At 36.5% G+C, this 50559-nt stretch overlaps 4 protein-coding genes across 7 annotated transcripts in view; 2 read left to right on the plus strand and 2 right to left on the minus strand.

The window, feature by feature from the left end:
* The window catches only part of LOC114354905 (src substrate protein p85-like), a 14168-nt gene extending 11556 nt beyond the window's left edge, over positions 1-2612 (minus strand). The window contains exon 1 of the mRNA XM_028307498.1: positions 2591-2612. Within this exon, the coding sequence (XP_028163299.1) occupies positions 2591-2612 (22 nt within the window). The remainder of the gene's footprint in view (positions 1-2590) is intronic.
* Positions 2613-4550: 1938 nt separating this feature from the next.
* Positions 4551-21833, plus strand: LOC114354906 (chymotrypsin-1-like). The gene is made up of 5 exons (XM_028307499.1): positions 4551-4610; positions 18736-18809; positions 19690-19924; positions 20511-20684; positions 21657-21833. Exons 1-5 carry the CDS (start codon positions 4551-4553, stop codon positions 21804-21806), a joined length of 693 nt encoding a protein of 230 aa, XP_028163300.1. The 3' UTR covers positions 21807-21833.
* A 1356-nt stretch (positions 21834-23189) lies between these two features.
* Positions 23190-27328, plus strand: LOC114354913 (zinc finger protein 100). Its single transcript, XM_028307510.1, has 4 exons — positions 23190-23261; positions 23383-24271; positions 24994-25712; positions 26055-27328. The coding sequence occupies exons 2-4, from the start codon at positions 23398-23400 to the stop codon at positions 26733-26735; spliced, it is 2274 nt and encodes a 757-aa protein (XP_028163311.1). The 5' UTR covers positions 23190-23261; positions 23383-23397; the 3' UTR covers positions 26736-27328.
* Positions 27329-40877: 13549 nt separating this feature from the next.
* Positions 40878-45937, minus strand: LOC114354912 (uncharacterized). Of its 4 annotated transcripts, none has more exons than XR_003656067.1 (3): positions 45611-45937; positions 43047-45108; positions 40878-42821 (listed from the first exon to the last, which is right to left on the minus strand). XR_003656067.1 is itself a non-coding variant. In XM_028307507.1 (3 exons), exons 1-2 carry the CDS (start codon positions 45771-45773, stop codon positions 44108-44110), a joined length of 1164 nt encoding a protein of 387 aa, XP_028163308.1. In that variant the 5' UTR covers positions 45774-45937; the 3' UTR covers positions 40878-42069; positions 44103-44107. The 4 variants fall into 4 exon arrangements, 3 of the variants coding, with proteins under 3 accessions (XP_028163308.1, XP_028163309.1, XP_028163307.1); XM_028307507.1 differs by having other exon boundaries at positions 40878-42069; positions 44103-45108; XM_028307508.1 differs by having other exon boundaries at positions 40878-42069; positions 44090-45108.
* Between the last annotated feature and the right edge of the window lie 4622 nt (positions 45938-50559).

Here is a 50559-nt window from a genome sequence, read left to right on the forward strand (position 1 = left end):
CAACGCGTCCAAGAAGCAAAGCAGTGGTAGGGTTAATACTGGGACGTGTAAAAGTGCTTTTTAAAAGCCTATTTGTAAAAATAAGTTTTATGAGTTTTAAAGTAAGTTCACTTTTGCCTTTTTTCGCAATCAACAACAACACGGTAATTTATTTGAAGGTACTTTATATACTTGCCTACTTTAAAACCAATAAAAAGTATCTAAAGTACCTTAGTGAATAGTCGGTCGAAATAGTCATCCAAATATATGTACCTAGATCTTAGGAAAATGGAAAAGCTATGTTTATTTGTTATATTATATTTTATTTTTAAAGCATTAAGAAAATCTTTCATTTCACTTACATAGTATGTGCACAGCCTTAAAATAACCGCCCACTAAACGTTCCGCTTAGGTAAGTAGTATCCAACTTTTGTTCAAGAATCTTTCTTTCAGTAGCGAAGTAGAAAGAGAAACTTAATACGCTTAAAATCTACGATGTTGGTTATAATAGGTAACAAAGCGTAGGAGTTTTAAAAATGTAAAATGACCGAGCATTTATTCTAACGTTTTAAGTACAGGCGAGTTGTAAGTATTAGCTTGTGTGTTCGCAAATGATATTAACTACCTACTTAGAGTTGTGTTTTATTTGTAAATTAGAACGTAAGTTAACGTTTTCTAAACGTCATATAAGCTTAATTAATATAAATGATTACTTATTCTAGGTGTCATTAAATTATTCTTGAAAATAAGCTTCAGAACAACTTGTAGTAGTGTGGAATTGGAAAGCGCACCTGAGTAATTGGTATGATGTATTCAAAGGTTTAAAACTCATAACAGTGCGAGCGGCGTATATCGAGGCATCTACGAGCGCTGCACTGCACACATCAAACATTTAAGCCGGCAGAGTGACAGCGTGTGAAAAATATCGGAAAAATACTTTTTTTTCTAGAAAAAGTTACGAGTACTTTCTACACTTGTAATATTTTAAAACTCTGTCGCCCTTACGAGGTGCTACGGTTCAGAAAAATAGGTACTTTTGGTACTTGATTTAATTTGGTGACAGGGCGAACGCAAATTAGAAGAGCCAACCCCACTTCATGCTGGGCAGGGAGAAAACGAAGCTTGTTCTTTTTTTTTTCAAATTTTTATACTTGACAACGTAATGACACTTTGGACAATATTTTTTTCTCGGTTGTAAATATTTTTAAATTAAAATAAAAAACTAATTAGGCACACAATCAACTAACTTTCAATGACTTCTTAATGTACTTATTTACATTCATCTCAGGCTCAAAGAAGCGGCTCCACATTCAGTATACGTACAGGTGAGTTTTATAATTTACATTTAATTTACACGAAAGCAGATGAAAGCGTCCCCACGCTGCGAAATGGCAAAGAAAATATTTGAGTGTTTCGTTCGTACCCACGTCTCAGTCTGTAAACACTCGCGCACCTTTAACACTATTTAAGTGATGAAAATTCAAGGTATCGTATAGGTATACATTTTGAAAGCACAATTTGCCGGCAAGGCATTGTTAACGAGCGGGTAAAGCGCACACTATGGCCACGTTAATGAGAACGTAATAGGTGTTCCGCGGAACGTTGTGATCTGGAACCGTGTTCCCTTACCCTGCCTCTATTAGTACGCGTTAAATGTTACCCTGCGAATGAGCGTCAGATTACATTTGAATTGAGGTAATTTTAAACTTATGTTTTCATGTTTAGGGACCAGGGTACACGCACCGGCAAGGGACGGCTGCTGCTCTGTAATTTGACGTCACGCAATTCTGAGGGGTCAAAGTTGAGTAATGCCTTTTCAGTTGAAAAGTTGCCAACTTCAAAAATGTCGTCGACTATTGTAGACGAAATCGATTTTTCTTTGAGGTTCTGGAGAACATTTTCTGTGTTAACGCAATATGAATTTGGAATAGAAATGTGTAAAACTCGCAATGCGGCAGGGCATAATATAATATGTGTAAATGGTATAGGTATGCAATACCCTATTCCATTTAAGTTTAGTAATGAACGCAAACATGTGTATCATATTCATAAAATTGATGACAGTTTAATTCTATTTGGCATAATTAAGCTACCATTTGCGTGCCACGAATTTAACGATATAGGATACCTATTAATTACGTATCTTTTGTTTGGATAGTACTAATGAAGTTTTAAAACATTATGGTTAAATTAAATGAGCAGTCTACCGACCCGCCCTAGTTTCGCACGGTTGTGTAGCGACGCATTTCCAAGTAGGTACTTATACAGTCCTGAAAATACTGAATGATGCTTTAAACTACGCCATATAAGTACGACTTGTATATACTTTAGTGGAAGAAAGATAAGATACCCGTGGGGATGAATAAATCATCAAGATACTAGTTAACATGATATTTTATTAAAATGTTTTCGGCTAGTAAGTAATTTAACTCTATATTCAACTTTGATTGGCTTTGATGCTAATAAGGGTTCAGACTTAACGGCTACGTGAGATGATCGACGAATTTATCATCTTTATGACTATATAGTAAGCCTATTATGATTATTGTGTAATAAATGCCTATTTATCACACCCTTCAGTTGGGACTTGTGTTATGCAGTAACCAGTCACCTTCTCTTTCGTCCGATATCATTTTGCATCATTTATAGGGCGACTACACCACTATTGTCTGTGTAGATACTAACAGTAGCCATCAGAAGTAAGAGCTGCAGTCATTTACACAGTATAGTATCACCCGATCGGCTTAGTTCCATTGTAATGGAACCACCTGAATCGTTTGTGGCGCACAGACCTGGCTTGGTTGGACTCCGACAAATATTTACAGCGAACTTTGGAACAAATGCTTTAAACATTTCACCAAACAACAGTCAAACAAATATGCGTTCCATTTTGATGGAAACAACTAAATTACCCTTTTTCGCGATTTAAAAAGGTTTCAGGTTTTGTGTATGTACCTACCTACAATTGTACACGTTTGTGATTGCTCTTACAAGGCCATGATTCGTTTGTTTTTTGCTAGCAATTATTGTGCTGAAATACAATTTTCATCAATCTCATCCTCAGTTATACGTGATAGATATATCTATAGGTTGATGTCGAATAGGTTAAAAGTTTTCTAACTATTTGACTCTTGTGTTTGATAAGGGTCATGAAAGTGTCAATGCGGTACTGATTTAGTTAAGATGTTCCATATATAGTAGAATGTTTTGTAAGTTGAGGCAGACTTCTGCATAGGTGATATCGTTCTTTAATATATAAATAGTATCTATCAAAGCTGCTATAATAAGTACCTACCTATGTTATAAGTTCTTTAAGCAGGTATTCTTTGTCAGCGTTTTAATTCATAATTTTAGTATATTTTATGGAAACAGTTAGATTACAAGGATACATTTAATTAGCCTTCGCATTTCCATTGAACATAACAAGCTTAAACCGAAATGGGTATACAATTCAATTCATGTACGCTAGTATTGCCTTTCAAGAACATCGTATATAATTTCCCAATGGTTTAGTTCGCAAGCTCATTGACATGCGGCGCGATGATGTGTAAATGTTATGTAGCACACAAGCAGACAGAGTGCCTAATGACCCGAGCACTGTTTAGCGATAATTCCACGTTTCAATTGAATTTCAAACAGGATAATTGGGTTAAAGGGAAGGGAACAAAAACTTCCATGAATTATTGCTCAACTATTTGCCGTAGTATTGTGCATGTAATGTCCAAGTGTTATAATCGTAAAGGACACAATAATAGACATTAGAAGCAACAAAATGAACTTCTATCGAAATGATAGCCATGGTTGACCTGTTTTGGTTATAATGATGACAGGTTTTTGATAATGATGAACCATGAAATCCAACGCCCAGCCTATTAGCTTAATTATTACAATATTTAAATGAAAATTTTGTTTGAGATTAAATTTTGATTACTAGTCTAATTATGTATTTTGATTGGATGGGCTTTGTGTCGAATTACAATTACTACCAATAAAGTGGGCTTTCGAGTCTTATTAATTGTCTTACAACGCCAAATTAAAGTGATATGGGAAGCCTCATATTTAATTATTCCGTTCGCGTTAGTATGCTCCCGTACTTGCCAACCTAATCTCTTTATGATTAAACGTTGTAAAATGTTTTGGAAATTACCCCGAATTTGATAAAAAGGGAACATTATTAGCAATAGAGGCAATGATCGCGATAAAATCGTTTATAATTTGTACTGAGCATTCGATGTAAATACAACGGGAAATGTTAGTATAGCGCTGTAGAAACTAATTACGATAGCAATTTTGAAGCGTTTACTGCGGCAATAGAGAACACTAGTACAAACTAAACACTATCATATTAAACAGCGATCAATTGCAGTTTGCGCACGGATGTAATTAGAAATGCGAGCGTTTACGGTTGAACCGTCGAATGTGTTCGAATGGCAACTATAATATTGGAGCACTCATAGTGCGTGATCTCGGGAGGATACGAACCTTATCTTCCAAAAAGCGTGACTCCTTTATTGACGTAAGTATACAAATAGAGATACGTGTGTGCTGGCGCGGAAATATTTCAATCGCGAATGTGTAACGAGATCCCACGTGGAGCGCCCCCGGCGGTGCAGCCAAAAGAAAACAATCAAGTCAGTGGGTACTCTACTAATTACTGGCTTAGAAACTTGTACTTGCATTGTCCGAAAATATGAAGTGGAGTCTGAGCTATCACTAAATTTATAGGTAATTGAATACATTTTACGATTGAAAATTAAATCAAAATAGGCATTGCTCAAACGTTCACACCTTGAATTAGTTCAGCACAAAACATTGGGAGTATTTATTACCTATTAGTTATTTAAACCAATGTTAATTTATAAAGCGAAAATAAAAAAGATTTTTCTTTGATTTTTGTTTAGTAATATTGGTGAGTTTAAAATTCCTAATGGAAAGCCTAGTGTTTCGCATTTTATTTTTCGCTGAATTGGTTTAATGGAAATTCCAAGTCTTTATTTGTATTTAGGTCAGGCCGTACTCTTTGAACTGTGTCGGCTTGAGCAGGCTGCGGGCCGCATAACTACCATAAGGAAATAAAACGCTCCCCGCCGACCCTATGTTTGCCTTATCTCTTGCAAATTGTTACACCAGCAATTAGATTTCATTTGTGTTCGGCCTCCAGGATTGCTACGTGAACAGCGTGAAATTATGCTTACAGGGTAACATTGCTCTTTCTTATTAATAAATTAAGACTTGAATAAATATATTTGCGGGATTACTTTAATTTACTTAGCGAATGTGAGAGCAGAGCGCGGATTAGTATTGCGAAACCACGTACATTTCGTGATACGAGTATAGTACTTGTGAGAGAATATTTTACTTTCGTAACTGAGTATTTTACGTCTAAAAACTTTTTTAAAAGCATTGTAGCAGTACGTATTTCCTGAATGCAGTAAAATTGATTTTTTTTGTTGTGGAAAAATGTGAAGCTTTTTACCAAATGAATAACATTTTTATTTGTTAAAAAGGAAAAATATGTTTTTAAAAATCGGTCTCTTCCACCTCGTTATTGAAGCACCCGAATTATTTTCATAATTTTATAGTCAAATTTGTTCGTTTTGAACAGTTATAATATCTTGATTTACATATTTCACTCATTTAACTCGTATGTCATCACGACATACGATAGTCCACTATCTGTATGAGCCTTAAACCAATACTTTTTCTACTTACAAGACCATAAATTAATTAATTATAGTTACATTTAACTGAAATTCCGACCGAAGAAACAATTTTCGAAATATCACCGTGATAAAAAATAAAAAAGTGTCGCTATTGAAAGGAAATTGTAACTAGCGGCTCCATCGAAGCGACGCACTCGGAATATAATGCAATTACGTGAGATGGATTGCTCGCTCGAATCGGGGGCTCGTATAACTTCCTTATCTTTCAAGGTACCCAATTTTATGACGTCTTTATAAAAAAAGAATAAAAGATATGAGTCGCTGTTTCCCGACAGAGCCTATCGGAATGGCGCACACGTCGCGCCGCTAAAGGTAAATCGTCAACGTGTTCATTACAACGCGTTGTAGTGAATATTTTCCGTTGTGTATTTAGTTGTGGATTTTGTTTAGTTAGTTTAGTTGCACAGTCCCAAAACACGAATTGAAAGCAAATATTTTGAATTTCAGAAATAGACAAAGCCGAAAAATATCAAATCAAATAGTGATTGCGACTGGTTGACAATACACAGTTTTTTTTTCTATTTAAATTGTTCTAGTTAATATTAGTTTGTTATCAGAAAAGGGTTAGGTACCATTATTCGGATTCGGATATTGATTTTTGAATCAAAATCGCATTTATTATACAGCAATATAAGATGCAACAGTATTCAGTCTTGTACGTGTAAGTAGTTTTAGCTTCGCTGAGTTCGTGATTATCATTCTTATCTAAATCGAGGATGGTTGAAACAATTTATTTATTTATTTTTGTGGAAAATCAATGTCGTCTTACATATTTCTGTCCGATTCCTTTCCAATATTTTGAAACTCACTATCCCAAGGCCTGTAAAAGAAATATGTAATTCTACATCCGGTTGTCCCTCGAGGCCAAATGTGAGGTTGGTTGCTTCTGTGGAGAGGAGGTTGTACTACATGTTTTGAGATTAGATTCACTGACCCGATATCGGAGAATGTACTTCTGAATCATGTTTTATTTTAATTTACTTATTTGTTTTTCTCAAATATACCTAATTGACGTACTCGTACAACTCCATACCACCCATTTAAGTGCCCATGTAAAAAAATAAAAGTCAACGAAACTTAACAATGTATTAGATTGTGACACTGTGTCTTAACTAGGCTAGAGCCTGTATTACCAGATCACTGTGACTCGGTTACACAGGTTCTGATGAGACTCGGAAATTATTATGTATTATTGTAAATGTGGGTATAATATAAATGTCACGTCATCCCATGTAAATGTTACGGGCAAATGTTACTAAAATTGTCAGATGTTATAGGATGCCATGTAAAAGTTAAATAACGAAATATTTCAACAGTATTCAAATACTGCGGTGAGTTACGGTCTTCCTTAGTATTAAAATAAGTCGCTTCAAAAGAAAACTTAAGTTAATTACACTATCCAATTTCGTAAAATGTTTTTTCCAATACGAATTGCACATTTCTGTCGGTTCCGTGAAAGCTTCCTTCTGGTTAAGGTTACGACCTTATTATAGAGTTTTAGCATTTGTGGTTGTTTTACACTGTAGAAGATGAACGTAATAAAGCTGTAAATGCAGCCTTCTCGGAATTAGAATTTCGCGTGCTTCAATTTGGTCCATTCCTTTTTATTATTATGAAGAGCAATATCAATAGTTTGAGATATTAAGGTTAGGTGTGGTATTCACTTTCATGTTCCATACAGGAATGCAAAGTACATGAATAGCCACCGTTTCAAAAAAAGATCCTCTACGTTAATATTTGTACCAGAAATAAAACACAATACAAAGGATGACCTTTATTCACGCATCTAAATAAGGTTTATTCAGTAACACAATAATAGCTAAAAACACAATTTTATTTATGGTACAAATTATTGTAGAGCGGCCTGTTCATCCCGCGAGTTTGCATCGAAAACAAAACACGCGTGACGCACGCACGCGTTTTTTTCACCCATTTGCATTGTAAAGACATGAACTATGTATGATGGAAAGTAGAAAAAAAGGTGGTGTAATTAATACTGTGCAGTATTTTAACTGCCTGAATAATATTAGAAACACAAAATATAATTATTCATTCATAATGATGTATTTCCTCCGCCATTTTCCGCAGTTTGGCACTTCACGTTATACATTATTTTACCGAAGTTAGCCAATATGCCATACATCGGCGCATTACCGATCACTGACGTATGTCAACAAAACGGTGCTCTTCAGACAAGCTAAATTACACCATATTGTTGACGACATTGAGCATACATTTTTTTAATACCTTCGCGAAGAAAACCTTCTGTACGTAGTACTTATTATTATTCTGTGCCGTAGCATGGTAGCAGTGTGGCGGCCACAGCCGCGCGTAGCACGCTACAGCGCCCACGCTCGGTTTCAGCGATTCCGCTTTCGTAGTCATCCGTAGCGGCTACGGTTAAAATTTCCCGTCACTCGTAATTCATTGAACCATTGAGACTGTTCAGTAGCGCATTTTAGCTGATTGGATCAGAATGTACGTATAGCTTATATTCTGAAATGCATAAGACCTAGGTACTCGTAGGTCTTACATTTTCTAAGATACCTCAATACTTTCTAATAATGTACAATACTTATGTTTTTAAAGACTTGTCTTCAAATAGAGTTATCGTATATTTTTAAATTTTAGGTAACTTTAAAGTTTCGTTTAGATCCACAATATTGAAGTTGGACGAAAGAAGCTATTTTAAGAATTTCGTATGTAAAACAAAGCAATGCGCTCGTCAAGTGAAGCAAACACGATATTACCATATTTAGTCGAATATTCTCAATTGTGAGATCATACTTACTTTGTATTCCCCATCGCAACGTGTACCAGGAATGACTGAATAAAATAAATACACTTTTATCCCATTCAGCGGTAAGAGGTTTCTACGCCGGTATTTACGTTATTCACTTTGTCGTTGCTTATCTCATACGTGTCGACGAAGATACATGAAGATAACGTACTATTTTCCTTAAGAATTTATGTGACACGTTGCTTTCCAGAAATAATCAAGAGTGGAGAAGAAACACGCTTTAGAGGCAGCTAAGATGGGAATGTAATGAAAGGCTCCACAAATCTTTTAGGCAAGAACATCTATTACAATTTAAGCTAGGGTTTAGGCTGTTTTATTTGTTCCTACGTGCTTACTTTTGCTATATTGAGAGTCCATTTAATTCACTACACCTAATATATTTTACGTAACTTAATAGCTCTATGTTAAAAGAATTATTTAACAGAAAAAATATTTTAGGTGGCTCTATTGTAGTTCTCGTTTGAAGAAATAAAAGCTTCAACTTAGTTGTGGCAATTTTGTTACGGATTTCCCTCATGGGTAGAGTTTGAACCTACGGGAAATCGATTTTACAAGCCTATACAAAATCGTTTAAACCAATTTACGACCCTTTGCTATTGCATACAGAAGCCCACATCAAAGAGTAACTGAATGTGTCACTAAACTGTTACATGGCGCCTACATATCGATAAATGTTTATAGGAGGCCGGGCTTCGATACTGTTAAGACAAAAGGACAAATTTGGGTTAATTAAATTCCAGTGTTCGGGGCCCACCGTCGGGGCTAGTCACGGCTTCTTGAACAAAGTAAAGTCTTATCACCGCGCTAGTTGGTTTGTATCTCCCCCACCACTCAGAATGTTCGCACTTGGTGTTGCCAGGCTCCGTTACTAGCTAGTTACTAATCTTTCTTTCGAAACTTAAACTTCTGGATTTTGTGCGATAAAATTGCAATATTTGCTAGTTCAGCATGTTTAACACAATATCTTTATACATTTTTAGATACGTAAAATAAAGTGTAACTCTATGTATGTATTACATGTAAGTGATTTTATATGAATCCGCATTAGCTTGGGAACATATTTTCCTGTTTCAATGAATAGGAAGCCAAAAGGCATGCGGGGATTTTATTTCAAAATTCTTCCTAATGCTCCGAGTATTAAAGTTATTTACGTCGGAATTTCATTATGTCTGCTGTTACCTGCTTTCAATAACACGGGAATACCTATTAATATATTTTCTTTATGATATAGCTCTTTTGAATGTAACGGAAGAAGAAGCCAAAACGTATCCAGAAATTACACACGACCCTTATTTGCGTATTTATATTTTTGAGTTTTATTGATTTTAAGCTAAAAATAATTGTTTTCATTGGATACATACTGTAAAAGTTTGCATAACGTCCTCAAAATTGCTTGGTTTAGTTAATGTTTGAATATAAAATACAGTATTTTTGTACACAAGTTACTGTAACTGTAACACAAGTTATAGTAACTGTAACAAAAAGTTGCTGTAATTGTAACAAACGCAGTTTTTCGGCAACGCCGCTCACACCTCCGGCGAAGATTAATGCTCGTCTAATGAATCAGCCCGCGACAAATCAGCCCCGGTAATGGATAAGGCCTTCCTGATCTTGCGACCGCGATCAATTAGCAGGCCGTTACGTTTTTGATTTCGTCTTCCTATGGCTTAGAAGTGAACGTAGAAACGAACTAGCGCTAACGTTTAGTTTTCGTCACTGATATTGGCCGATTTGGTTATGTAATAATACTCTATCTTTCTGATAAATGGGAAAATAGGTACATACAGTAGGTAAGTACATACCTGAAAATTTTTGGACAGTTTGCTGTAACGACTAACAGTATCTACTTATGAAAGTGAGAAAATAAGGCGTAATCAGACTTACTTTAGTTTGACGTCTACGCGTCTGTGAATTGTACGAGTATAGCCTGTCCTCTTTAAAGAGAGTTTAGTGTAGTAAATGGTTCAACAGATTTACTTCCATTAAAAACACAAAAAGGGCGAGCTAAGTCAGCATTGCGAGCCCTTAGCTTTATGTTTTTAATTTCGCCTTTGGAGACCGAAAAATGACTTCGCTTCTGATTTTTTTTCATCTTTCCTCAAGTAAATTAGATCGAATTTCGACTTGTGTTACGATTGTCAGCGACATCGTTGCTAAGTTAATATTTTAGCGATTTGTGTGGTGTGAATCAAATCTCCAATTAATTTCTGAGAGGTATTCTTTGGTCCCAAAATTGTAACGAGTCAAACAATATTGAAAACCAGAAAATTAAACGGAAAACGCGGCTCGTATTTTTTTGTTGAGTTGAATCTGCCGTTTTATAAATTTTAATAACTTTACTATACTGCTTTTGTTAATTATTTGTATGACCTTGTTATATTGTATAGCTTGGCATATAGTAATGATGATCTAATCTACCTAAAACCTATGCTCCATTACTTAAGTTAGGCTAGTGTTGCTGGTATCAACTCATGCTGTTCTACATGATTGTATAGATAATAGTTCACTCACAGAACGTCAACTGAATTCCAGCTACGCTTTTTCGTAAAAAATACATGTTACACGTGATATTATATATGTGTAGGGTAAATTCCATCTTTATACGACGGTAATGATCTGAGGGAATGTTGCAGATAAATTTCCCAGGCGAGTCAGCGCTTGCCAACAGGTAATAGTGCGTCTGGCATAAGCAACCTCATCTTGGTGAAATAAGTCTCACTGGGTACATTTCTGAGTCACACAGCCTCCATACCGCTCCTAAGATCGCAACTACGATCATCATGAGTTTCATCTTTATGAAACGTTGCAAGTAAATGTGTCACAAACTCGTAATTAATGGTACGCGAATCAAAGTTATGCGTAAACTGAGACCCCGTTAGAGTTGTCATAACGGCCTCTGAGGCAGTTTCATAATATTGTTCCCTTTCAGTCAGCGTCGTTAGACGAATAAAGCCTGCCACGTCAGATTTTAGGTCAACAACAATAAAAATGAAGCAATCCTGTAACATAAATAGAATGGCAATGGTTTTATTATTTATTTGTGTCACAAAACTTTGGATCGTTGCGGAATTGTTTTCATGTAGCATTAATATAATAATTTTAGAAGTCTTATCGTCGTGATACTCATTTTCCTATATAGCTATCAGCAAAAATACTAGTAAAGTACTTTTTATATACCAATCAAATAGGTAAAAATGTAAATAGAAAGTCAAACGGTGTCAAGGAAACCGCTTTAGGTAATATAGGTAAATGGCCGTTTCATTTCAACATCGACTTCCCGCCACATATTTACTTCTAAACCTCATTGAGAGTCGTCACATGTATTCCTTACAATTATGCTATTGAAATTCCAATTCAGGAGTCGAAAACAGGTTATTTGCTTCCTTTCCAGCCCCGTTTAATTCGTTTAAGTAGTCGAATTACACCGTCGTCAATGCCTCGTCAGTTATTTAGGTTAAACGAGGTACCAGGTGAGGCTGACATTTTGGTGACATCTGAACTACATTTAGCTTAACTGCTTTCCCTTAAGGACGCGATTGACCGGAGACGAGTTTTGTAAGGGCGACTAGTGACGTGGTCAAGCGTGTATTTTTATATCGAATTGTCTCGAACTCGATACACGTGCCTTATATAGTCGATACTAATATTATAAACATGAATGCCTGTAAAGCTGGCTATTTTTTACTTTTTCATGCAAAATTGGCCTTGGTTTAGATTTGATGAAATTTTATTAAATTACTTAGGATATTATAGCATACATCAGAAAAGCACCATTATTCTACCGAAACCTCTTCTAGCGAACCATGTGCTATTACTATTTCGATATCATACAAAAAATAGCTTTTAATGTTCTTACCTTACCTAAATTACTTAAAACTTTTCCAAGGAAAACACTTTATAGTAACCAAGTACTTACAAAGGATAAGAATATCGAAATACCTATTCATTTTCCGCATTCACTGAGATTATTTCTGCATCATACGAAAGTTCTTATTGGAAAATCTATTTCTGTTATTTCCACTGAAATCGATTTAATAATCGAGTCGAGTCGCACAAGATATGCCATCTCTGCGACAAATCCTGGCGCTTGGCTGGTCGGTTAGATGAGGCCATTTGTTTTCAGCATGTCGACAATATATTCGCCAGAATCGTTTGTACCCTCAAACGCTTCAAAAAAGCTCAACCTACTTTTTACTCGTGTAACCGGAAAATTCCCCGTATTATCTTTGTTGTAACATTTATGTAGATAGGAGTATGACATTCAAAATAATAATTAGGTACTTATACTTAAGAATTACATAAGGTTTTTTTACAACGAGAATTCTGAACGCAACTTTTATGCTTTCACAGTGATTTAATATTGAGCAAGTAGGGTCCCACCCATATCAAACTTTGTTTCTGTACTGTACCTACTTCAAAATTGTGTAAACCTTGACCTTTTGCAATTGAAAGCTATATAACCTTTTGTATTCTATTTATAAGTCGGTTTAGTTATTTTCAAGGGTTAAAATACACGGGAGAATAATATCAATCAACCGAGCGTGTAAATGTAGGAAGATCATAATATCAATCCGCGGTCACTCCGTTTGCTCAGCCGAGGCCTTTGTAATGTCTTCGCCTGGGGCAAAGCTGCTTCTGGATGAGTACCGTAATAAGTTTCTTGAAATATTTTGCTCGGAAAACTGTTTACTGGTTCAACTCGAATATTAAATTCGAATTTACAAAACTACGAGTCTCAAGCAGTGCAGCATTATTCGGACACAGACCTCTTAGTGAAAATAAAAGAAAAGCGCCAAAAGTTACTACTACCAAGTCTAAGGCTGGGTGGCACCATCTTACTTCAACTTTGACAAACGTCAAAAATCTGTTAAACTCCATATAAAAATACCGGTTATCGTCATAGTTACGGTCAAAGTTAGGTGGTGCAACTCAGGCTAAGAATTTATTGGATTTATCAACTGTCAAAGGCGTGAAATGTAACAAACATAGATAATGCTAACATGGAGTCAGTACCTACATGTACCTAAATTGCGTATTCTCCCTCGCGTGACATCGCGTTTCGAAGCAAAAACTTATTCCCAAATCGATAGTAATTCAGTTACCCCGCGCTGTGTATAAAATTTAGAAATAACATTTGAAATGAAATTTGGGCGTGAAGTACGAAAGCCACAATCTAGTTCACGGTAAACTAACAACCCGGGGGAGTTGGGGACGAGTTGGCGCAACGACTGGCTAATACTGGTCCATCCACGACTATCTGACCCTACATAATTACGACAACATTTTGATTCAGGAATGCAAATTAAGCCTCCGGGCCCACGGCTGCGGTACGACGCCCTTTGTTATTAATTTTATTCAAAGGACTTTTTAGGAACGTCATACTTAGCCCGAAGAATATTGGGTTTCAATCGATATCCTCGGAGGCGAGCAACAAGGGGAAGTAAGGGAATGAAAACAATTCACTGTTCTTTGTTAACGGGCCTCTCCAAGGAGACGTATTTTTTAGAGTTCTCGTGTGTCCCCAAGTGAGCTTCGAAGGAAAAAATGGCGAACTTTTTTAACGATCGAAAATATTTACCTTGGTGTGTTATCTTGGTTGTATGCATATACAGGAGGCTTTTCGGATAAAATAATTTAAAGAAAACATTGTTTCAAAGATAGTAGACCTTTTATATTTTATTGATCACCGCCTTCCCCTTCATAGTTATTTTAAAACAACTGTCCTCTTCATAGGTTGTCTGGAAGAGATCGTTTTATAGCAATAAGACCGCCTAAACTGTTCTGTCCTCTCTTGTATCTCTTGCTTCCTTGTTTTGTGCGTGGAGTACAATAAAGTGTCTTTATTATTATTATAGTAAAATAATGGAATTAATATCATCAACCGTAATATCATCAACCGTAACATCGTGCACAAAACATCTGCATTTAAATGTATGTTATGAGAGTAAGCACGTTTAATGGCAACTTTTTCTGGATTCATTTAGTCACCGGCAGACGACTTAATGGGTTTTAATTTAATTTAAAAGCCATGCGAAGCAAACGTGACTAGTCACCGAATACTCATTTCGTGATAGCTCCGTGTCACCTTCAACGAGGTCTGCTTTAACGAGTCCCGCTAATGCTTATAAGCCTATGCTTTTTAAATAATATTTTTGCTCTCCGTTACCAAAATTATCATTTCAAGCTTTTGGCGTTGGCTTAACATGACGAAGGTCTGTATCATAGAATTACTGTGAATAAAACAGTTAATATTTAGAGATTAAACGAACTTACCTGTAAGTGAAGTTCTATCCTAATTATACGAAGGCTTCGTTCGAAGAGATTAGCATATTAAACACTTGTAGTAACGTGTAGCACTCACCATTCCACAACACTATTTGAGAATTTTTATTTCACACTTTTTTTTTTTTTTTTTTTTTTTTNATGGTATACCTACATAAATATTAATTCGTCCTAATAAATAAGTAGGTAATTAGTAATTATTTTTCTACTTTTTAGTGTACCTAGGTTTTTTGGAGTCGGTTTTATTTTTTTTTATTGAGCGGATATAATAAATGTTACATGAAATAGTTACAGAAATGCATTATCAGGGTATTGTGATAAAATCTTGATCATAAAGCAACCACTAATCGCTAGTTATCGCCGCTAAATTGGCAACAATGGGCTAATAAATCAGCTTATAGGCTAATCTCTTGCCAATTATGTGAAATGGCAAATCAGGATGTTCGAAACCAAAAACATAATTATGCAATAAGCTCCGAAATTGTCATATGATTTTATGGCACAATAGAATTTCATAATGTAGAGTCCCAATTCTATAAAAACATTCATTTAGATTAGACCTGAAAATATAAAGTCTTGGATTGGCTGTAAAACCAAAATGTCGATTTGAAATCGATAAATAGTTTATCTATGAGATGGTGAACAACTGATAAGGAAAGGTTCTATTTTAAATATGTATAAGAATCTCTTTTTAAAAGCTCACAAAACGTGTCAGTCAGTTGATTGGTAGTCTCTCAACGACCCATACTCTCTTCATACTGAGGTACTGTGGATGAAGGATAATACTTCATTAAAAGTTTTGACAGTTTATTTCCAAATTCAGTTACAGAGAGAACAAAATAAATGTATCTGTGCACAAACAGACTGGACAGTGGCGAAATTTCCTCAATTAAACTGGCTCTATTTACAAAATACTGTACGATTACAAATAAAACAAAATCCGTTTCTACTTTTGGATGTAAAAATAGAATTTGCGCAGTTCACGGGAACAAAAACGTAACATTTTATTAAGCTCGGCTTGAAACTATACGGAATTTTATTTTCAGGTGCTCTTTTATTTTTACTGTGTAAACTACAGAACACTCGTATCTTTCGTGTAAAAGAGATTGAGCATCGATTTCAACTTCGCAATTCGTTGCTGGATATAAAAAATATAGTAGGATAAGGTCGGATTTAAAATATAAATGAATTCCTGAAGTTCATATTTTATCTGTACATCAAAGGATGTAATTTATAAAGATTTTCATGCAACAAACATAATTCTTTGGCTTTTATGTTTAAAAAAAACTGTAATCTTGTTTATATGAACAATAATACCCAGGGGAAACTCAAATAACAAATGGTTTAATCAATGGTTCGTTTCACCATGTCCACACACAACGACATAAAAGTAAAGCTGGCTATATCTGCGGTCGACTGTACATCCTGTTCGAGCTTGCTCATGAATAGGTATCGGGCAGGTGTGTATTAATATTCTCACTGTCACAATACCGAATTTCTTCGCAATGCCATTGGCCACGTTTGGAGATCGCAAAAAGCTTGGGCTTAGGGTCCATAATTGGGTTTCAAAAAGCAGATCTTATTTAAAAAGTGAATTGAAACTCGAATAGGGAATATAGTTTCTCAAACATAACAAATATAAATTACATAATTACCCATTTAAAGTTAATTCTATCTTTGAAGTATTGAAATCGAACTAGAAATAAAAAAAGATACGAGCGTTCAGAAGTATAGAATTAGCTGATCGTGACGTCACATAAAAAGAACGCGCCAATATTACATAGATATAAAACAGATGTTAAAAGGGGATTAAAAAAAACTTTGTTACCCTGGAAATAGGTCGCATTTAAAACCAGCCAGTTCTTCGCGCTAAGTGTACATTGTCAATGGAATAAAACAAATGACAAATGGATATTTAAAAAACTAAAATAAAAAAAGTTGTACTGTTTTTTGCTACCCTGAAAATAGGTCGCATTTAAAGCATGCCAGTTCTTCGCGCTAAGTGTACATTGGAGGCTTGCTGTCAATGTACGCGGAAGAGGCCTCACCAGACTCTTATGCGATGAGTTTGAGGCCCAAGTCAGAGGCAGAGTGAGGGCAAGTCAGTTGTTTAATCAATATTGATTTATTACTTGATTGCACAGGGATAAACAGCTACTTACTATCATACAATAGCCGGCTAATACTATAAATTAATGACGGGACGTATTTTGATAGAGCTTTTTAAAACTGAATTACCTACTGAAAATAAATGAATTTAATGATTTATCATTTCAAAGACTAATTGTTTTTAACAATTTAATGAAAAAACCCAAAGTAACGAGTTCGAAAGAAGTAGGTCAGGTTTATAATCTCACAGTTAGTAAAACTCACAATTGCCTAGAAAACGTTAAAATGGGAACATTTCAAATAAAATATAACCATAAATGACACAGTAACGGCTCGGATAGAAATATTTTTATTATCAATACGACACGAAATTAATCCTTATGCGCTAAAGCTTCTATCGCAGCTGGCGAAATGCCAAGATTCCAAGCAGTAGATTGCAAGCAGTTAAAAATGTCGTGTGATACACCAAACTTTAAACTTAAATCAGGGACGTTACGAAATCTTAAGTTTTGCTCATACTCGATTGTCTTGGAGATATATTGGTGTAAGCTTCCTTTATGTGAAAACTGACTTTGCTCCCGGATTTCGGTATCACAGAAAGTCTTTTAAAATTGATGACTCCTAAAATACAAATCACAATCTCTGATTTGCAATTTGAAAATATATTTTGCGACAAGAGCGGCCTATGTCCTCCTTTTAGGCTCGATAGGTTGCATCTGTGAATGTGAATACATAGGCGAATTTTAAAATGCTTAAATTTACCTACGAGTGATCTCATTTACGAAGAACAGAAAGATCACAATCAAAAATATCTCAATTAGCAACTTGCAAATCGTCAAATGCTTAAGGCGCCTTAACATGTGTCATTATTTTTTCCATGTCATTATTACCATGCTTATAACGAGACTTTTGAAGTGAAAACAAAGTTAAAAGGCACCTTTTCCTCACTTGGACCTCCCAGCAAGAGGCAAGGGATATTTCTGTCCGAGCAATGAGGACATCTGCCAGTTATGTAACGACAGATTACTACACCCCACCCTTCTCCCCTCACTATATTGATAAACATTTTACTGTCCAAATGAAATGCCTTTGAATAAACATGAATCACGAAAAATCGTAAAGAGAATGTAATAAATATCCTCATGTGATTTGTATTGGGTATTTTTTGTTTTAGTTCGATATAAAAATATCGAGGTCTGTATTTTGAATTAATTTTGCATGATTATTTCCAGTGAATGCTGGTTTTGTTATTAATGGAAATGCGGATTATTAATACAATAGTAATATTAAAAAGGCATGGATTATATTTTGGTATACACCAAAATGGAATGTTATTTACAAAATATTGTTCCAAAGTGGAAACGCAATGTTGGCCAAATATTTTAAGAAGCATATCCACATGTTTGTACACAGAAAATCTATGAAGTATTAAGGCATATTTGTTTGGTGTAGGCAAATAAAAATGACAGTAAAGGTTAATAAAAATCCCGAGCAATTTCAATATTGAATTTCAGTACATTTCCTAAGGTTCCTTTGGAAGCGTCGCAAGAAATTGACGGAGTTACTACCGTTCTGTACTCAACGCTTGTTTGTATTTTCCAATTTATTTTCTTGCCCTTTCATTTTACGGAAATCGTTTATCAAACCCAATATTTGTATTGGACGTGTAAACATCGCTTCATATCACTTGGTATTTAGAACAAATATAATAATTAGAGATTAAACGAACTTACCTGTAAGTGAAGTTCTATCCTAATTATACGAAGGCTTCGTTCGAAGAGATTAGCATATTAAACACTTGTAGTAACGTGTNTAAGCATCTCGGTGAAGGTCGTTGTATAGCGGGATCTTATACTAACTGTTCTGACCGCTGCCCACTGCAACGCTGCTGTCTTCAGCTTCGGCTCTCTGAGCAGGTATGATCACGATGTTGACGACCGACATAAGGTCGTAGCATCTCCAAGTTATTATCGTTATGATGATCGTTCTTTCTCCCTGACAAACGATTTGGTGCATCAACTGGAATAAATAAGTAAATAATGTAACAATATACAGCTCAAACCTCATTTTCGAAGGTTGGAAGGTTCATTACATGTACAAACACGTATTTTTCGACTTTTATGAAAGAAAGCTCTTTGATAGTGATATTTATATCTTTATAATACACATAGGTATTTGTTATCGCGCCATATCTGGCTAATAAAACTTAAACGCACATTATTTTATAGATAGAAATCAATAATGATTTATTAAATCACATTAGTCATTGCAATATAATAAATAACAAAAACAAAAAGACTGAACCAACGTTTAAGTTAAACTTTTCCTTAAAAAAATCACAGCAATTGCATTTGCAACTCTTGAGCAAATGGTGAGGTTGCCATGTTGTGACTGACAACGGGACTTCTGACGGGACTATTCCCACCTCTCGTTCCCACCGCTGCAACTTCTGTGTAGCCAGGATCTACAGCTTGACCGCGAATAAAACCCAATCTGACTGACAAGTCTGTACGTCTGTACCCTCTTTTAGATAAAATAAAGTACCAGGGTTTCTCAAACTTTCGGCTCCACGAACCCCTGTTAAAGTTTTCTGATGACAGCGAACCCCTTTACTAAATCCCCCACCCCCTTAAAGAAAGTAATAAAATTGACTGTTGAAGAAAATGAAGTTTTTAAAAGACCTTCATGTGTGCCGCACGTACTTGCCAGTCATCAAGCCACCATTACGTAAACCTTGTCGCGAACATAGGGGTTTTGAGAAGCCCTGAAATATACCAATATAAATTGTTTTTGTAGCTCCCTCCGCGTGACCGTCGGCACCAACAACTGGAACCAGGGTGGAGTGGCCTACGCCCTGGCCCGCAACGTGACTCACGAGCACTACGTCAGCCAGATCATCAAGAACGACATCGGAGTGCTGATCACCTCCTCGCCTGTGGTGTTCACCAATCTCGTCCAGCCCATCACTGTGTCTTATGATTACGCCGGTGCTGGAATCCAGTCCAGAGCCGCTGGTTGGGGCAGAATCAGGGTGAGTTCAGCATATTTTCTGTTAAATTAATATTTAAAAGAGACTTTCAATAAGTAATGGTTGGCTAATAGTTAAATCAATTTAAGTTTTGAATACAAAAAATGTGAACTAAAGAACTGACTTTTTAAAGCCATCCATAATTTGGTAACGTCGTGTAAATGATCGTCGCATAACATCACAAAACGCCAACGCCCAACATAGCCAAAGTCCATGTGAATCATTGACTAGTAGGTACATATACAACAACAAACTTTGCTACTTATCTACATAATTACCAATGGCATGAGTTATATTAACTCTTGCAGGAATTCACTAGCAAAAATATTTTTTATTTTCGCGTTACCATACTTTTTAGGGTTCCGTAGTCCTGACAAGGAACCCTTATAGTTTCGATATGTCTGTTTGTCCGAGGTTTTGCTTGGAAACTATTGGCACTAGAGAGCTGTTTAACAACAACGGCTAGCCCGACCTGCATCTCACCCAACCCGACCATCAATGATGATCACTCAGAACTCGCAAAACTTTTTCGTCTGATGGAAAAATTATCACGAATTGAAATACTAACAAAACCCTCCCATTCTTCCAGGCTGGCGGTCCCATCTCCGCTCAGCTCCTCGAGTTGACCGTGACCACCATCTCTGGCGATCAGTGCGTGCGCGACGTCGCCCAGGCCTCCGTCGACTTCAACGTCGCCGCCCCACCGGTGGAACCCCACGTCGAGCTCTGCATCATCCACTCGCCGAACCACGGCATGTGCAACGTAAGTTTGAATGCACCACCTAGCATCATTGTAAGGTCTTATTACAGTACCTCTAGCATGAACAAATTTCGTCTTCGAATCGTTTGCGTACTCGATAAAATTCGATACTCAATCTTCGAATTAAACGATAAGTGACAATTTTGATTCTCAAAATAAGTTACGTGCAATCACATCTCATACTAAGTTCACTTTACGACACGTTCACAAGGGCGCTGTTGTACTTAGTTTTCTTACTAAATCTTTTGATGGCGATTCGAGTACGCAAACGATTTGAACTCGAAAGTTTTTCGTGCTATCTGTACAGGTTACTTTAGGTACTCTTGTGTGGACTGGATGTGAGCAGCGCATGAACTAGTGGACGTCTTTTGACTGACTTATTTTAATGTACCTACCTACTACATTATCTGGTACTTCGTAGAGATTTACTTTAGAATCCGCTAGCAAGTCTTGAGTCAAAAGATGACCACAAAAAGATACCTACACCTTGACGGTGAAAGAATGAAAAACGCGAGAAATTTTCCAGCAGTTGATTGCAAGTGGCTTTACTTCTTCTAAGTATCTAAGCAGCTACGAATACTTATGAGAATATCAACTACTTATCAGGCTAGATTCATTATATCTTAGTCTTTTTTACAGCCAGCACGTCCCTCGATTAAAACTATTAACAAAGTAATAGTAGGTACATGATTATGCACCACTCATGGTCGCGCGGCATTAAGATTACCTTTATTTGAACTTATACTTAGTTAATTTAGAGGAAAATTAAGGATATAATGAATCTAGCCTGATAAGTAGTTGATATTCTCATAAGTATTCGTTCCTTTGTCTCCTTTTATGACATCTAAAGAAAGAGTCGTCTTTAACGATATCCACGGGATAAGAAAGTGGAAGTTAATCTATAGATTCTACCCTGCTGCCGAAACTACACGGCAAGAAGCTAGTATTGTTTATTTATGTATGTTTTTCTTGCAGGGTGACTCCGGCAGCGCTCTAGTCCGCCTGGACCGCGGCACCCAGATCGGAATCGTGTCATGGGGCTTCCCCTGCGCCCGCGGCGCTCCCGATATGTTCGTCCGAGTCAGCGCTTTCCAAGACTGGGTCGCCCGCCACTTCGTTGCTTGAATAAATGACTTGATATGATCGTGCAAACTTTAGTTTTATTTAGGTAAAAGAAGGTCCACTTTCAGTCATTGGACAATATAACCCCTTGTATTGAACGTCCTTATTGAATTAAACCTACTTCAAATGTAAATTGTCCTTTTATCAATCGGAATCTCTTAGTTGCTGAAATACAAAAAAAACTGTCCAATAACTTGTCTAAGTATGTACATAAAACAACTTGAATAAGTAAATCAATCTAGTGTCCAATCACTGGATGGAAGTTTACCCTAATGTACACACGGCCACACAGGCAATGGATAGTTAACACTGTTGCCGATGGTACATGCAAGAAGTTATTTCACCTCTTTGTAAAAGTATTTAGTAACAATTAAACATACGAGGTGTTTATAGCCGCATACGCAATACCGTTGCTATCGGATTCTGCTTCCAGCCCCCCTAGACAAAACGCACTTTTTGATCGAATCGAAAATCGAATCCGTCAAAACTCCATACAAAAAAGGGGCTTTTCGACCACTTTTCGACTGGTTTGCGATTATAATTTGCACTTTGTCTAGACCCACTGGATTTTAAAAAACAGATGTCACTTTTTTGGCGGGCACGGAGATAGTTTTTTTTTGCAAAGAGGCTGAAATCGCTGTACAAGATATTGAAACATGCAGTCTACTTAGATAGTATTCTGCATAGGTACAGATTTCTGGTGAATAATAATTAATTATATAGCTATTAGAAAAAAATTTACTTAAATAAATTAAATTGTTTCATCGTATTTTGAATTTTATTAAAGTTTGAAAAAATATTTTGGGAACCAACCTAAATTCAGCAGTTAATTTAAATGAAGAATCTAAGCCTCCTTGATATTGTAGTTTATTGTTAATTTGACAAAATTCACGGATCTCCCTTAAAAATCGTTCTGTGTAGTAGGTAAATCAATAGGTCAAAAGAGATCAATGATTGTTATGTTTCATTAATCACCTATCTAAATAACGATTGATAAACTTTTGATTAATTACTGAATTTATCCTCCATGATTAAAAAATCAAGACGTAGATAGAAAATTCGTAAAATAGAACATGACCATGACCTACAATAAATACCTTTAAGCATTTATCAGCTTTATATGCTTCGAAATAAGGGTCAGTTTAGATTACATGTTTCAATCAACATAACAAAAAATAAACGAGGGAATTTTGCATTCTATTTTTAAAATATTAAAAAGAAAAGCGTACTCCATGATTTATTTTGTTTTTGTTAACGTGACGTTTCTAAGTCAAAACTTAAATGGGAAAAAAAACTAAAGTTGACGTATTTCTACCGTTGCAATTTTAAATTTACCTCCCACAAAAATGTTAAAAATCGGAGGTAGATTCGATTGCAAAATGTACGTCACGGTGACGGTTGTACCTCCTTTAAATTTTCTGCGGACCCATTTCTATCCTGCCACCGTCGCAACACGTGGTAAGTTTAATTTCTCTATAAATCGTTGGTATTTTATGAAATTATTTGTTGTTAATTTACCTTCAACAACCATGATATAGTCAGCTGTTTTATTGAATATGGAATTTCTTTGTTTACATAGATCGTGCCCAAAAATATGGACCAAGCGAACATAACGATGTCGGAGTCCGACATCATGTATCCAGTGCTTCTCATCCCGAAGAAGTGTACCACGTTGGAAACGAGCTGTGAGGTGACCGATAACGTATTTATCGACTTGAACATCACGTCGCAAGACACGGAAGGTAACGAAATGTGTATCTACACCGGTTTTTGTAACGTGAAACTTATAGATAGTTATGATGTTAACGTTCATCATGTTGAATCTCCAACGGAAGATTCGGGATTCGAACATGATCAGCTTGCGCAGATTGAATCGGGAAATCAGATAACGTATCCGTACAATCAGTCCCAGGTATGGATCGACCCGGTGAGAAGCCCGTACGTATACAACCAGTATGACGCAACCGAGACTCAGGAGTACTCCGTGTGTCGCCAGACAAGGTCTGGGCATATAACCGTCGAACAACGTAACACGTACATCACTCAGAACGTGTACAATTACAAGGAATCCATACACTACTCGCCGGTCGAGGATTTTGAGCATAAGAAGTTCAGGAAGATTCCGGCGGAGAACGTCCAGCCGAGTACTTCTGATGCAGGCAATTTGAATTTGTATGAGGAGGATGAGTTTGAGTGCGGGGTGTTCCTCTCTCACTTGCCTGAGGAGATAATGAATGAGAAGGAGACTAAGGCGAGGGAGGAGCGCAAATACATCGGGATTCAGAGCGAGAACGGGGCTCTGAAACAGCTGATGTCGTCGGATATCCAGTCGGTGTCGAAGCAGCGGAAGACCATCTTGTTCCTGGGCCACGACTCGCACTGTGGACAGACGATTCAGAAGATAGCAGTTAATGACCCGACCCTGGTCTGTTCTGGGACTGGGGAGGTCGATCATGAAGTTGTTATTGGTAAGTGATATCTCTTATTATTTAAGTCCTTCTCTAGTTTTTGCAAAATATCAAAATTTCGAATTAGATATCTAATGATACGACGAAATACAAAACTAAGCAAACAATAGAAAAACTATTCTCTTCCACTCAGTTGAATTTGCAGAAAATGCTTCTAACATTAAGTCCATAGCATGTTGTCTTGATCCGTAACGAACTTTTCACGACCGTTACGGTAGCGGGTTCAAATCCTGCCATTGGTTTATGTTAGAATTGACTTACTTATATTTCAAATAGTTTGTTTTGTTTAGAGTCCTAACCCTAAACAAAACTTTTTAAATTAAACTTTAAAATATCACCCTATTGTTTGTAACAACATTTTATTATTAGGTCGTACTATGTGCATGCATTCTATTGTAACTTATTGTGCAATCTACACCAACAGTTGGGTCTGTACTCAAGATCGACTTGCATCTCTATTTAAGTAAAAACTTACGTTGGTACTGTACTATTATCTTTTACAGCGAAATAATCTGTTTACATTGCTTAGATATTTTAATCAAACACGAAATTCTAACAAGAAAAATATAACTAAATAATAACTAACTAATAACAAAGTTATAACTTTGTTATTTTGCAATTGAGCATAGTTTTCAGACGTCAATACCTACCTGTTTTGAGGATAACACCCAGAATTCTTCTTTTACATTCTATTAAGCAATAACTTACTTTTTCCATTTCAGATAATGTGAATCCCCACCAGAAGAAATATCAGTGCGACAAGTGCAAGCAGATATTTGACCAGATATCTGCTTTCAAGCAGCACATGGTGGGCAGCCACAGAACGCCCAGGTCAACCTCCCTCGACGTGGACTCGTCCAGTCCTGGCAGCGAAGTGAAGTTCATGTGCAGTGAATGTGGCAAGAGTCTGAAGAACCAAGAGAAGTTCGAACTCCACTGCATGGGCCATGGGGACCCTGAACTAGAGTGCAACAAGTGTCACAAAGTCTTCGCGTCAAAGTTCACCCTTCGCACTCATAGGAAAATCCATTCCCGAAAGCACGCTTGCCAGCACTGCAGCAAAACCTATGCTGATATCGAGGACTTGAGGTCCCATTGCGCTAAGGTTCACTATATCTTCATGTGCGTCTACTGCGATTTTGTCGCCAATAAGTTGACCAATCTGAAAATGCACGAAGAAATGCATAAAAATCAGCAGTTCACTAAAGAAGAGAGCGACGATGATTTCACTGAGTCCCTGATAGATGAGGTCATCAGTGACACTGACATCATGGCGCCTTCTCCAGGGGACGATGAAGACTTCAAAATTGAAAGCGACATACTAGACGAGTGCACGAATGACGAAATACAAAAGGCTGATTCTGTTATTGCGAAAGTTATGTCCAATAAGATTTTTTTGTTGCACGCCAAAAAAGCCAAGAGACACAGGAGATACAATAAGGTAATTTTTATAATAATATTATTTACTGTAGATAATTTATTAATTTATACTTAATTAATTAATCAGATGTGTGAAAATAGAAGTTGCGTCACTTGCGTCAGAGACTCCAATTATAGTTATCTAATGCACAGATAATATAATACTCTAATGTAATGAGTAGGTACATTTTCATATTCTGTGTAACTCGTAGTAACTGTCAATTACTTCAGTTTAGAGTGAATTTACTGTTTTTGTGTGTGACAATCCTAATGAAGCTCTAAAGAGTGAAGTTGAAAATGTTTATCAAAATAATTAAGTTAGATTTAAGACGCTAGACCTTAACTAAAATTCTGTTTCTTCCAGGCCTGCGACGTCTGCCTGAAAGTATTCGACCGCGTCGGCGACCTGAAGAGGCACCTAATCGAGCACATCATCCGCAGCACCCTCGCCAAGACCCCCGTCAGCAGAAACGGCACCCTCAACATCCAGTGCGAAGTCTGCCAGGTCGAGACCTTCACCAAAGTCGACAGGTACAAAGCACACCTCCGCGAACACGCAAAACTCACCCTCTACAAATGCACATTCTGCGACAAATCCTTCAGCGACTCCTCGAACTTCTCCAAACACAAAAAAATACACGGCACCAAATACCTCCAGTGCGATCTGTGCCACAGGAAATTCAACTCTAAAAAGATGATCACACTGCACATGGAGTACCACAATAAAAATGCTCCCGTCACGTGCCAATACTGTGATAAGGTGTTCTACTTTGAGTCTATGCTGAATAAACACATAAAATGTGCTCACACTAAACAGCTGTCGAATAGGTTCCGGTGCAGGTTCTGTCACGATTACTTCAAGACTCTGAAAGAGAAGTGGGACCACGAATGGACTGTCCACAACGTTAGAAAAATTATAGTGGACTGTCTAATTTGTGGGTCCAAGTTTCGGAAATATTCTGAGCTGAAAAAACATTGCATCAATGTCCATAATATGGCAATACCTCCCGCCAAGAAACTCTTGAGGAAGAAAAGATACAAGTAAACCTTTTTGTAAGTTTTCATTTCATTTTATATGTGTTTTGTTTTACAAGATTTTATATTAATATTTACAAAATCACAAGTAAGGAAATCAAAAATCACAGGAACAGAAAATGTGACATTCGGTTTCATAATATTTTTAAAATAGATAAATTTACGATCTTTTAGTAATGAATGAGTTTAAAAAGTTCCTAAAAATTTTGGTTTTACAAGAATTTATACTTTTCTTAATTGTTTTCTTTTGTTTTGTTTTTCTGAGATCTTTAATTGTTGTTTTGTTTTTTTATCATTTGTTTTTATAGATGACGAGAAAGTTTCTTTTATATTGTGTTAACATTAATTCCAATCATGCACTGTAAGTGTGAAAATATTACATGAAATCATGATTAGTGATTATAAAAATCATGGCGTTATGAAAAATCTAAAGTAGGTAGGTATCTGTGCATAATAACGTTACGATCATAAATACTTATTGTTATGTAAAATTAAATTTTGCATAAACTAAGTAACAGTAAAAATATAATGCAGAATTGTTGATAATCAACTTAATTACCTACCGTGTATTTATTAATACGATCTAAAGCTGGCTTTGTGTTATTATGTATTATGTTTTGTTTGTTTTGTGTAATAAAGTTTTATTTATATTTATTTTATTTTTAATTTACAAATTTTACAACATTATCAAAGTCACACGTATGAGTGAGTGTAGTAGCGTAAGTAAAGTGCTACGGAATAAGCACTAATACAATAGGTAGGTGGTAGTAGGTGCTTTATTCCCTTTTCGATATCCTGGGTAATCTAGCCCTGAAATGTGTGAAAACTGCCCTGAAATATTTTAAAATGTATTTTTTCAGCACATGCTTACGGATCACACGTCATTCACATCAAGCAACAAACTGTTTGTAATTTGGTAACTAGTGATGTCAGCATACCCATTGAAAGTGCTGCAACTGGGAATTTATTTACAAAAAAGTCTTCGTTTTCCCCCATTTAAAAAAAAAATATGTACAAATTATGAAAACCATGGAAATCCATTTTCCTAACACTGTTTTTCACAGGCGGGGAGACTGGGATACTTTTGTAAATAAATTCCCAGTAGCCCCCAGTGGAAGCTATCCTGGGGGCAACTGGGAAATAGCCTGGATAGTTCCTGTGTTCTGTGGAGCATAGGGTGCGGGCTGTGTCTCGTGTGCTGTGTGCACAGCCGGCACCGCGCATGACCTTGGGCAGCGCGCACGCGCGGCGCCACCTGACGGCCCGCACCGACATCGGACTTCCACTTTTCCTCAGTCCGAGTCCACGCGCCGCGACGGCCGCGTCTCGAGCCGCCAAGCGCGACAAAAAACGCGCCCGCGAGATTTGACACACAAAAAAACGCTACACATCAATAAAAAAATCATATAACACACAGCCCAGCAGTATAAATAAGTCGAGTGCCGCACGCGTGACCCGCACCGAGGATACTCAGTTCTATAAGGTTAGTAATAATGGCAATAATCTTGTACGCTGTCACGTTTCGACAATTCAATGCGCTGTTAATAGCTTCAATCCATACAGGGTTTAGTTTGTCTATCTGTTGTTGGTCTTACGCCCGTCGGCGGGCATCGTTAGCTTTTATTGCTGCTAGTGATAGAACAGTTTTATGAGCAGCTACAGTTGGGACGGCTACACTTCAAATTCCATTGGGTCTGATGGATCTCTTTGTCTAAACACCGCCGTGTTCAGGATTTTCTGATATCACCTGAACTGAAATTATCGTTTCAGGAAATTTTTTGTTGTTTAAATGTATTTCTCTACTACATAAAATCAAAGTTACACTTTATCCTGCGAGATATATAAATATTACATAGTAAAATAGGTATATTTGCATATACATGTATACTTCGTTCGCGTTCAGTTGAAAAACACAATGTTATTTTTCAAGTGAACGCACAGTAGCTACTAGTTTTATTATTTTAACACCATTGTACCTACCAGAAATAAGATTCTCTAAGAATGATGTTTTTATACATTACTTTTTCATATTCACTTTGTCAGTGAGACCATTTACAATTTAGGTCCCAATAGCCCAGCGAGGCATCGGAGTGCTGATTCGAGAGGTAGCGGGTTCGATTCCCGTGCGCTGAAATTCTACTATAAGATGGGTGTCCGAAATGGCTCCCTATGAGGCTTAACTTTTATGAAATCATCTATCTTTTCAGACAATCAGGTTGATTCATCAGGGATGAATATCCTACCTGAAAACAATTACAGAGATTTCCACCTGGGAATCGAAGTCTTCCAGATCAAGAGAGTTCAACTTTCTTACCAAATACTTATTAATTAGTAAAAGAACTATAGATTCATCATATTATACCTAGTATAGCTCAAAACGCCACTGAAACTTATTTTGAACATAGGGCTGTGTGGTTAAACTCCAATATTCGTTTATTCCCCTTGTCCCCACCAGTGTAAACAATGGGAATTTAATTAAATAATTCAGAAAAATGATTTTCATTACCGTTGTCGCCACTCCTGTCGGTGGAGACAATAACAATATTTATATTTTTTAATTAAATTAATTCCCATCAGTGGGACAACGGGAAAAAACCCATTATTTGGATCCATCACGGACTTGAATGAGCAACTCGTAAATTAAGTATTTTTTATTAGTATAGTTTTAAGATCTATCTTGGCTTTTGTATTGATAATGTCAATCATATTTAATACCTTCATGTCAAACAACCACCGCCATACTTCAATCAACTGTAAAGTTTACTTGAGCACCTTGTCCTTTTTAAAAGTCGGTTAATAACTAGCATTGTGAAATAATTTAAGAGTCAATAGTAAATGTAATTTGTCAAATTTTAAATATCAGTGTGAGCTTGAAACTTCAAAACTATGGATAAATAAGTAACGGGTGTGTAAACCAGTTCACAAAATGATAAGCACCTTAATGATTTGAAAGTGTCTGTATTTATTATGACATTATGCCTAAAACGAACCATCCTGTATATTATGTGTAACTGTATGCAATACAAAAATCAATACATACCTACTTACAATACAAATATCAGCAATAATGTCAGCCAGAAGACGCCGACTGCTGAACATAGCCCTCAATTGTTCATAATTTTAGTTTAAAATCATGCTATTTATAATTTTTTGGCATTATATTTGATAAAACAAACAAACTACATAAAGTTTAGCAACAACCGGATTCGGAGACCGACCTCGTGCGATAAGCAATCGCGATAAACGAGATTTCTAGTGTAAATATGTCCAAGTATACAAACACGCTAATAATTCCTAAAGATGTCCATTTGCATTAACGGATTTAGCGGTTTTGTACTGCAAACATATCCTCATAGCTATGGGAATTTCAATTTCAAATAGGTCATAATAGTCACCAGATAACTCACTAATATGACCTAATTGTATATCTGCTTATATGATAACGTATAACTGAAAAAGCATGCAAAAGTAGTTTTGTTTGACTTAACAGGTAACGGTCAAAAGTACATAACATAGGTTACCTATCATAAGCAGTAATTAACGGGAGCTAATTAAAAAAGATAGCTTAACTGACCCCACTAAGACCCAAACTTTGGACCCACTGTGTTGCACCATATTCGACTAATGAACATTCTTATCACACCTTTTAAATATTGTAGACAAAATAAACACAGAAACGGTGGATAACAAACGGACTAATTATGCAAAAACACGTTTTATCAGCTTTTTTCACCAGGAAAATGCTGCAGTAGGTTGGCGCGGTGTAATTTTATAACAGGGAAGTCCCCAGTTTATTTTTACCGGAACAAAATTTGTGTTAAATTAATATTCTTAAATCAAACGGTTTCGCGGCGGCGCATTTTTTTTCTAACGCCAGCGAAACGAGGTCGCCCAGTCAAAACAACAGCGATTCATAACGAACGATTCTGCAAAATTTACGGTTTTTGAGCGAACACGTTTTTTCAGTTGGTACGTAACAGGTACTCTGAAATTCCGCTGCCAAACAATTCGGTCGGAATTACACGAGCTCCCCAGAATGTTACCCTGGTGATATAAAATCCATTCATACAATACGAGTTACGGGAATGATTCCTGAATTATGTACTCGTATGTTCCAATGTCCAATGTCCATAAACCAAATGAGTGTAGAAATATTTTTTGTTATGCAATCGTATGGTAAAGTGGATTTATTAACAATAATTAGAATTGTTATAGCGTTCTCATGTGCATGTGTGTCTTAATGAATTAGAGCCCTAATAAGTAACATAGTTACTTGAGATTTTAAGTTAGGCATACAACTTACCTGAAAACAGGTGTGTGACTGATAAAAATCTGCAATTTGATTCCTAAATAAATATCTTCCTCGAAATAAAGCGCTACTGAGTGCAAATGCAACTGCAACTGTAATTTAATATCTCCGGATCCAATAACTCATTATCAGACAGGAATACCTAGTTATTGCACTTCATTTCTTAAGGCATTTCCAAGGCTTTGCTGACTGCATTCATAAAGTAATTTATAGAGCTTCCATTTGAAAATGTAGAGCTGGAGCATTTGCTAACGGATTCTAAGGCTGAGTTGCACCACCTTTAACTTTGACCGTAACTATTATGATAACCGGTGTTTTTTGTATGGTCTTTGACAGATTTTTGACGTTAGTCAAAGTTAAAGTAAGATGGTGCAAACCAGCCTAAGATTTAATTTCTTTTTATTTTATCAAAACTAACTTGTTGCTAGAGTTCATTTAGATTAATAATGTAGAGTCCATTGAGATTTGAATGGACAGGAAGAAGTTTGTGGACTATGATTATGTTAGCCTTACAATCATACACTTATAATGTGACATCAGGAACCTGGCCATCAAAACCAAGACAGAAGAAATATAAGAACAACTTACGAGTACCTACCGGTCATATACCGACTTAAATTTTTTGGTAATCTCTACTCTTTGTAACAGAGGGAAATTGTTCTAATCTTCTACATTTTCATGTTATGTACGAAGGAAAATCGCTCAGGTCGATGAAGGTGTGTCAATATCTCCAATACCAATACCAGACGTTCCCGAGCGCAGCGGAAGTTAACCGGAATCCCTCGGGAGGTGCAAATTTCTGATCGAGTTTGCACCTACTTCACCTTTGGCATTTAGCTGATATTAACTTTGAATTGGAGATTGTATTTTAACTTTTTGTTTACTCTACCTTATGTTACGCACATTGGACTCTAGTTTTAGCAATGCGTTGTATGAAAACAAGCAAATCAAGAGTATTTTGATTTACAATGGTAGGTATTACAAAAAGTTGATACTTAAATAATAAATACGGGTTTGAATGAAGCCTTTTATCGTATTTTCATACTTACTTAAGCCCATCATCATCAACAGCCATTTACAGTCCACTGCTGGACTATGAGCCTCCTCCACTATAGTGGAGGGTTTTGCCATAATCTCCACGCTTGGCTTTGCAAAAGCACAGGCAAAAGTAAGCAAAATAACTTGCAATTTTGTCACGCAACACGGAAGGTAAACTGGTCTTTAGCTGAAATGTGACACTAAGTACCAATCTACACTATTAATCTGCCTACATCGTATCCTTATGGGGGACATTGGACTAAAAATCCAACCTTGTAATATGGAATTTGACCGAATAACTTAGGACTTATGTCTACGGCCGTCCAGTGAAATGTATTTATGGTATTGTTCTGGACTGCCATAAACTACAATATAGGATGCCTGCGTATTTTCCACTAGCCACCTATGACCTTATTACAGGATATTCTTTGATCCGCGCTCGCCTGGTGGACGGAGGGGCATTGTAAATAAACTAGATGTCTACTGACCCAAGAAATAAATCTAACGTACCGTGACAGCGGGGGAATCTCGTATAAATAGGATAGGGCTCAAATGTGCCATTACTATGAGTTATTATGTAGACAGAAGTGTGACCTATGTTATTAATTTATTGGTAGGATGTATAATATTAACCAACAACATCGTTCTTTAAAGTTTAATTTGAACTTCAATTTAAACAAAGTTTTCTTAAGCACAGCATGCACAAACGTCGTTTTATCCTACTAATTATAAATGCGAAAGCTAGTAACACCATAAAATGGTTCTCTGCTGTGCTCTACTGTGGCTCTACGAATACATACCTTTCGAGAGCAAACGTATTACTCTTTGAAATTATACGCAAATTTTTTGAATGGGGATTTTGATGTTGATGAGGATTTTTTAGAGATTAAACGAACTTACCTGTAAGTGAAGTTCTATCCTAATTATACGAAGGCTTCGTTCGAAGAGATTAGCATATTAAACACTTGTAGTAACGTGTNTTTCTATGATGATACCTAATGACATTTTATTCTATACCGTCTAAACAAATAAAACTAACAATGCTTCCGTCTGCATGTGTGAATACTAAAATGCAGAATAAATGACGAAATTAAGAAAATTTCGGATTTTTTAAAAATATCACGTGAGATTAGGGGGTGGGGGAGGGGGTCAGGCAAAATCTCACCAAATCTCACAAAGGGGGGCGGGGGGGTTGAAAAATAGCCAAAATTGTCTCACGTAATTTATGGACGCCCCCTTATTGGTAGAGACAATAGAAAAAGTATTTCCAACAAAAACACACTTGTTGAAGTGGTATCTAATAACAGTACTACTTAGCTATGCGATGAAAGAAAAATGTGCTAGCTATGCGAAATCTATTTAAATCTAATCCGAATTTAATTATTGCCGCACGATTCTATACCTTACTACGAAAGTGTAGAGATTACATTGGATTTTTCTACATTGATTTGTGGTCCGCTCTCGACGGAAGATCGAAACGCAAAAAGCTTAATCAACATTTCAAGCATGACCGCATTCCGAGCTTATAAACTGGCCTTTCATTTAATTACAACGTGAAAAATATTTGTACCCAATAAAAAGGTACAACTCTATAACTATATGAGCGAGTATTTACATTATAATGTGGAAATTACCAATTTTATTAAACGTGTTCAATGAGCTGTGCTATTAGTTCGCGATTTATTGTTTTGAAGCTATCTGAGCGAGACCGGTCTTAACTTAATTAAACCCTTTTATTAATATAATCAAATTAATACTTGTTATTATCTCATTAAGTTGATAGTATCAGTTAGGGAACTTGATTTATGTAACGCAAACTAAATACAATTACAAAGTTATACTCCAGATTAATAATTACTTCGTGTTAAGCTGCGTTTTTGTGCAGTAAATGATAACTTTCAATTGTTTTTATGGAATCATGATTAAGAAATCGATCAGCACGCAGCAATCGAGTTGGGGAAAGTATGTGCGTTAATCAAACCGAATCGAGATTGGTTGGATAGTATCGGAATGCACTTTGTAGAATTTCTCCGAGCGTGCGTCTGTGGCGAAAGAAGTGGCAGAGAGAATGCGGCCGCGTATGCGAGGTATGCCCCTACCACGGTTAACTGTAATGCATTTTATCAGCGACAATTGGTGTCGTTGAGAGCGGAGGCTGATCGAAGTGGTAGGGGGGAGGAGTTATGCGTGGCGATGAAGCAAAGTTATTAAAAATATTGATGTCATGACGAATCTATAAGCTTTGATGAAGACTTACATGATAATAAAGAGTGAGAGGATGACAAACATGATTCTCTGGTAAGAGAAAATTAAAGGAATGTTAACATATATTGAATGCTGCTTTTCTTGATGATAGCCGACAATGGTAAAACCCAAAATCTCAGCGAAAATCTTGTCAAATTCTGTCAAAACTTTTACTCATATAACTATGAACAGGTAATAGACGTTTCGAAAACGTTTAAAATCCAGTATTTTAAGAGATATAACCCTCTTATTGATGCAACAACATCGAGAAAACGTGATAGGATCGGATTCGCGGTTCTTGCGGTCGTTCCGTTTGACGTCGGACCAGTTATTGTATTGGTGATACATAAATCCTTCATATCTCAAACCTCAACATCGGCTTCTGGTTTTCAGTTTTGTTACTTCTGTTCTGTTTCCTTGTTTTTGTTTATTCTTTTGTTTGTTCTTAGTTAATGGTAGAAAGTTTTGCTTCATCGATAATATTATAGACTCTATTTATGGTCATTGAATTTGAAGTACGCACTTTGGTACTTGTTTGCGGTAATTTCAAAGGAACACTCAACGTTATAATGGAAGCTGTACAACTCGAATAAAAGGGCTTTTCAATATAGATCTTATCATGAGGGAATAAGAGATATAGAAACGCTTTAAAGGTAGTCTGTTCTAAATTAGCTCTCATGTCTTGGGCTGTAATAAAGTTAGCGTTACTCTGGTTCAAATTTGCTTGTGCTGACGTCACTGCAGTCGTAATTCACTGCATATGTTAGTCTATTTTTAACAAAGCTTTTCAAAACACAATTAAATAAGTGAAAGAAAGACAAATGCTCAGTATCTTCACTGACTCTACATTTATAAAATGTGACTTAAACTTGGCCAAAATTAAATCTAGTCATCACTAGTAAACAATAATCATCATTATCAAGAAGAAATAATGGATTAGAAGTATTATTAAAATTGAAACTGGTTAGTGTTATTAGAAAATTCAAATCAAGTAAATCGGACAGGTGATCAACCAGATTCGTTCGATTACGATTAAGGAAGAATAATCGAATATCATTCCATGAAGATAATAATTTAATAGCAATGTTATTAGCGGCGTTGTTGATTTAAATGCAAAACTAATTAAAATACAAGCGGTTAGAAGCTTACTTAGAAGCTACATTACTTAATCTCTATTAGAACTAAACCAAATTATAAGCCTGTTTGTCTCTGTAATTTTTTTAATGAAAAGATAGATTATAAAGTGGAATCAAAGCATATCAATCAAAACAAAATTAGGAAAATTTCGCCATATTTTAATTGGTCTCATTTATCAAATAAAGTTTTTATTATCCCTTTTTTTAAAATCGCAAGGATATTATTTGAGAGCTATGAATGATTAACTACCCACTCCCAGAATGGAAATAATGTGTTGAGTTACTGGCACAAAATGATTTTCAACACAATAAAAAAAAACTTTGAAAAAAAGAAGGCGCTAGATGCAGGCCGCTACCAACTGGCCAATCTAGAAATCATTGAAGGAGGCTCACGTTCAGCAGTGGACGTCTTCGCTGAACGTCTCCGAAATGGTGATGGAAAAAAAGAAAAAAATATGCAGTTGTGGCCAGTCACTCTCTGTGTAGATGACATTGATTTAGTATTCGAACGGATTAGACATGACCCTGCCGTACAGTCAGGATCAAATAATTGTGCCCAAAGTAACCAAAAAGCTCGCAACACGTCTTTGTTACAATGAGGGTTCGCGTATGAAAAATCCGCCAGATGGCAATACGTAGACGAGAGGTCCAAATGCTGCATGATTGGTTATTTTTGACATGACGCAGCAGTCAGACACCAATCACGCAGCAGTCAGACGCCACATCCACGTCCCACCATCTAGCGGATCTTTCATACGCGAAAATCCTTATTGGAATAAGGTTGTGTTGTCAGCTTTTTGGCCACTTTGGGTGTCACAAACCATTTGACAACTGTACCGCGGTACTCAAAATACGATTCTCACAGTCCCGCTGTGATGCGTGTAGCGGTAATTTATTAATGGTCAAAATGCTAATTTCTGAATAGTTTAAGTTCTCGTATTCGGTAACATGACAATCGCTTGTTAATTTTATTATTGCCGTACGGTATTTCACACATTTCACAGGTCGTTAGGAATTCACAACATAATTAATGTTTGTTATTTATGTTAATCTTGGTTTCATAGTTTTCAAGTTTTACCGAATTTTCTATGCAGTTATGGAGTTATAGTAAACGTGTAATAGATTTCAAAAGCAGTATGTAAATCAATCGCTTTCGAGCGATTCAAATTTACAGTTGTAGAAATTTTCACACAAGTTTTGGTTCAATGCAAGAATTCAAGATTCATTACGATACTATTATACGTACTTCAAAAAAAGACGGGTTAGGATAGGATTCGTGCCATGATAAAATTTTATCGATGATTTTAGATGACAAATGAATCGCGAAAAGACGATAAAATGGCGTGATAAACGCTTATTGCGGCGCGCATCCTAGGAGGCCTACATGTATGTCTTCTGGACAAGGTCCCCATTACTGGGCAAAAGTCTCTAGTACATTTTAGCACATAGCCTTTCAGGCTTCTGAAAGTGTTTTGTGTGTTTTTTTTTGTGAAAATTATGAGAACAATAAATTGATTCTATCCCAATAATACGAGCAATTAAAGGTGCCGCGATCAATAAATTGCTAAAAATAATTAAAAGCTACACAAAACGACGATACAACGCAATAAAAATATAATTATATCTCACGCAATAATAGTGTTTTGTTTCAGTTCCTACAAGCTTTCTCTACACGAAACAATCGAAAACTTGCGAAAACGATGGAAAGTACCCATTGTATTTTTAATTTTTAAGTTAATTAACAGCAAACATAGATAATTAATTAATGATTTTGACGAGTGTTTAGGATTTTTTACATTTGTGTTTTTAGAAAATCTAGAGGTAATAGACTGATTAAAAGTATAGGTACAGTCGGTTTTTGAACAAGGTAATTATGTCAGAATGGTCTTGTTTTATTTGAAATTTTTCCCAACGACGCGACGCGATGGCGCCCACGCTTGAGCAATGAAAAACTACGTAAAATCACTTTAAATAAAATGAAATAAGTAAATGTTTTATGGATTTTTTTCAAAGATTATTAGTAATTTGTTATTGCACAAATTACTAATAGTCCCGGTTAGCCTTTCGTACTAAGCTAAATATGCTTGTGTAAAAAAATCGATCTTTCTTAGTGGGAGTAAATAGGGAAAGGCAAAATTAGTATAATAATAATGCACATCTACGATAAAACGTCACGTATAAAGGTCTTACGCCCGTATTCACAAGCATCACTATGAGGTCTCAAAGTGCGCGTGGGCGTGGACGCACAGGGTGACATAACAACCAATCACAGAGCTCTATTCAACGCTGTGCGTTTGATTTGCTGCTTCACTTAAGCAAGCACCGTTTGTGAATACGAGCGTTAAAGTCCCAAAGCAAAGATGGCGTGTTAATTGGCTAAATTAATGAGAAGATGTGGTAATGAAACCATCCTAGATAAGTTGATGGGGCTAATAAAATTTTGTACGGCATCAATTTTGTTTACACCAAGCGAATTTATTGAGAAATCATGTAAATTAACGGAGCCGGAGGTTTTAGCGTGTACAGTTCACATCAAAAGGCTTATGATAAGTGTGAAGAAAACATCTGAGCTTTAAGGTAAAATGAACCTTATTAAGTTTAGTTGAAGGTAATCTTGGTTTAGGTCAGATCTTTTGGAAGCGCCAGCTCTTTCTTATGAGAACTGTAGGTACGCGAGTTAGGCAAATAAAATAAAATTTTACGGATTATGGTGATTGAATTTTCCAGTAATGAATATTAAGCTGTAATTAAGTTTAGCATAAAAGTTTTTGAACATAATGCTCTATCGTTAATTACTGGAAAGAACATGAGAGCGTCATTATGCCAAAGGCATAGTACATTATGAATATTTTTTCTTTCTCTAACGTACCGCACTGGCTAGTCCCATCTACATATTATAATACATTAGTAGTCTTGAAAAGACTAATTAATTATTATTTAGTACAAAAAATAGTATTTCACTATTAACGATATGTCTTGGGATCAGTAATGAATTTATAGGCAGAATAAAAAATCTAGAAATACTTATGAGAACTAAATGACTTAGCATCGCTAATTACCACATTATGGTCCAATAGCTTGGTGGTTGGCGTGTCAGACTACTGTGCTAGAAGTTGCAGGTTCATTTGCCGCACAATGCACGATGACCTTTACATTGCTCTGAGTTTTCTATGTATAATACTTATAACAACTATTTGGTAGAGCAAGCTATATTTGGGACGTGTAAAGGCGCCCTGGAAATGGTCTAATGCCCGTTTTCACCATCAATCCCTAATTTTTAAATGGCCCCTATGAAAACAAAATTCCTGTTATGTGTTACCACTATAGGGGTCACTTAAAAATTAGGGATTGATGGTGAAAACGGGCATAAGACTAACTACTGAATAAGAGCTTTGGCATAAGCAACTAAAACCCATTTAAATATGGTATTCATACTTAGTACAACTTTTGCTTAGTTTAGAACAAGTTACCGCCATCAAAATGCCCAAGGATGTATTTATTTACTATCATCATTCATCAGCGTTAAAGAACGATGCTTAAACACCAAAAAAGATCAAGCAAATTAACGAACCCGACTAAAACCTAAAACAGTCGTAAGTTGTAACGCAAACACACTGCCACTTTCGACGCACGCGCATACAAACAGATCTCGTTCGCTCGTGTCAAATATTTGAACGGGGAGGCGAGACATAGGCGGTAGCGGGAGCGTTGTTAATATCACAGACCAAGGAGCACATCATCACAGACCAAGGAGCACATCATCACAGAGCGTGTTTATTCACAAAGTGTAAGATACACTGTGGGACTTTAAGTACTTAGTTGTGAAAGGTGCTATTGACTCTACCTTATTGATCAAAGTGTAATTTAGTAAACTGTAAGCATAGACTGATTATCTGCTCAGATTAAACTAACTTGTGTGAAAGTTTTTTTTACGAAATTTTTACCACGGATCTACTAAAATTATTGTTAAAGTCACTAAATTCACAAATAATTTAACATTTCAAGTGACTTTTGTAGAGCTTATCAGCTTTTTATACGTCTGAGGTACTAATATAATATCATGGAAAAAAGCTCGCGGTTATCCAAATTCTATGCAATGAATATTTAAACATTGATCTTGAAAAAATATTATGAAATATCTACTACCTATATGGATTTTTAAAATTGACAATGAATCATTATGTTTCCAAATAAACAAAACATCTTATCTTTAATCACTGATTAATGATAAGATTGCCCTACCCGCTATCGCTTATGATCCGCCGGCTACTAAGTGAAACGCACTCGCGCGCCGGTGGTCCGACCACAAGCCTACCGAATTGTTTTACTGGTAGATAAATAATGTTTATAGCATACACTCCTGTTGTGTTGGATATATCCAATAAACATAATTCAGGGTACATTACGGTTTGAACGTAATAACAGTGTAAGCTGCGGTTTCTAACTTTATGTTTTCGTATAGATGAGTGGGCAGTTCATTTGGCCTGTAAGAGAATAGGTTTATTATACTTATTCTTCAAGATCTGTAATATTTATGAGTGTTTCAGCGACTTGGCCCACTTTTAGTTTGGTCCATGGGCCAAGTCGTCGGATTGAATTTTTAAATATTTTTCTTCCGGCAACTGGGCCCTGGATGCGAGCGGCGCAGGACCGGTCCTTGTGGAAATCCTTGGGGGAGGCCTTTGTCCAGCAGTGGACGTCTTTCGGCTGAAACGAACGAACTGTGCCCACTAAGATTCTAGAGTAGCTTTTTGTTGATTTGGTATTTAATTTATTAATTATGCACATTGAATATGGGCACAGTTGCCGGAAGAAAAAATATTTAATCCGACGACTTGGCCCGTGGACCTAGCTAAAATTTACGACTGCCTAAGATTTAATAGTACGTGTACGTCAAAAATCTGTCAAACTCCATACATAACGTTATAGTTTCGGTCAAAGTGAGGTAGATGGTGCATCTCAGCCTAAAACAAGTACATTTTACTGAATATCAAGTAAAGCTATGATCGAATCACAATTACAAACCAGCTCCTCGTCATTATACTAAAGAATACCAAAGCGTCCCATTTACTTAAAGCATGTTAATAACAATTAGAGATTAAACGAACTTACCTGTAAGTGAAGTTCTATCCTAATTATACGAAGGCTTCGTTCGAAGAGATTAGCATATTAAACACTTGTAGTAACGTGTAGCACTCACCATTCCACAACACTATTTGAGAATTTTTATTTCACACTTTTTTTTTTTTTTGTCGGGTAACTCGATTTTTCCCTTCCCAATAACTTCATTCCGCCATTTTCATCATTCAGTTTAGAGTTATGCCGTTTATATTTTACGACTTTAAAGGGTAAGAGAGACAGCGATTGGGTGGGAGGGTTGCTAATCTCTTCGAACGAAGCCTTCGTATAATTAGGATAGAACTTCACTTACAGGTAAGTTCGTTTAATCTCTAATTATACTTCATGCTTCGTTCTCGAGATTAGCATATTAAACACTTGTAGATATTTAGAGACATAGTCGTAAAATATGTAAATGAAAGGCTATATATAATCATTATTTATGTTGAAACTTTAGAAAACAAAAAACAATTAGTTTACTTATTTGTTGAATCATTCAATATAGTTCTGGCCATACAATTATCTGACATATTATTAACAATTGGCCTATTATAAAACTTGGCAAAAGTATGGGAGCTAGGGCTCCAACCCGCAGATTTTCTGATTTGATCAATATTAATTCCAAGCCTTTTTGCCGCTGATGTCGCTGCGTGTCGGGTGCTATGCGCAGTGAACGTAGAAGTATCAATTCCACTTAAGGATAAGACATCCTTAATCCATCTAGATAGGGTTTGTGTACCAACGGGATTATGAGGTCTATGAAGACTTAAAAACAGATAATCATGATTCTCTCTATAACAATTAGTTAATTCAATATAAGAAAGCAAACTTTTTGCGGGACAAATCTCTGGTCGTTCATTAAAAAATGGTAAGACCAGTAACGGTTGAGCTGATCCAGGCTTGGATGTCTTTATCAAATCTGGGATTTTGATTTTGATTTCCTGTTCATTTACATGTATGTTACTAATTTTAATTTTAGAAAATGTTTGCACTCTATGTGCAGTGACAAGGGCTAAAAGAGTAATAAGCTTTTTTGAAATTTGTGAATTATTCAGTCCTTCGTTAGGGTACCATTTACCAAGATAATTTAATACCAGAGATGTATCCCAAGTTTCGTTATATTTAGGTTTTGATGGCCTAGAGCGGAAAACCCCTTTGAAAAATCTTTTAATGCATTGATTATCAGAAATGTTATTTTGCATTATTAATGCCAAAGCTGACCTATATGAATTTAATGTACCGTATTGAGCTCCCTCATTGTACACGACAGTGAAAAATTTAATTATATCCGGAATCGATACTTCATAAATGTTCAACTTATTCTCATTACAATAAGTGAACCACTTTTTATAGCACCCTTCGTATTGTTTATACGAGTTTTCTGACAGAGAATTTAATATAATGTCCAATGATTCAAGTGGGATTCCTCTTCTTATCATCGCCTCCCGGACAAGACTCCTGCCACCAGGGTAATCGTTGTGTGCATGGGGCGGCGGCGACTGCAATCATTTGATATAATTAAATTCTCTGCCGCTTTGAATACTATAAGTTCTGACACTAAAAGTTGTTTAAAAAGTGGATACCACGGTTGCGCAGGCCATTGCGGTACAACCATTATACCCCTGGCTTTGTCAGAAATGATCTTTCTTAAGGATTTTAAGATCATTGTAAAGGGAGGAAACGCATAAAAATAATAACTTGACCACGAAATTGTAAACGCATTTATGGCGTACGCATCCGGGTCTCTATGCCAAGAGGCATAGATGGCACATTTTTTGTTAGCTCGACTTGCAAATAAATCTATATTTGGGGTGCCTAATTTATGAACTATTTCATTATATGCATAGTCTGCAAGTTGCCACTCAATGTCGGGATGGATTCGCCTTGACTCTGCATCGGCGATTACATTTTCCGATGAGCGAATGTATGAAGCAAACACAAACAAACCATGGGACTCGCACCACTGCCAGAGTTGTTTTGTAACTTCTGTCAAGTGTGGAAACTGGATACCTCCCATACGGTTAATGTAGGAAATAGCAGTGGTATTATCAATGCGAAGGAGGATTTGACAGTTGGAAAGATGTTTGGCAAATATTTTTAGGCCAATAAAAGCGGCCATGATTTCTAAGAAATTTATGTGCTGCCTGCTTTCTTCTAAACTCCAAAGACCACTAGCTCTCTGATTACCACATGCTATACCCCACCCCGTTGTTGAGGCATCCGAAAAAATTTCCAGGTCATACTTGTCAACCTTAATTTTGCAACTCGCATGGTGGATAGAACATTTCCACCAGTCAATATCCGAATCTAATGTCCTTGGTATGGACATAATTTTATCATAATTAAGTGTATTTTTTAGATTAAGCTGCCTGCTTTCTTCTAAACTCCAAAGACCACTAGCTCTCTGATTACCACATGCTATACCCCACCCCGTTGTTGAGGCATCCGAAAAAATTTCCAGGTCATACTTGTCAACCTTAATTTTGCAACTCGCATGGTGGATAGAACATTTCCACCAGTCAATATCCGAATCTAATGTCCTTGGTATGGACATAATTTTATCATAATTAAGTGTATTTTTTAGATTAAGATATTTACATCTTTCAAAAAGTTTCGTATAAAGCCACCCATATTCTACAGCTGGGCAAGCTGATGTCAATAGTCCTACAAAACTGGCAAAGGTTCTAATTTTACAGCATTTAATCTTTGAAAATTTTGTTAATTCCGATTCAATTTTTAAAACTTTTTCTTTTGGCAAGGTGACCTGGAATTTTTTTGTATCTATAACATATCCTAAAAATGTGCAAGTTTGTGATGGTTCTTGGCTACTTTTTTCATCATTGATGATAAAGCCCAAAGCTGTGAGCAGACTTTTAGTTTCTTGCAAATTTTCAAGACATGTCCAAAAGTCATGTCCTATTAAACACAAATCGTCTAAGTAAATGGTTGACATATGTCCAGCGGTTCTCAACAATTTTACAACCGGTTTCATGACCTTCGTAAATACATATGGAGCGGTGTTCAATCCGAATGGAAGAACATTAAATTCAAATAAAGAATCTTCAAATTGGAACCTGAGGTACTTGCGATAATCCTCATGTATTTTGATTAAAAAGTACGCGTCCTTTATGTCGATTTTACATAAATAACTATCTATTGACACAAGTTTTAAAACAGTCCTCAAGTCCTCCAATTTGAAATGATTCGTATCAATAAATTTATTTAAAGACTTCAGATTCAAAATAAATCGCATTGTGCCATTTGGCTTGGGTATTAAAAAAATATTTGATAAATACTGGTCCTGATGGGCACAGCACTTCGATATTGCTCCTGTTATTAATAACTTATCAATGGCCTCAATAAAAAGAATTCTTTCCGACTCGGAATATTTCCTATTAATAGGTTGGAAAGATTGAACTGGAGGCCTCGAAAAAGGGATTTCGTAGCCATTAATATATGAAAGAACGACTGGATCTTTTGTAACCATTTGCCACTGATCGTAAAATGCGCTTAGTCTACCTGCGGTTTTTACCGAGTCTAGCGACGATTGTAGCCCGGTCGCTGCTGATGATGCTGCGACGGCTTTGATGAGCTGTTGGGCCGACTGTGTGTCGAGGTCGATGCAGGCTGCCTCATCCTTGGTGGACCCGTTGGCCTGCGGCTCGGACCCGGATTCTGCCAGTTTAAATTCCTAGTGGAATTAGAGGTCGTTGGTTTCTTAATAGGGTTCTTAGGTGCAGGTGGTTTTAAATCTGTACCAGTTTTGCAAATTGTTTTTGCTGACTTCAAAGTTTCGGCTAAATTTTCGCCAAAAAGAAACTTGTCTATATTGGTGTTTTGCAGCTGCTCTTTGATTTCTTTTTTAAGACCACCCATAACAAAATTTCTTCGCGTGGCACTGTCACTATGTTGGCATTCACAAATTATTCGAATTGCGTCCATCAGCAACTTTATAAGATTGGTATCCTTGTCTTTAGATGGTAAAAGAAGCGTAATAGCTTCTCCTAGACAGACTATAGCAGAGGTAAGTACCTTCTGTTTAGCTTCAATAGCCTTATCACGTTTAACATTGATGTCAGAAATAGCAGCTTTCATTTCTGCATTCAAAATTGGTGGATCAATCAATTTGCAATTTCCGGGCGTTAAATATCTATCTTTTAACTCCTTTTTAAGGTCCTTGTCAAGACCAACAGTGGTCCAATGTTGTAATCTAACGGAAAGATCTTTGTGTAAATCTTTACCGTATTTCTTATCAGTGGTGGGATCAATCCCCAGTATGTCCAATAGATCGTTGTCTAAGTTGGAGGAGTCTTCGACTGCAACTGCCACTGGTTCGGCTGACGTGGAAGGTTCCGTAGTCGTCGAAGTCGATGGAACGACATTATTCGATGGAACTGTTACGGCAGAGGGTATTGACGAAGTCATTTCAGTTTTGTTCTCATCACCAGATTCTGGTGGCCTTCCATCGGTTTCCGACTGTGGCGCGGGTAGATCTACATACGCATCCTCATCATCAGTCAACCCGATGTAGTCGTAGTCTGAAAAGACATACCACTTCTAAGCCACTGTGCTGAGAGACAGTCCCCAGTTAAAGTAACACGTACTGTCCGCAGAGCACGTAAAGCTAAGTAGGTAGAATTCACGGCAAGAGACAGTCCCTAGTTATTTATAACATGTACTGTCCGCAAACCACAATTAATATATTTAACAATTACTATTTCGCAGTAAGAGACAGTCCCAGGGCATAGCAAGTACTGTCCGCAAACTGATATTTCATAATATTATGTACTTGTAAGAAAATAACCTGTTAAAAGTAAAGAGACAGTCCCACTGTACTGCCCGCAGTACTAATATTTCAGGCATTTAATGTAAATGTACATTAATAATAAATTATTTTTATATGTAGGTAAATTGGGTAAGTCAAAATATAAAATATCATAATATTGTATTACGATAATAATTATAAGAACTACGTATATTACTGCATAATTCAAAGGTCTATCATACTTGTTTCGACGTGAATAATAGTAGTGTAAGTACCTTGTTTATTTAACGACGATCGACGTGATGAAGAAGATGACGATAACTCCTCATCGGAACGGCTATGACGTCGACGGCGCCTTTTGCGCGCTAATTTTTTCTCCAACTTCCTAATTTTCCGTTGTATGCGATCACAATCGTTATTACTTTTACGTTTCGGCATATTTTTCCGTAATAAACAAATGAACTAATACTAGTGGTGACGTGTATAACTTTCACTTTTAACTTTCACTTTTTATTACGACGAGCGCGTGTGGAACGGCAAAGCACTGGAACACGAATGATGAAAATGGCGGAATGAAGTTATTGGGAAGGGAAAAATCGAGTTACCCGACAAAAAAAAAAAAAAAAAAAAAGTGTGAAATAAAAATTCTCAAATAGTGTTGTGGAATGGTGAGTGCTACACGTTACTACAAGTGTTTAATATGCTAATCTCGAGAACGAAGCATGAAGTATAATAAATTATGCTTGAGCTAATTATACAGAAAAGAGACCTTGGTTTTTTCCAGCCTTTGCTCTGCCCGCGGTTTCACTTACGTACACAACAGTAAGTATATCAAACGTAGCATGTTGACTATTACTTATTGCACATGAAATAACACCCATACACTTGATATGCCATTTGGTGTACAATTCATTCTTCGTAATACAATGACCACGGAAAATGTATTCCAGGAATACAACCTTGATATAAATGGTTGGGGTTTGCTTTCTATTAGTGTAATTATTCTTGGAATTCGATCAATGGTCCCAGAGATTGCCTTTTACAAACAGACATGTTAATAAAAGCACGAACTAATTCGAATGCAAAATATAACGGCTACTTTAATTTGAATAACTTTGAATAATTAAGTTTAGCAAGTTGTACGCGCTTAAAATAACTCAAATTATTTACTATCCAATAAACGAGATTTAATTTTGTTATTGGTGAGAAAGCAAACCTTAATTGGTTTACGATGAATTCATTAAACAATTCGAAGCGCGCGATAAAATTATGATGGCAACTGGAGAATTTAATCATTTGGAGTTAGAACAATTGCGTTAAATTGGTCAATAGATAATACAAGCCTGTGTGTGCTCCGATGCAGAGGTGATTTTATTGGTCTCAGCAGAGCGTAAGCCTGTGTAAGGAACGTAAAGAAACTTCCCCCGACCCAAAAGTTTTGTCATGTAACAATGTAATTAGCCCCCGGGAGTTTCGGCCCCAACTTGTAACAAATTCTTTATCTCGCCTCAGCGTTTTCACTTACTAAAATTAAAACTCTTCGGTTAATGAAGGATCGCTTACAGAATTAATAACGATATCGGTTAATCGTTATGCGTGTTGCGTATGTAGGGAGTTGTGCGTATCTTGTTGCTGTGCTAATTTGCAACAGATTAACGTTATCATGCAACAATTTAATACAGTTGATTAAATATCAAATATCAGGCCTTTAGTTGGTAAGTTTCGAAACTGCATGTAATATTTTTATAAATTTGCCAAGTTACCAAGTTATTTTTGCCAAGGAGTTTCAAGTTTCGTAAAATTTGGCAAAGCACGGTAATAAGATCAAACATGATTGAAATATTTTTTCCTCGTTAATTAATTATGATTCGATTATGATCGAAATGTATTTCAATATTTCATGCTTATTGAACGCGACATTGTTTGATAATATGTTTTAATAATAAAACAATTAATGGTTAATAATTAACAAACGAAAACCGTATAGCACGTAATAAAATAACGTTGGAAATAATACAATAATATGTCATGTGATTTATTGAAAATGATGAATAAATTACTCGCTAATTAATAGACAGAATTAGGTATTTAATATTTATGCCATGTCAGGAGGTCGTTCGCGCAAAATATTTTAATTAATTTGTTGATTATGCACTGTAGTCGCTGTAAAGCTTGGAGCATATAAATATGCAATATTACAAATCCTTTAACTAATGGAAAAATACGTTCATGTGCTACAATCCGAATTTGCGGCCAATTGGTCTCGTCAGGTGTACCTACCTAGCGTGGATTGGTTCAATGTATCAAATTGTCAAAGGCAGTAAAATGACATATTATGCACAGGCGTAACGATATTTATGATAGAAATAATATTACGATCTGAATGGTTATACTTACGACCGCAGCATGGGTTGCTTAACTTTGTTAACCACTACAAAAGCGCTACTGTTACTGAGCTACAGGCACCCCCCTACCACTTACATTTTACTCTTAGTAAAAGTTAGTTTTCTCCTTATTTTGTATTCGTGAAATTCAAGCGGCAAGTTTATGTGAGGCCTGGCGAGTAATTACAACTTCTAAGTCATTTTCTCGGCAAAAAACCCCAAACTTTATAAAGGACGCTGACGGTCATTTAATATTGATAGGTGCTATGTGTGCGCACGCAAAGTTTGCAACTTCTTAATATTTGATCGTAATTAAAGTTAGTTACATACACTGAAGGGAATCTCGCGTAAGATTAATCCTCTAGAGTTAGTAAAGCTCTCGCGCCCAAGTTGCTAAGGTTGTTAGCAGTAGTGGCCTCGACGCATGTTTATTTCAGAGATTGCGAGGGTGTAACTTGAGACTGTTTGCTGGTTTTGAGGGCGGGCGTGCAAACACCGCCTCGCGTATACACTACAACTTAACGAGCCAACTCGTGCTCATCGGGGAATTTCGTGTTTTTGGACGGGGCGATGTTAAAATTGTGTCAATAAAAGTTTGGGGAGAATCGGGTGTTATTCATGTGTGATAGGTACGTGAGCCGTGACAAGAGGAAGAGAAAAGTTTGTGCGGAATGGCGGCGGATGAGTTGTTATCAGACGCGAGCGGCGCGGGCGACTCACAATCGCGCCGGTCCCCCGGCTGAATACCCGCGCTCTCTGACGGATATTGGGTAGGCGGGCGGCGGGCGGCTGCAGTTTAAACTGCACACTTTCCTTACAAAGCGAAAAGTTTGCGTTCAACTAAATGCATACGGCCCGTTTGTGTGCTCTGCCGGGCTTTACATTTGTCAAGTTAGAAACTTTCCACCACACTAACTACCTGTTGTGGCGTGAATTTCCTTCTGATTCTGGCACACTTTTGCTTCAAGATATTAGTGGGTCGCGTGATCGTAATATCAGATTATGGTGTTTTTGCTTAGTCTGTAAACAAACGTAGGCGGTTTACAACAAAGGCCGGCACTTCGAGTAGAAATGTAACTGGATATTAATATCCGGGCCTGAAGCCTCATAATTTTAACGCTTAGGTTGTAAAATTTGTATTTTCTGCTTTCACTAGGTTATTCACATTTTACGTCTAACTACCTGGTTCTTGGATCTTTGTACATATTAGACAATATGACACATATATCTTGGGCACTTTTGTGCCATGGTGTGAATAAAGTGATTTGTGCTCAGGGCAAATTTACCTATCAACATCAAATGCATATTGAAATATCGATTGAAAACCGTTTCAAACAAAATCGAGTGTAAATGGCCAGTGGTCGTGTGTTTAGTCTCAATTATGTAGTGCGCTGCGCCGGTGGCGTCGTGTCAGCGAGAGATGAATGGCTTTCTAATGAATCGGCTGCCGAGAGCAAAATTCGTTAGCGTAATGGATAACGTGGACGACAACCATTATGTGCTACGTGGCGACAGGTTGCCTTTTATCCGCATATTTACATCCGTCCATACAGCGTATTTTTACCCTTGCTCCAGAGTTTTATTCGGGAAAATGTTCCGTTCTTTGACATACGGGTACCTGATTGGCTTTGCTCTGACACACAAAATGTAAATAAGGTCTTCGGGTGAAAGACAGTGGTTACAAAATAGGCGACCTTTTATGAAGGTTGTTAGTTCTATAAAAATGTTTTTTTAAACAAATATCCCATCTTGATTGTTGAAATAATAATTGTCATTCATCCCGAATGAGCAACCCTTGTGCAGTGGTCGGGCTTTGCATCGGTAACCCAGTTGATTGCTGAACGTGATTTGATTGCTAAATATATTAATAGTTTCATATGCATATCGCATATTATACTTATAGGCAGTATCCTGCCTATGTAATATGTTAACTTTAGACAGAGATAGAGTTGGTTTCAGTGTACTTACCATGAGTTTACGTTAGGTGTGCTCGCTAGCGAGTACGTCAAAAATCTCTATGAAGATTTTGTTTCTTGAAAGTAGCCGCTAGGGGCGCTGCACAATATGTCATACAATTAAATGTCATTTTTTTACGCAGTCGCTAGCGAGCACACCTAACGTAAACTCATGGTAAGCACACAGGACAGTTTACCTTACGAAATGCTGATGTATCTGCAAAGCTTAGTGCTTTGTGAACTTTGCGTAATAATAATGTAAATGTATTTTAAACATTAATGCCATAATCTTAGATAGTTTGAGCAATGGTTTGAGCATATCTACTCAAACTTACTTACCTACGTAAGTTAATTCTAATAATATTACAGTAGTATTATGATAATTGTGATATTACAAAACAACATCGTTTCATCAATTTATGTTATAAGTAGGTAGATGTCGTTATTTTTACATCTTATTAATCAATGTTTAAAAATAAAACCAGACTTGCAGTTTGTCAAAAAACCAAAATTGTGGGGCTAGATTTCGCCATCTTACTTTAACTTTAACAAACGTCAAAAATCTGTCAAACTCCATACAAAAAGCACCGGTTATCAATAAAACCGTTTTTGAAAAAGAGAAAAGTCAACTTACTAAGATTAAATGTATTTTTACTTTTTCAGGAGGCCTTACGTATATGGAAATAAATGTCTACGAGCCTACGTTTCTCACATTGTAATCTCGCGTATATGAAGGATTCCCGGTTACCATTGTGACATTTCACATATTTACATTCTGCAATACAGTCAACGCCCGCCAAACTGTTGTGAATGCTAATTTAAGTTACCGTGTATAATCTTAACTGCAAAGTTTTGTGGGTTCTTGGGACGAGGAACAACTATCAA

This window comes from Ostrinia furnacalis, unplaced genomic scaffold (genome assembly GCF_004193835.3).
Source record: "Ostrinia furnacalis isolate ACB-3 unplaced genomic scaffold, ASM419383v2 OfSCF2259, whole genome shotgun sequence".
NCBI lineage: Eukaryota > Metazoa > Arthropoda > Insecta > Lepidoptera > Crambidae > Ostrinia > Ostrinia furnacalis.

What these genes read in the sequence shown, in the direction of transcription:
- LOC114354913 (XM_028307510.1), top strand. Translation starts at nt 23,398, where the DNA reads ATGGACCAAGCGAACATAACGATGTCGGAGTCCGACATCATGTATCCA. An exon ending in CGATCATGAAGTTGTTATTG is followed by an intron (nt 24,272 to 24,993) that starts GTAAGTGATATC and finishes TTTCCATTTCAG; the next exon opens with ATAATGTGAATCCCCACCAG. An exon ending in GACACAGGAGATACAATAAG is followed by an intron (nt 25,713 to 26,054) that starts GTAATTTTTATA and finishes TGTTTCTTCCAG; the next exon opens with GCCTGCGACGTCTGCCTGAA.
- LOC114354906 (XM_028307499.1), top strand. Translation starts at nt 4,551, where the DNA reads ATGTGTAACGAGATCCCACGTGGAGCGCCCCCGGCGGTGCAGCCAAAA. An exon ending in AGCCAAAAGAAAACAATCAA is followed by an intron (nt 4,611 to 18,735) that starts GTCAGTGGGTAC and finishes GTCGTTGTATAG; the next exon opens with CGGGATCTTATACTAACTGT. An exon ending in CGAACCACGGCATGTGCAAC is followed by an intron (nt 20,685 to 21,656) that starts GTAAGTTTGAAT and finishes TTTTTCTTGCAG; the next exon opens with GGTGACTCCGGCAGCGCTCT.
- LOC114354912 (XM_028307507.1), bottom strand. Translation starts at nt 45,773, where the DNA reads ATGCCGAAACGTAAAAGTAATAACGATTGTGATCGCATACAACGGAAA. An exon ending in ATCGTCGTTAAATAAACAAG is followed by an intron (nt 45,109 to 45,610) that starts GTACTTACACTA and finishes ATGTCTTTTCAG; the next exon opens with ACTACGACTACATCGGGTTG.